The following is a 72,089-nucleotide window of genomic DNA, read 5'->3' on the forward strand; positions in this document are numbered from 1 at the left end:
GGGTTTCAAATCTGGTCTTTGAGAAGAAAAGTTCAACTCTGCGAGTTGAGTACACACAGCACAATGAAGTTTCAGAGAATGCTTCTGTCTAGATTTTATGGGAAGATATTTCCTTTTTCACGATACGAATCAATGTGTTCCAAGTGTCCAACTCCAGAAACTACAAAAAGAGTGCTTCAAACCTGCTCTATGAAAGGGAATGTTCAACTCTGTGACTTCAATGCAAACATCACAAAGAAGTTTCTGAGAATGCTTCTGTCTACTTTTTATATGAAGATATTCCCGTTTCCAACGAAATCCTCAAAGCTATCCAAATATCCACTTGCACGTTCTACAAAAAGAGTGTTTCAAAACTGCTCTATCAAAAGAAAAGTTCAACTCTGTTAGTTGAGTACACACATCACAAACAAGTTTCTGAGAATGCTTCTGTCTAGTTTTTATGGGAAGATATTTCCTTTTTCACCATAGGCCACAAAGCGCTATAAATGTCCACTTCCAGATACTACAAAAAGAGTGTTTAAAACTGCTCTATGAAAGGGAATGTTCAACGCTGTGACTTGAATGCAGAAATCACAAAGATGTTTCTGAGAATGCTTCTGACTACTTTTTATACGAAGATATTCCCGTTTCCAACGAAATCCTCAAAGCTATCCAAATATCCACTTGCAGATTCCACAAAAAGAGTGTTTCAAAACTGCTCTATGAAAATAAAGGTTCAACTCTGTTAGTTGAGTACACACATCACAAACAAGTTTCTGAGAATAATTCTGTCTAGTTTTTTTGGGAAGATATTCCCGTTTCCAACAAAATCCTCAAAGCTATCCAAATATGCACTTGTGGAGTCCACAAAAAGAGGGTTTCCAATCTGATCTATGAGAAGGAAAGTTCAACTCTCTGAGTTGAGTACACACATCACAAAGCTCTTTCTGAGAATTATTCTGTCAAGTTTTTGAGGGAAGATATTTCCTTTTTCACCAGAGACCTCAAAGCACTCCAAGTTTTCACTTACACATTCTACAAAAAGAGTGTTTCAAAACTGTTCTATGAAAGGGAATTTTCAATTTTGTGGCTTGAATGCAAGCATCACAAAGAAGTTTCTGAGAATGCTTCTGTCTAGTTGTTACTTGAAGATATTCCCGTTTCCAACGAAAGAATCAAGCTATCCATATATCCACGTGCAGATTCTATAAAAAGATTGTTACAAAACTGCTGTATCTAAAGAAAGCTTCAACTCTATGAGTTGAGTACACACAGCAGAAATAAGTTTCTGAGCACGCTTCTGTCTGCTTTTTAGGTGAAGATATTTCCTTTTTCACCATTGGCCTCAAAGCGCAGCAAGTGTCCACTTCCAGATACTAGAGAGTGTTTCAAAACTGCTGTATGAAAAGGAATGTTCAACTCTGTGAGTTGACTGCAAGCATCACAAAGAAGTTCCTGAGAATATTTCTGTATAGTTTTTATGGGAAGTTATTCCCGTTTCCAATGAAATCCTCAAAGCTAGCCAAATATGCACTTGCAGACTGTACAAAAAGAGGGTTTCAAATCTGATCTATGAGAAGAAAAGATCAACTCTGTGAGTTGAGTACACACATCACAAAGTAGTTTCAGAGAATGCTTCTGTCTAGTTTTTATGTGAAGATATTCCTGATTCCAACAAAATCCTCAAAGCTATCCAAATATGCACTTGCAGACCTTACAAAAAGAGGGTTTCAAATCTGGTCTTTGAGAAGAAAAGTTCAACTCTGCGAGTTGAGTACACACAGCACAATGAAGTTTCAGAGAATGCTTCTGTCTAGATTTTATGGGAAGATATTTCCTTTTTCACGATACGAATCAATGTGTTCCAAGTGTCCAACTCCAGAAACTACAAAAAGAGTGCTTCAAACCTGCTCTATGAAAGGGAATGTTCAACTCTGTGACTTCAATGCAAACATCACAAAGAAGTTTCTGAGAATGCTTCTGTCTACTTTTTATATGAAGATATTCCCGTTTCCAACGAAATCCTCAAAGCTATCCAAATATCCACTTGCACGTTCTACAAAAAGAGTGTTTCAAAACTGCTCTATCAAAAGAAAAGTTCAACTCTGTTAGTTGAGTACACACATCACAAACAAGTTTCTGAGAATGCTTCTGTCTAGTTTTTATGGGAAGATATTTCCTTTTTCACCATAGGCCACAAAGCGCTATAAATGTCCACTTCCAGATACTACAAAAAGAGTGTTTAAAACTGCTCTATGAAAGGGAATGTTCAACGCTGTGACTTGAATGCAGAAATCACAAAGATGTTTCTGAGAATGCTTCTGACTACTTTTTATACGAAGATATTCCCGTTTCCAACGAAATCCTCAAAGCTATCCAAATATCCACTTGCAGATTCCACAAAAAGAGTGTTTCAAAACTGCTCTATGAAAATAAAGGTTCAACTCTGTTAGTTGAGTACACACATCACAAACAAGTTTCTGAGAATAATTCTGTCTAGTTTTTTTGGGAAGATATTCCCGTTTCCAACAAAATCCTCAAAGCTATCCAAATATGCACTTGTGGAGTCCACAAAAAGAGGGTTTCCAATCTGATCTATGAGAAGGAAAGTTCAACTCTCTGAGATGAGTACACACATCACAAAGGTCTTTCTGAGAATTATTCTGTCAAGTTTTTGAGGGAAGATATTTCCTTTTTCACCAGAGACCTCAAAGCACTCCAAGTTTTCACTTACACATTCTACAAAAAGAGTGTTTCAAAACTGTTCTATGAAAGGGAATTTTCAATTTTGTGGCTTGAATGCAAGCATCACAAAGAAGTTTCTGAGAATGCTTCTGTCTAGTTGTTACTTGAAGATATTCCCGTTTCCAACGAAAGAATCAAGCTATCCATATATCCACGTGCAGATTCTATAAAAAGAGTGTTACAAAACTGCTGTATCTAAAGAAAGCTTCAACTCTATGAGTTGAGTACACACAGCAGAAATAAGTTTCTGAGCACGCTTCTGTCTACTTTTTAGGTGAAGATATTTCCTTTTTCACCATTGGCCTCAAAGCGCAGCAAGTGTCCACTTCCAGATACTAGAGAGTGTTTCAAAACTGCTGTATGAAAAGGAATGTTCAACTCTGTGAGTTGACTGCAAGCATCACAAAGAAGTTTCTGAGAATATTTCTGTCTAGTTTTTATGGGAAGTTATTCCCGTTTCCAATGAAATCCTCAAAGCTAGCCAAATATGCACTTGCAGACTGTACAAAAAGAGGGTTTCAAATCTGATCTATGAGAAGAAAAGATCAACTCCGTGAGTTGAGTACACACATCACAAAGTAGTTTCAGAGAATGCTTCTGTCTAGTTTTTATGTGAAGATATTCCTGATTCCAACAAAATCCTCAAAGCTATCCAAATATGCACTTGCAGACCTTACAAAAAGAGGGTTTCAAATCTGGTCTTTGAGAAGAAAAGTTCAACTCTGCGAGTTGAGTACACACAGCACAATGAAGTTTCAGAGAATGCTTCTGTCTAGATTTTATGGGAAGATATTTCCTTTTTCACGATACGAATCCATGTGTTCCAAGTGTCCAACTCCAGAAACTACAAAAAGAGTGCTTCAAACCTGCTCTATGAAAGGGAATTTTCAACTCTGTGACTTCAATGCAAACATCACAAAGAAGTTTCTGAGAATGCTTCTGTCTACTTTTTATATGAAGATATTCCCGTTTCCAACGAAATCCTCAAAGCTATCCAAATATCCACTTGCACGTTCTACAAAAAGAGTATTTCAAAACTGCTCTATCAAAAGAAAAGTTCAACTCTGTTAGTTGAGTACACACATCACAAACAAGTTTCTGAGAATGCTTCTGTCTAGTTTTTATGGGAAGATATTTCCTTTTTCACCATAGGCCACAAAGCGCTATAAATGTCCACTTCCAGATACTACAAAAAGCGTGTTTAAAACTGCTCTATGAAAGGGAATATTCAACGCTGTGACTTGAATGCAGAAATCACAAAGATGTTTCTGAGAATGCTTCTGACTACTTTTTATACGAAGATATTCCCGTTTCCAACGAAATCCTCAAAGCTATCCAAATACCCACTTGCAGATTCCACAAAAAGAGTGTTTCAAAACTGCTCTATGAAAATAAAGGTTCAACTTTGTTAGTTGAGTACACACATCACAAACAAGTTTCTGAGAATAATTCTGTCTAGTTTTTTTGGGAAGATATTCCCGTTTCCAACAAAATCCTCAAAGCTATCCAAATATGCACTTGTGGAGTCCACAAAAAGAGGGTTTCCAATCTGATCTATGAGAAGGAAAGTTCAACTCTGTGAGTTGAGTACACACATCACAAAGGTCTTTCTGAGAATTATTCTGTCAAGTTTTTGAGGGAAGATATTTCCTTTTTCACCAGAGACCTCAAAGCACTCCAAGTTTTCACTTACACATTCTACAAAAAGAGTGTTTCAAAACTGTTCTATGAAAGGGAATTTTCAATTTTGTGGCTTGAATGCAAGCATCACAAAGAAGTTTCTGAGAATGCTTCTGTCTAGTTGTTACTTGAAGATATTCCCGTTTCCAACGAAAGAATCAAGCTATCCATATATCCACGTGCAGATTCTATAAAAAGAGTGTTACAAAACTGCTGTATCTAAAGAAAGCTTCAACTCTATGAGTTGAGTACACACAGCAGAAATAAGTTTCTGAGCACGCTTCTGTCTACTTTTTAGGTGAAGATATTTCCTTTTTCACCATTGGCCTCAAAGCGCAGCAAGTGTCCACTTCCAGATACTACAAAGAGAGTGTTTCAAAACTGCTGTATGAAAAGGAATGTTCAACTCTGTGAGTTGACTGCAAGCATCACAAAGAAGTTTCTGAGAATATTTCTGTCTAGTTTTTATGGGAAGATATTCCCGTTTCCAATGAAATCCTCAAAGCTAGCCAAATATGCACTTGCAGACTGTACAAAAAGAGGGTTTCAAATCTGATCTATGAGAAGAAAAGATCAACTCTGTGAGTTGAGTACACACATCACAAAGTAGTTTCAGAGAATGCTTCTGTCTAGTTTTTATGTGAAGATATTCCTGATTCCAACCAGATCCTCAAAGCTATCCAAATATGCACTTGCAGACCTTACAAAAAGAGGGTTTCAAATCTGGTCTTTGAGAAGAAAAGTTCAACTCTGCGAGTTGAGTACACACAGCACAATGAAGTTTCAGAGAATGCTTCTGTCTAGATTTTATGGGAAGATATTTCCTTTCTCACGATACGAATCAATGTGTTCCAAGTGTCCAACTCCAGAAACTACAAAAAGAGTGTTTCAAACCTGCTCTATGAAAGGGAATGTTCAACTCTGTGACTTCAATGCAAACATCACAAAGAAGTTTCTGAGAATGCTTCTGTCTACTTTTTATATGAAGATATTCCCGTTTCCAACGAAATCCTCAAAGCTATCCAAATATCCACTTGCACGTTCTACAAAAAGAGTGTTTCAAAACTGCTCTATCAAAAGAAAAGTTCAACTCTGTTAGTTGAGTACACACATCACAAACAAGTTTCTGAGAATGCTTCTGTCTAGTTTTTATGGGAAGATATTTCCTTTTTCACCATAGGCCACAAAGCGCTATAAATGTCCACTTCCAGATACTACAAAAAGAGTGTTTAAAACTGCTCTATGAAAGGGAATGTTCAACGCTGTGACTTGAATGCAGAAATCACAAAGATGTTTCTGAGAATGCTTCTGACTACTTTTTATACGAAGATATTCCCGTTTCCAACGAAATCCTCAAAGCTATCCAAATATCCACTTGCAGATTCCACAAAAAGAGTGTTTCAAAACTGCTCTATGAAAATAAAGGTTCAACTCTGTTAGTTGAGTACACACATCACAAACAAGTTTCTGAGAATAATTCTGTCTAGTTTTTTTGGGAAGATATTCCCGTTTCCAACAAAATCCTCAAAGCTATCCAAATATGCACTTGTGGAGTCCACAAAAAGAGGGTTTCCAATCTGATCTATGAGAAGGAAAGTTCAACTCTCTGAGTTGAGTACACACATCACAAAGGTCTTTCTGAGAATTATTCTGTCAAGTTTTTGAGGGAAGATATTTCCTTTTTCACCAGAGACCTCAAAGCACTCCAAGTTTTCACTTACACATTCTACAAAAAGAGTGTTTCAAAACTGTTCTATGAAAGGGAATTTTCAATTTTGTGGCTTGAATGCAAGCATCACAAAGAAGTTTCTGAGAATGCTTCTGTCTAGTTGTTACTTGAAGATATTCCCGTTTCCAACGAAAGAATCAAGCTATCCATATATCCACGTGCAGATTCTATAAAAAGAGTGTTACAAAACTGCTGTATCTAAAGAAAGCTTCAACTCTATGAGTTGAGTACACACAGCAGAAATAAGTTTCTGAGCACGCTTCTGTCTACTTTTTAGGTGAAGATATTTCCTTTTTCACCATTGGCCTCAAAGCGCAGCAAGTGTCCACTTCCAGATACTACAAAGAGAGTGTTTCAAAACTGCTGTATGAAAAGGAATGTTCAACTCTGTGAGTTGACTGCAAGCATCACAAAGAAGTTTCTGAGAATATTTCTGTCTAGTTTTTATGGGAAGATATTCCCGTTTCCAATGAAATCCTCAAAGCTAGCCAAATATGCACTTGCAGACTGTACAAAAAGAGGGTTTCAAATCTGATCTATGAGAAGAAAAGATCAACTCTGTGAGTTGAGTACACACATCACAAAGTAGTTTCAGAGAATGCTTCTGTCTAGTTTTTATGTGAAGATATTCCTGATTCCAACCAGATCCTCAAAGCTATCCAAATATGCACTTGCAGACCTTACAAAAAGAGGGTTTCAAATCTGGTCTTTGAGAAGAAAAGTTCAACTCTGCGAGTTGAGTACACACAGCACAATGAAGTTTCAGAGAATGCTTCTGTCTAGATTTTATGGGAAGATATTTCCTTTCTCACGATACGAATCAATGTGTTCCAAGTGTCCAACTCCAGAAACTACAAAAAGAGTGTTTCAAACCTGCTCTATGAAAGGGAATGTTCAACTCTGTGACTTCAATGCAAACATCACAAAGAAGTTTCTGAGAATGCTTCTGTCTACTTTTTATATGAAGATATTCCCGTTTCCAACGAAATCCTCAAAGCTATCCAAATATCCACTTGCACGTTCTACAAAAAGAGTGTTTCAAAACTGCTCTATCAAAAGAAAAGTTCAACTCTGTTAGTTGAGTACACACATCACAAACAAGTTTCTGAGAATGCTTCTGTCTAGTTTTTATGGGAAGATATTTCCTTTTTCACCATAGGCCACAAAGCGCTATAAATGTCCACTTCCAGATACTACAAAAAGAGTGTTTAAAACTGCTCTATGAAAGGGAATGTTCAACGCTGTGACTTGAATGCAGAAATCACAAAGATGTTTCTGAGAATGCTTCTGACTACTTTTTATACGAAGATATTCCCGTTTCCAACGAAATCCTCAAAGCTATCCAAATATCCACTTGCAGATTCCACAAAAAGAGTGTTTCAAAACTGCTCTATGAAAATAAAGGTTCAACTCTGTTAGTTGAGTACACACATCACAAACAAGTTTCTGAGAATAATTCTGTCTAGTTTTTTTGGGAAGATATTCCCGTTTCCAACAAAATCCTCAAAGCTATCCAAATATGCACTTGTGGAGTCCACAAAAAGAGGGTTTCCAATCTGATCTATGAGAAGGAAAGTTCAACTCTCTGAGTTGAGTACACACATCACAAAGCTCTTTCTGAGAATTATTCTGTCAAGTTTTTGAGGGAAGATATTTCCTTTTTCACCAGAGACCTCAAAGCACTCCAAGTTTTCACTTACACATTCTACAAAAAGAGTGTTTCAAAACTGTTCTATGAAAGGGAATTTTCAATTTTGTGGCTTGAATGCAAGCATCACAAAGAAGTTTCTGAGAATGCTTCTGTCTAGTTGTTACTTGAAGATATTCCCGTTTCCAACGAAAGAATCAAGCTATCCATATATCCACGTGCAGATTCTATAAAAAGATTGTTACAAAACTGCTGTATCTAAAGAAAGCTTCAACTCTATGAGTTGAGTACACACAGCAGAAATAAGTTTCTGAGCACGCTTCTGTCTACTTTTTAGGTGAAGATATTTCCTTTTTCACCATTGGCCTCAAAGCGCAGCAAGTGTCCACTTCCAGATACTAGAGAGTGTTTCAAAACTGCTGTATGAAAAGGAATGTTCAACTCTGTGAGTTGACTGCAAGCATCACAAAGAAGTTTCTGAGAATATTTCTGTCTAGTTTTTATGGGAAGTTATTCCCGTTTCCAATGAAATCCTCAAAGCTAGCCAAATATGCACTTGCAGACTGTACAAAAAGAGGGTTTCAAATCTGATCTATGAGAAGAAAAGATCAACTCCGTGAGTTGAGTACACACATCACAAAGTAGTTTCAGAGAATGCTTCTGTCTAGTTTTTATGTGAAGATATTCCTGATTCCAACAAAATCCTCAAAGCTATCCAAATATGCACTTGCAGACCTTACAAAAAGAGGGTTTCAAATCTGGTCTTTGAGAAGAAAAGTTCAACTCTGCGAGTTGAGTACACACAGCACAATGAAGTTTCAGAGAATGCTTCTGTCTAGATTTTATGGGAAGATATTTCCTTTTTCACGATACGAATCCATGTGTTCCAAGTGTCCAACTCCAGAAACTACAAAAAGAGTGCTTCAAACCTGCTCTATGAAAGGGAATTTTCAACTCTGTGACTTCAATGCAAACATCACAAAGAAGTTTCTGAGAATGCTTCTGTCTACTTTTTATATGAAGATATTCCCGTTTCCAACGAAATCCTCAAAGCTATCCAAATATCCACTTGCACGTTCTACAAAAAGAGTATTTCAAAACTGCTCTATCAAAAGAAAAGTTCAACTCTGTTAGTTGAGTACACACATCACAAACAAGTTTCTGAGAATGCTTCTGTCTAGTTTTTATGGGAAGATATTTCCTTTTTCACCATAGGCCACAAAGCGCTATAAATGTCCACTTCCAGATACTACAAAAAGCGTGTTTAAAACTGCTCTATGAAAGGGAATATTCAACGCTGTGACTTGAATGCAGAAATCACAAAGATGTTTCTGAGAATGCTTCTGACTACTTTTTATACGAAGATATTCCCGTTTCCAACGAAATCCTCAAAGCTATCCAAATACCCACTTGCAGATTCCACAAAAAGAGTGTTTCAAAACTGCTCTATGAAAATAAAGGTTCAACTTTGTTAGTTGAGTACACACATCACAAACAAGTTTCTGAGAATAATTCTGTCTAGTTTTTTTGGGAAGATATTCCCGTTTCCAACAAAATCCTCAAAGCTATCCAAATATGCACTTGTGGAGTCCACAAAAAGAGGGTTTCCAATCTGATCTATGAGAAGGAAAGTTCAACTCTGTGAGTTGAGTACACACATCACAAAGGTCTTTCTGAGAATTATTCTGTCAAGTTTTTGAGGGAAGATATTTCCTTTTTCACCAGAGACCTCAAAGCACTCCAAGTTTTCACTTACACATTCTACAAAAAGAGTGTTTCAAAACTGTTCTATGAAAGGGAATTTTCAATTTTGTGGCTTGAATGCAAGCATCACAAAGAAGTTTCTGAGAATGCTTCTGTCTAGTTGTTACTTGAAGATATTCCCGTTTCCAACGAAAGAATCAAGCTATCCATATATCCACGTGCAGATTCTATAAAAAGAGTGGTACAAAACTGCTGTATCTAAAGAAAGCTTCAACTCTATGAGTTGAGTACACACAGCAGAAATAAGTTTCTGAGCACGCTTCTGTCTACTTTTTAGGTGAAGATATTTCCTTTTTCACCATTGGCCTCAAAGCGCAGCAAGTGTCCACTTCCAGATACTACAAAGAGAGTGTTTCAAAACTGCTGTATGAAAAGGAATGTTCAACTCTGTGAGTTGACTGCAAGCATCACAAAGAAGTTTCTGAGAATATTTCTGTCTAGTTTTTATGGGAAGATATTCCCGTTTCCAATGAAATCCTCAAAGCTAGCCAAATATGCACTTGCAGACTGTACAAAAAGAGGGTTTCAAATCTGATCTATGAGAAGAAAAGATCAACTCTGTGAGTTGAGTACACACATCACAAAGTAGTTTCAGAGAATGCTTCTGTCTAGTTTTTATGTGAAGATATTCCTGATTCCAACCAGATCCTCAAAGCTATCCAAATATGCACTTGCAGACCTTACAAAAAGAGGGTTTCAAATCTGGTCTTTGAGAAGAAAAGTTCAACTCTGCGAGTTGAGTACACACAGCACAATGAAGTTTCAGAGAATGCTTCTGTCTAGATTTTATGGGAAGATATTTCCTTTCTCACGATACGAATCAATGTGTTCCAAGTGTCCAACTCCAGAAACTACAAAAAGAGTGTTTCAAACCTGCTCTATGAAAGGGAATGTTCAACTCTGTGACTTCAATGCAAACATCACAAAGAAGTTTCTGAGAATGCTTCTGTCTACTTTTTATATGAAGATATTCCCGTTTCCAACGAAATCCTCAAAGCTATCCAAATATCCACTTGCACGTTCTACAAAAAGAGTGTTTCAAAACTGCTCTATCAAAAGAAAAGTTCAACTCTGTTAGTTGAGTACACACATCACAAACAAGTTTCTGAGAATGCTTCTGTCTAGTTTTTATGGGAAGATATTTCCTTTTTCACCATAGGCCACAAAGCGCTATAAATGTCCACTTCCAGATACTACAAAAAGAGTGTTTAAAACTGCTCTATGAAAGGGAATGTTCAACGCTGTGACTTGAATGCAGAAATCACAAAGATGTTTCTGAGAATGCTTCTGACTACTTTTTATACGAAGATATTCCCGTTTCCAACGAAATCCTCAAAGCTATCCAAATATCCACTTGCAGATTCCACAAAAAGAGTGTTTCAAAACTGCTCTATGAAAATAAAGGTTCAACTCTGTTAGTTGAGTACACACATCACAAACAAGTTTCTGAGAATAATTCTGTCTAGTTTTTTTGGGAAGATATTCCCGTTTCCAACAAAATCCTCAAAGCTATCCAAATATGCAATTGTGGAGTCCACAAAAAGAGGGTTTCCAATCTGATCTATGAGAAGGAAAGTTCAACTCTCTGAGTTGAGTACACACATCACAAAGCTCTTTCTGAGAATTATTCTGTCAAGTTTTTGAGGGAAGATATTTCCTTTTTCACCAGAGACCTCAAAGCACTCCAAGTTTTCACTTACACATTCTACAAAAAGAGTGTTTCAAAACTGTTCTATGAAAGGGAATTTTCAATTTTGTGGCTTGAATGCAAGCATCACAAAGAAGTTTCTGAGAATGCTTCTGTCTAGTTGTTACTTGAAGATATTCCCGTTTCCAACGAAAGAATCAAGCTATCCATATATCCACGTGCAGATTCTATAAAAAGATTGTTACAAAACTGCTGTATCTAAAGAAAGCTTCAACTCTATGAGTTGAGTACACACAGCAGAAATAAGTTTCTGAGCACGCTTCTGTCTGCTTTTTAGGTGAAGATATTTCCTTTTTCACCATTGGCCTCAAAGCGCAGCAAGTGTCCACTTCCAGATACTAGAGAGTGTTTCAAAACTGCTGTATGAAAAGGAATGTTCAACTCTGTGAGTTGACTGCAAGCATCACAAAGAAGTTCCTGAGAATATTTCTGTCTAGTTTTTATGGGAAGTTATTCCCGTTTCCAATGAAATCCTCAAAGCTAGCCAAATATGCACTTGCAGACTGTACAAAAAGAGGGTTTCAAATCTGATCTATGAGAAGAAAAGATCAACTCTGTGAGTTGAGTACACACATCACAAAGTAGTTTCAGAGAATGCTTCTGTCTAGTTTTTATGTGAAGATATTCCTGATTCCAACAAAATCCTCAAAGCTATCCAAATATGCACTTGCAGACCTTACAAAAAGAGGGTTTCAAATCTGGTCTTTGAGAAGAAAAGTTCAACTCTGCGAGTTGAGTACACACAGCACAATGAAGTTTCAGAGAATGCTTCTGTCTAGATTTTATGGGAAGATATTTCCTTTTTCACGATACGAATCAATGTGTTCCAAGTGTCCAACTCCAGAAACTACAAAAAGAGTGCTTCAAACCTGCTCTATGAAAGGGAATGTTCAACTCTGTGACTTCAATGCAAACATCACGAAGAAGTTTCTGAGAATGCTTCTGTCTACTTTTTATATGAAGATATTCCCGTTTCCAACGAAATCCTCAAAGCTATCCAAATATCCACTTGCACGTTCTACAAAAAGAGTGTTTCAAAACTGCTCTATCAAAAGAAAAGTTCAACTCTGTTAGTTGAGTACACACATCACAAACAAGTTTCTGAGAATGCTTCTGTCTAGTTTTTATGGGAAGATATTTCCTTTTTCACCATAGGCCACAAAGCGCTATAAATGTCCACTTCCAGATACTACAAAAAGAGTGTTTAAAACTGCTCTATGAAAGGGAATGTTCAACGCTGTGACTTGAATGCAGAAATCACAAAGATGTTTCTGAGAATGCTTCTGACTACTTTTTATACGAAGATATTCCCGTTTCCAACGAAATCCTCAAAGCTATCCAAATATCCACTTGCAGATTCCACAAAAAGAGTGTTTCAAAACTGCTCTATGAAAATAAAGGTTCAACTCTGTTAGTTGAGTACACACATCACAAACAAGTTTCTGAGAATAATTCTGTCTAGTTTTTTTGGGAAGATATTCCCGTTTCCAACAAAATCCTCAAAGCTATCCAAATATGCACTTGTGGAGTCCACAAAAAGAGGGTTTCCAATCTGATCTATGAGAAGGAAAGTTCAACTCTGTGAGTTGAGTACACACATCACAAAGGTCTTTCTGAGAATTATTCTGTCAAGTTTTTGAGGGAAGATATTTCCTTTTTCACCAGAGACCTCAAAGCACTCCAAGTTTTCACTTACACATTCTACAAAAAGAGTGTTTCAAAACTGTTCTATGAAAAGGAATTTTCAATTTTGTGGCTTGAATGCAAGCATCACAAAGAAGTTTCTGAGAATGCTTCTGTCTAGTTGTTACTTGAAGATATTCCCGTTTCCAACGAAAGAATCAAGCTATCCATATATCCACGTGCAGATTCTATAAAAAGAGTGTTACAAAACTGCTGTATCTAAAGAAAGCTTCAACTCTATGAGTTGAGTACACACAGCAGAAATAAGTTTCTGAGCACGCTTCTGTCTACTTTTTAGGTGAAGATATTTCCTTTTTCACCATTGGCCTCAAAGCGCAGCAAGTGTCCACTTCCAGATACTAGAGAGTGTTTCAAAACTGCTGTATGAAAAGGAATGTTCAACTCTGTGAGTTGACTGCAAGCATCACAAAGAAGTTTCTGAGAATATTTCTGTCTAGTTTTTATGGGAAGTTATTCCCGTTTCCAATGAAATCCTCAAAGCTAGCCAAATATGCACTTGCAGACTGTACAAAAAGAGGGTTTCAAATCTGATCTATGAGAAGAAAAGATCAACTCCGTGAGTTGAGTACACACATCACAAAGTAGTTTCAGAGAATGCTTCTGTCTAGTTTTTATGTGAAGATATTCCTGATTCCAACAAAATCCTCAAAGCTATCCAAATATGCACTTGCAGACCTTACAAAAAGAGGGTTTCAAATCTGGTCTTTGAGAAGAAAAGTTCAACTCTGCGAGTTGAGTACACACAGCACAATGAAGTTTCAGAGAATGCTTCTGTCTAGATTTTATGGGAAGATATTTCCTTTTTCACGATACGAATCCATGTGTTCCAAGTGTCCAACTCCAGAAACTACAAAAAGAGTGCTTCAAACCTGCTCTATGAAAGGGAATTTTCAACTCTGTGACTTCAATGCAAACATCACAAAGAAGTTTCTGAGAATGCTTCTGTCTACTTTTTATATGAAGATATTCCCGTTTCCAACGAAATCCTCAAAGCTATCCAAATATCCACTTGCACGTTCTACAAAAAGAGTATTTCAAAACTGCTCTATCAAAAGAAAAGTTCAACTCTGTTAGTTGAGTACACACATCACAAACAAGTTTCTGAGAATGCTTCTGTCTAGTTTTTATGGGAAGATATTTCCTTTTTCACCATAGGCCACAAAGCGCTATAAATGTCCACTTCCAGATACTACAAAAAGAGTGTTTAAAACTGCTCTATGAAAGGGAATGTTCAACGCTGTGACTTGAATGCAGAAATCACAAAGATGTTTCTGAGAATGCTTCTGACTACTTTTTATACGAAGATATTCCCGTTTCCAACGAAATCCTCAAAGCTATCCAAATATCCACTTGCAGATTCCACAAAAAGAGTGTTTCAAAACTGCTCTATGAAAATAAAGGTTCAACTCTGTTAGTTGAGTACACACATCACAAACAAGTTTCTGAGAATAATTCTGTCTAGTTTTTTTGGGAAGATATTCCCGTTTCCAACAAAATCCTCAAAGCTATCCAAATATGCACTTGTGGAGTCCACAAAAAGAGGGTTTCCAATCTGATCTATGAGAAGGAAAGTTCAACTCTGTGAGTTGAGTACACACATCACAAAGGTCTTTCTGAGAATTATTCTGTCAAGTTTTTGAGGGAAGATATTTCCTTTTTCACCAGAGACCTCAAAGCACTCCAAGTTTTCACTTACACATTCTACAAAAAGAGTGTTTCAAAACTGTTCTATGAAAAGGAATTTTCAATTTTGTGGCTTGAATGCAAGCATCACAAAGAAGTTTCTGAGAATGCTTCTGTCTAGTTGTTACTTGAAGATATTCCCGTTTCCAACGAAAGAATCAAGCTATCCATATATCCACGTGCAGATTCTATAAAAAGAGTGTTACAAAACTGCTGTATCTAAAGAAAGCTTCAACTCTATGAGTTGAGTACACACAGCAGAAATAAGTTTCTGAGCACGCTTCTGTCTACTTTTTAGGTGAAGATATTTCCTTTTTCACCATTGGCCTCAAAGCGCAGCAAGTGTCCACTTCCAGATACTAGAGAGTGTTTCAAAACTGCTGTATGAAAAGGAATGTTCAACTCTGTGAGTTGACTGCAAGCATCACAAAGAAGTTTCTGAGAATATTTCTGTCTAGTTTTTATGGGAAGTTATTCCCGTTTCCAATGAAATCCTCAAAGCTAGCCAAATATGCACTTGCAGACTGTACAAAAAGAGGGTTTCAAATCTGATCTATGAGAAGAAAAGATCAACTCCGTGAGTTGAGTACACACATCACAAAGTAGTTTCAGAGAATGCTTCTGTCTAGTTTTTATGTGAAGATATTCCTGATTCCAACAAAATCCTCAAAGCTATCCAAATATGCACTTGCAGACCTTACAAAAAGAGGGTTTCAAATCTGGTCTTTGAGAAGAAAAGTTCAACTCTGCGAGTTGAGTACACACAGCACAATGAAGTTTCAGAGAATGCTTCTGTCTAGATTTTATGGGAAGATATTTCCTTTTTCACGATACGAATCCATGTGTTCCAAGTGTCCAACTCCAGAAACTACAAAAAGAGTGCTTCAAACCTGCTCTATGAAAGGGAATTTTCAACTCTGTGACTTCAATGCAAACATCACAAAGAAGTTTCTGAGAATGCTTCTGTCTACTTTTTATATGAAGATATTCCCGTTTCCAACGAAATCCTCAAAGCTATCCAAATATCCACTTGCACGTTCTACAAAAAGAGTATTTCAAAACTGCTCTATCAAAAGAAAAGTTCAACTCTGTTAGTTGAGTACACACATCACAAACAAGTTTCTGAGAATGCTTCTGTCTAGTTTTTATGGGAAGATATTTCCTTTTTCACCATAGGCCACAAAGCGCTATAAATGTCCACTTCCAGATACTACAAAAAGCGTGTTTAAAACTGCTCTATGAAAGGGAATATTCAACGCTGTGACTTGAATGCAGAAATCACAAAGATGTTTCTGAGAATGCTTCTGACTACTTTTTATACGAAGATATTCCCGTTTCCAACGAAATCCTCAAAGCTATCCAAATACCCACTTGCAGATTCCACAAAAAGAGTGTTTCAAAACTGCTCTATGAAAATAAAGGTTCAACTTTGTTAGTTGAGTACACACATCACAAACAAGTTTCTGAGAATAATTCTGTCTAGTTTTTTTGGGAAGATATTCCCGTTTCCAACAAAATCCTCAAAGCTATCCAAATATGCACTTGTGGAGTCCACAAAAAGAGGGTTTCCAATCTGATCTATGAGAAGGAAAGTTCAACTCTGTGAGTTGAGTACACACATCACAAAGGTCTTTCTGAGAATTATTCTGTCAAGTTTTTGAGGGAAGATATTTCCTTTTTCACCAGAGACCTCAAAGCACTCCAAGTTTTCACTTACACATTCTACAAAAAGAGTGTTTCAAAACTGTTCTATGAAAGGGAATTTTCAATTTTGTGGCTTGAATGCAAGCATCACAAAGAAGTTTCTGAGAATGCTTCTGTCTAGTTGTTACTTGAAGATATTCCCGTTTCCAACGAAAGAATCAAGCTATCCATATATCCACGTGCAGATTCTATAAAAAGAGTGGTACAAAACTGCTGTATCTAAAGAAAGCTTCAACTCTATGAGTTGAGTACACACAGCAGAAATAAGTTTCTGAGCACGCTTCTGTCTACTTTTTAGGTGAAGATATTTCCTTTTTCACCATTGGCCTCAAAGCGCAGCAAGTGTCCACTTCCAGATACTACAAAGAGAGTGTTTCAAAACTGCTGTATGAAAAGGAATGTTCAACTCTGTGAGTTGACTGCAAGCATCACAAAGAAGTTTCTGAGAATATTTCTGTCTAGTTTTTATGGGAAGATATTCCCGTTTCCAATGAAATCCTCAAAGCTAGCCAAATATGCACTTGCAGACTGTACAAAAAGAGGGTTTCAAATCTGATCTATGAGAAGAAAAGATCAACTCTGTGAGTTGAGTACACACATCACAAAGTAGTTTCCGAGAATGCTTCTGTCTAGTTTTTATGTGAAGATATTCCTGATTCCAACCAGATCCTCAAAGCTATCCAAATATGCACTTGCAGACCTTACAAAAAGAGGGTTTCAAATCTGGTCTTTGAGAAGAAAAGTTCAACTCTGCGAGTTGAGTACACACAGCACAATGAAGTTTCAGAGAATGCTTCTGTCTAGATTTTATGGGAAGATATTTCCTTTCTCACGATACGAATCAATGTGTTCCAAGTGTCCAACTCCAGAAACTACAAAAAGAGTGTTTCAAACCTGCTCTATGAAAGGGAATGTTCAACTCTGTGACTTCAATGCAAACATCACAAAGAAGTTTCTGAGAATGCTTCTGTCTACTTTTTATATGAAGATATTCCCGTTTCCAACGAAATCCTCAAAGCTATCCAAATATCCACTTGCACGTTCTACAAAAAGAGTGTTTCAAAACTGCTCTATCAAAAGAAAAGTTCAACTCTGTTAGTTGAGTACACACATCACAAACAAGTTTCTGAGAATGCTTCTGTCTAGTTTTCATGGGAAGATATTTCCTTTTTCACCATAGGCCACAAAGCGCTATAAATGTCCACGTCCAGATACAACAAAAAGAGTGTTTAAAACTGCTCTATGAAAGGGAATGTTCAACGCTGTGACTTGAATGCAGAAATCACAAAGATGTTTCTGAGAATGCTTCTGACTACTTTTTATACGAAGATATTCCCGTTTCCAACGAAATCCTCAAAGCTATCCAAATACCCACTTGCAGATTCCACAAAAAGAGTGTTTCAAAACTGCTCTATGAAAATAAAGGTTCAACTTTGTTAGTTGAGTACACACATCACAAACAAGTTTCTGAGAATAATTCTGTCTAGTTTTTTTGGGAAGATATTCCCGTTTCCAACAAAATCCTCAAAGCTATCCAAATATGCACTTGTGGAGTCCACAAAAAGAGGGTTTCCAATCTGATCTATGAGAAGGAAAGTTCAACTCTGTGAGTTGAGTACACACATCACAAAGGTCTTTCTGAGAATTATTCTGTCAAGTTTTTGAGGGAAGATATTTCCTTTTTCACCAGAGACCTCAAAGCACTCCAAGTTTTCACTTACACATTCTACAAAAAGAGTGTTTCAAAACTGTTCTATGAAAAGGAATTTTCAATTTTGTGGCTTGAATGCAAGCATCACAAAGAAGTTTCTGAGAATGCTTCTGTCTAGTTGTTACTTGAAGATATTCCCGTTTCCAACGAAAGAATCAAGCTATCCATATATCCACGTGCAGATTCTATAAAAAGAGTGTTACAAAACTGCTGTATCTAAAGAAAGCTTCAACTCTATGAGTTGAGTACACACAGCAGAAATAAGTTTCTGAGCACGCTTCTGTCTACTTTTTAGGTGAAGATATTTCCTTTTTCACCATTGGCCTCAAAGCGCAGCAAGTGTCCACTTCCAGATACTACAAAGAGAGTGTTTCAAAACTGCTGTATGAAAAGGAATGTTCAACTCTGTGAGTTGACTGCAAGCATCACAAAGAAGTTTCTGAGAATATTTCTGTCTAGTTTTTATGGGAAGATATTCCCGTTTCCAATGAAATCCTCAAAGCTAGCCAAATATGCACTTGCAGACTGTACAAAAAGAGGGTTTCAAATCTGATCTATGAGAAGAAAAGATCAACTCTGTGATTTGAGTACACACATCACAAAGTAGTTTCAGAGAATGCTTCTGTCTAGTTTTTATGTGAAGATATTCCTGATTCCAACCAGATCCTCAAAGCTATCCAAATATGCACTTGCAGACCTTACAAAAAGAGGGTTTCAAATCTGCTCTTTGAGAAGAAAAGTTCAACTCTGCGAGTTGAGTACACACAGCACAATGAAGTTTCAGAGAATGCTTCTGTCTAGATTTTATGGGAAGATATTTCCTTTCTCACGATACGAATCAATGTGTTCCAAGTGTCCAACTCCAGAAACTACAAAAAGAGTGTTTCAAACCTGCTCTATGAAAGGGAATGTTCAACTCTGTGACTTCAATGCAAACATCACAAAGAAGTTTCTGAGAATGCTTCTGTCTACTTTTTATAAGAAGATATTCCCGTTTCCAACGAAATCCTCAAAGCTATCCAAATATCCACTTGCACGTTCTACAAAAAGAGTGTTTCAAAACTGCTCTCTCAAAAGAAAAGTTCAACTCTGTTAGTTGAGTACACACATCACAAACAAGTTTCTGAGAATGCTTCTGTCTAGTTTTTATGGGAAGATATTTCCTTTTTCACCATAGGCCACAAAGCGCTATAAATGTCCACGTCCAGATACTACAAAAAGAGTGTTTAAAACTGCTCTATGAAAGGGAATGTTCAACGCTGTGACTTGAATGCAGAAATCACAAAGATGTTTCTGAGAATGCTTCTGACTACTTTTTATACGAAGATATTCCCGTTTCCAACGAAATCCTCAAAGCTATCCAAATATCCACTTGCAGATACCACAAAAAGTGTGTTTCAAAGCTGCTGTATGAAAATAAAGGTTCAACTCTGTTAGTTGAGTACACACATCACAAACAAGTTTCTGAGAATAATTCTGTCTAGTTTTTTTGGGAAGATATTCCCGTTTCCAACAAAATCCTCAAAGCTATCCAAATATGCACTTGTGGAGTCCACAAAAAGAGGGTTTCCAATCTGATCTATGAGAAGGAAAGTTCAACTCTGTGAGTTGAGTACACACATCACAAAGGTCTTTCTGAGAATTATTCTGTCAAGTTTTTGAGGGAAGATATTTCCTTTTTCACCAGAGACCTCAAAGCACTCCAAGTTTTCACTTACACATTCTACAAAAAGAGTGTTTCAAAACTGTTCTATGAAAAGGAATTTTCAATTTTGTGGCTTGAATGCAAGCATCACAAAGAAGTTTCTGAGAATGCTTCTGTCTAGTTGTTACTTGAAGATATTCCCGTTTCCAACGAAAGAATCAAGCTATCCATATATCCACGTGCAGATTCTATAAAAAGAGTGTTACAAAACTGCTGTATCTAAAGAAAGCTTCAACTCTATGAGTTGAGTACACACAGCAGAAATAAGTTTCTGAGCACGCTTCTGTCTACTTTTTAGGTGAAGATATTTCCTTTTTCACCATTGGCCTCAAAGCGCAGCAAGTGTCCACTTCCAGATACTACAAAGAGAGTGTTTCAAAACTGCTGTATGAAAAGGAATGTTCAACTCTGTGAGTTGACTGCAAGCATCACAAAGAAGTTTCTGAGAATATTTCTGTCTAGTTTTTATGGGAAGATACTCCCGTTTCCAATGAAATCCTCAAAGCTAGCCAAATATGCACTTGCAGACTGTACAAAAAGAGGGCTTCAAATCTGATCTATGAGAAGAAAAGATCAACACTGTGAGTTGAGTACACACATCACAAAGTAGTTTCCGAGAATGCTTCTGTCTAGTTTTTATGTGAAGATATTCCTGATTCCAACAAGATCCTCAAAGCTATCCAAATATGCACTTGCAGACCTTACAAAAAGAGGGTTTCAAATCTGGTCTTTGAGAAGAAAAGTTCAACTCTGCGAGTTGAGTACACACAGCACAATGAAGTTTCAGAGAATGCTTCTGTCTAGATTTTATGGGAAGATATTTCCTTTTTCACGATACGAATCAATGTGTTCCAAGTGTCCAACTCCAGAAACTACAAAAAGAGTGTTTCAAACCTGCTCTATGAAAGGGAATGTTCAACTCTGTGACTTCAATGCAAACATCACAAAGAAGTTTCTGAGAATGCTTCTGTCTACTTTTTATATGAAGATATTCCCGTTTCCAACGAAATCCTCAAAGCTATCCAAATATCCACTTGCACGTTCTACAAAAAGAGTGTTTCAAAACTGCTCTATCAAAAGAAAAGTTCAACTCTGTTAGTTGAGTACACACATCACAAACAAGTTTCTGAGAATGCTTCTGTCTAGTTTTCATGGGAAGATATTTCCTTTTTCACCATAGGCCACAAAGCGCTATAAATGTCCACTTCCAGATACTACAAAAAGAGTGTTTAAAACTGCTCTATGAAAGGGAATGTTCAACGCTGTGACTTGAATGCAGAAATCACAAAGATGTTTCTGAGAATGCTTCTGACTACTTTTTATACGAAGATATTCCCGTTTCCAACGAAATCCTCAAAGCTATCCAAATATCCACTTGCAGATTCCACAAAAAGAGTGTTTCAAAACTGCTCTATGAAAATAAAGGTTCAACTCTGTTAGTTGAGTACACACATCACAAACAAGTTTCTGAGAATAATTCTGTCTAGTTTTTTTGGGAAGATATTCCCGTTTCCAACAAAATCCTCAAAGCTATCCAAATATGCACTTGTGGAGTCCACAAAAAGAGGGTTTCCAATCTGATCTATGAGAAGGAAAGTTCAACTCTGTGAGTTGAGTACACACATCACAAAGGTCTTTCTGAGAATTATTCTGTCAAGATTTTGAGGGAAGATATTTTCTTTTTCACCAGAGACCTCAAAGCACTCCAAGTTTTCACTTACACATTCTACAAAAAGAGTGTTTCAAAACTGTTCTATGAAAAGGAATTTTCAATTTTGTGGCTTGAATGCAAGCATCACAAAGAAGTTTCTGAGAATGCTTCTGTCTAGTTGTTACTTGAAGATATTCCCGTTTCCAACGAACGAATCAAGCTATCCATATATCCACGTGCAGATTCTATAAAAAGAGTGGTACAAAACTGCTGTATCTAAAGAAAGCTTCAACTCTATGAGTTGAGTACACACAGCAGAAATAAGTTTCTGAGCACGCTTCTGTCTACTTTTTAGGTGAAGATATTTCCTTTTTCACCATTGGCCTCAAACCGCAGCAAGTGTCCACTTCCAGATACTACAAAGAGAGTGTTTCAAAACTGCTGTATGAAAAGGAATGTTCAACTCTGTGAGTTGACTGCAAGCATCACAAAGAAGTTTCTGAGAATATTTCTGTCTAGTTTTTATGGGAAGATACTCCCGTTTCCAATGAAATCCTCAAAGCTAGCCAAATATGCACTTGCAGACTGTACAAAAAGAGGGTTTCAAATCTGATCTATGAGAAGAAAAGATCAACTCTGTGAGTTGAGTACACACATCACAAAGTAGTTTGCGAGAATGCTTCTGTCTAGTTTTTATGTGAAGATATTCCTGATTCCAACAAGATCCTCAAAGCTATCCAAATATGCACTTGCAGACCTTACAAAAAGAGGGTTTCAAATCTGGTCTTTGAGAAGAAAAGTTCAACTCTGCGAGTTGAGTACACACAGCACAATGAAGTTTCAGAGAATGCTTCTGTCTAGATTTTATGGGAAGATATTTCCTTTTTCACGATACGAATCAATGTGTTCCAAGTGTCCAACTCCAGAAACTACAAAAAGAGTGTTTCAAACCTGCTCTATGAAAGGGAATGTTCAACTCTGTGACTTCAATGCAAACATCACAAAGAAGTTTCTGAGAATGCTTCTGTCTACTTTTTATATGAAGATATTCCCGTTTCCAACGAAATCCTCAAAGCTATCCAAATATCCACTTGCACGTTCTACAAAAAGAGTGTTTCAAAACTGCTCTATCAAAAGAAAAGTTCAACTCTGTTAGTTGAGTACACACATCACAAACAAGTTTCTGAGAATGCTTCTGTCTAGTTTTCATGGGAAGATATTTCCTTTTTCACCATAGGCCACAAAGCGCTGTAAATGTCCACTTCCAGATACTACAAAAAGAGTGTTTAAAACTGCTCTATGAAAGGGAATGTTCAACGCTGTGACTTGAATGCAGAAATCACAAAGATGTTTCTGAGAATGCTTCTGACTACTTTTTATACGAAGATATTCCCGTTTCCAACGAAATCCTCAAAGCTATCCAAATATCCACTTGCAGATTCCACAAAAAGAGTGTTTCAAAGCTGCTGTATGAAAATAAAGGTTCAACTCTGTTAGTTGAGTACACACATCACAAACAAGTTTCTGAGAATAATTCTGTCTAGTTTTTTTGGGAAGATATTCCCGTTTCCAACAAAATCCTCAAAGCTATCCAAATATGCACTTGTGGAGTCCACAAAAAGAGGGTTTCCAATCTGATCTATGAGAAGGAAAGTTCAACTCTGTGAGTTGAGTACACACATCACAAAGGTCTTTCTGAGAATTATTCTGTCAAGTTTTTGAGGGAAGATATTTCCTTTTTCACCAGAGACCTCAAAGCACTCCAAGTTTTCACTTACACATTCTACAAAAAGAGTGTTTCAAAACTGTTCTATGAAAAGGAATTTTCAATTTTGTGGCTTGAATGCAAGCATCACAAAGAAGTTTCTGAGAATGCTTCTGTCTAGTTGTTACTTGAAGATATTCCCGTTTCCAACGAAAGAATCAAGCTATCCATATATCCACGTGCAGATTCTATAAAAAGAGTGTTACAAAACTGCTGTATCTAAAGAAAGCTTCAACTCTATGAGTTGAGTACACACAGCAGAAATAAGTTTCTGAGCACGCTTCTGTCTACTTTTTAGGTGAAGATATTTCCTTTTTCACCATTGGCCTCAAAGCGCAGCAAGTGTCCACTTCCAGATACTACAAAGAGAGTGTTTCAAAACTGCTGTATGAAAAGGAATGTTCAACTCTGTGAGTTGACTGCAAGCATCACAAAGAAGTTTCTGAGAATATTTCTGTCTAGTTTTTATGGGAAGATATTCCCGTTTCCAATGAAATCCTCAAAGCTAGCCAAATATGCACTTGCAGACTGTACAAAAAGAGGGTTTCAAATCTGATCTATGAGAAGAAAAGATCAACTCTGTGATTTGAGTACACACATCACAAAGTAGTTTCAGAGAATGCTTCTGTCTAGTTTTTATGTGAAGATATTCCTGATTCCAACCAGATCCTCAAAGCTATCCAAATATGCACTTGCAGACCTTACAAAAAGAGGGTTTCAAATCTGCTCTTTGAGAAGAAAAGTTCAACTCTGCGAGTTGAGTACACACAGCACAATGAAGTTTCAGAGAATGCTTCTGTCTAGATTTTATGGGAAGATATTTCCTTTCTCACGATACGAATCAATGTGTTCCAAGTGTCCAACTCCAGAAACTACAAAAAGAGTGTTTCAAACCTGCTCTATGAAAGGGAATGTTCAACTCTGTGACTTCAATGCAAACATCACAAAGAAGTTTCTGAGAATGCTTCTGTCTACTTTTTATAAGAAGATATTCCCGTTTCCAACGAAATCCTCAAAGCTATCCAAATATCCACTTGCACGTTCTACAAAAAGAGTGTTTCAAAACTGCTCTCTCAAAAGAAAAGTTCAACTCTGTTAGTTGAGTACACACATCACAAACAAGTTTCTGAGAATGCTTCTGTCTAGTTTTTATGGGAAGATATTTCCTTTTTCACCATAGGCCACAAAGCGCTATAAATGTCCACGTCCAGATACTACAAAAAGAGTGTTTAAAACTGCTCTATGAAAGGGAATGTTCAACGCTGTGACTTGAATGCAGAAATCACAAAGATGTTTCTGAGAATGCTTCTGACTACTTTTTATACGAAGATATTCCCGTTTCCAACGAAATCCTCAAAGCTATCCAAATATCCACTTGCAGATACCACAAAAAGTGTGTTTCAAAGCTGCTGTATGAAAATAAAGGTTCAACTCTGTTAGTTGAGTACACACATCACAAACAAGTTTCTGAGAATAATTCTGTCTAGTTTTTTTGGGAAGATATTCCCGTTTCCAACAAAATCCTCAAAGCTATCCAAATATGCACTTGTGGAGTCCACAAAAAGAGGGTTTCCAATCTGATCTATGAGAAGGAAAGTTCAACTCTGTGAGTTGAGTACACACATCACAAAGGTCTTTCTGAGAATTATTCTGTCAAGTTTTTGAGGGAAGATATTTCCTTTTTCACCAGAGACCTCAAAGCACTCCAAGTTTTCACTTACACATTCTACAAAAAGAGTGTTTCAAAACTGTTCTATGAAAAGGAATTTTCAATTTTGTGGCTTGAATGCAAGCATCACAAAGAAGTTTCTGAGAATGCTTCTGTCTAGTTGTTACTTGAAGATATTCCCGTTTCCAACGAAAGAATCAAGCTATCCATATATCCACGTGCAGATTCTATAAAAAGAGTGTTACAAAACTGCTGTATCTAAAGAAAGCTTCAACTCTATGAGTTGAGTACACACAGCAGAAATAAGTTTCTGAGCACGCTTCTGTCTACTTTTTAGGTGAAGATATTTCCTTTTTCACCATTGGCCTCAAAGCGCAGCAAGTGTCCACTTCCAGATACTACAAAGAGAGTGTTTCAAAACTGCTGTATGAAAAGGAATGTTCAACTCTGTGAGTTGACTGCAAGCATCACAAAGAAGTTTCTGAGAATATTTCTGTCTAGTTTTTATGGGAAGATACTCCCGTTTCCAATGAAATCCTCAAAGCTAGCCAAATATGCACTTGCAGACTGTACAAAAAGAGGGCTTCAAATCTGATCTATGAGAAGAAAAGATCAACACTGTGAGTTGAGTACACACATCACAAAGTAGTTTCCGAGAATGCTTCTGTCTAGTTTTTATGTGAAGATATTCCTGATTCCAACAAGATCCTCAAAGCTATCCAAATATGCACTTGCAGACCTTACAAAAAGAGGGTTTCAAATCTGGTCTTTGAGAAGAAAAGTTCAACTCTGCGAGTTGAGTACACACAGCACAATGAAGTTTCAGAGAATGCTTCTGTCTAGATTTTATGGGAAGATATTTCCTTTTTCACGATACGAATCAATGTGTTCCAAGTGTCCAACTCCAGAAACTACAAAAAGAGTGTTTCAAACCTGCTCTATGAAAGGGAATGTTCAACTCTGTGACTTCAATGCAAACATCACAAAGAAGTTTCTGAGAATGCTTCTGTCTACTTTTTATATGAAGATATTCCCGTTTCCAACGAAATCCTCAAAGCTATCCAAATATCCACTTGCACGTTCTACAAAAAGAGTGTTTCAAAACTGCTCTATCAAAAGAAAAGTTCAACTCTGTTAGTTGAGTACACACATCACAAACAAGTTTCTGAGAATGCTTCTGTCTAGTTTTCATGGGAAGATATTTCCTTTTTCACCATAGGCCACAAAGCGCTATAAATGTCCACTTCCAGATACTACAAAAAGAGTGTTTAAAACTGCTCTATGAAAGGGAATGTTCAACGCTGTGACTTGAATGCAGAAATCACAAAGATGTTTCTGAGAATGCTTCTGACTACTTTTTATACGAAGATATTCCCGTTTCCAACGAAATCCTCAAAGCTATCCAAATATCCACTTGCAGATTCCACAAAAAGAGTGTTTCAAAACTGCTCTATGAAAATAAAGGTTCAACTCTGTTAGTTGAGTACACACATCACAAACAAGTTTCTGAGAATAATTCTGTCTAGTTTTTTTGGGAAGATATTCCCGTTTCCAACAAAATCCTCAAAGCTATCCAAATATGCACTTGTGGAGTCCACAAAAAGAGGGTTTCCAATCTGATCTATGAGAAGGAAAGTTCAACTCTGTGAGTTGAGTACACACATCACAAAGGTCTTTCTGAGAATTATTCTGTCAAGATTTTGAGGGAAGATATTTTCTTTTTCACCAGAGACCTCAAAGCACTCCAAGTTTTCACTTACACATTCTACAAAAAGAGTGTTTCAAAACTGTTCTATGAAAAGGAATTTTCAATTTTGTGGCTTGAATGCAAGCATCACAAAGAAGTTTCTGAGAATGCTTCTGTCTAGTTGTTACTTGAAGATATTCCCGTTTCCAACGAACGAATCAAGCTATCCATATATCCACGTGCAGATTCTATAAAAAGAGTGGTACAAAACTGCTGTATCTAAAGAAAGCTTCAACTCTATGAGTTGAGTACACACAGCAGAAATAAGTTTCTGAGCACGCTTCTGTCTACTTTTTAGGTGAAGATATTTCCTTTTTCACCATTGGCCTCAAACCGCAGCAAGTGTCCACTTCCAGATACTACAAAGAGAGTGTTTCAAAACTGCTGTATGAAAAGGAATGTTCAACTCTGTGAGTTGACTGCAAGCATCACAAAGAAGTTTCTGAGAATATTTCTGTCTAGTTTTTATGGGAAGATACTCCCGTTTCCAATGAAATCCTCAAAGCTAGCCAAATATGCACTTGCAGACTGTACAAAAAGAGGGTTTCAAATCTGATCTATGAGAAGAAAAGATCAACTCTGTGAGTTGAGTACACACATCACAAAGTAGTTTGCGAGAATGCTTCTGTCTAGTTTTTATGTGAAGATATTCCTGATTCCAACAAGATCCTCAAAGCTATCCAAATATGCACTTGCAGACCTTACAAAAAGAGGGTTTCAAATCTGGTCTTTGAGAAGAAAAGTTCAACTCTGCGAGTTGAGTACACACAGCACAATGAAGTTTCAGAGAATGCTTCTGTCTAGATTTTATGGGAAGATATTTCCTTTTTCACGATACGAATCAATGTGTTCCAAGTGTCCAACTCCAGAAACTACAAAAAGAGTGTTTCAAACCTGCTCTATGAAAGGGAATGTTCAACTCTGTGACTTCAATGCAAACATCACAAAGAAGTTTCTGAGAATGCTTCTGTCTACTTTTTATATGAAGATATTCCCGTTTCCAACGAAATCCTCAAAGCTATCCAAATATCCACTTGCACGTTCTACAAAAAGAGTGTTTCAAAACTGCTCTATCAAAAGAAAAGTTCAACTCTGTTAGTTGAGTACACACATCACAAACAAGTTTCTGAGAATGCTTCTGTCTAGTTTTCATGGGAAGATATTTCCTTTTTCACCATAGGCCACAAAGCGCTGTAAATGTCCACTTCCAGATACTACAAAAAGAGTGTTTAAAACTGCTCTATGAAAGGGAATGTTCAACGCTGTGACTTGAATGCAGAAATCACAAAGATGTTTCTGAGAATGCTTCTGACTACTTTTTATACGAAGATATTCCCGTTTCCAACGAAATCCTCAAAGCTATCCAAATATCCACTTGCAGATTCCACAAAAAGAGTGTTTCAAAGCTGCTGTATGAAAATAAAGGTTCAACTCTGTTAGTTGAGTACACACATCACAAACAAGTTTCTGAGAATAATTCTGTCTAGTTTTTTTGGGAAGATATTCCCGTTTCCAACAAAATCCTCAAAGCTATCCAAATATGCACTTGTGGAGTCCACAAAAAGAGGGTTTCCAATCTGATCTATGAGAAGGAAAGTTCAACTCTGTGAGTTGAGTACACACATCACAAAGGTCTTTCTGAGAATTATTCTGTCAAGTTTTTGAGGGAAGATATTTCCTTTTTCACCAGAGACCTCAAAGCACTCCAAGTTTTCACTTACACATTCTACAAAAAGAGTGTTTCAAAACTGTTCTATGAAAAGGAATTTTCAATTTTGTGGCTTGAATGCAAGCATCACAAAGAAGTTTCTGAGAATGCTTCTGTCTAGTTGTTACTTGAAGATATTCCCGTTTCCAACGAAAGAATCAAGCTATCCATATATCCACGTGCAGATTCTATAAAAAGAGTGGTACAAAACTGCTGTATCTAAAGAAAGCTTCAACTCTATGAGTTGAGTACACACAGCAGAAATAAGTTTCTGAGCACGCTTCTGTCTACTTTTTAGGTGAAGATATTTCCTTTTTCACCATTGGCCTCAAAGCGCAGCAAGTGTCCACTTCCAGATACTACAAAGAGAGTGTTTCAAAACTGCTGTATGAAAAGGAATGTTCAACTCTGTGAGTTGACTGCAAGCATCACAAAGAAGTTTCTGAGAATATTTCTGTCTAGTTTTTATGGGAAGATATTCCCGTTTCCAATGAAATCCTCAAAGCTAGCCAAATATGCACTTGCAGACTGTACAAAAAGAGGGTTTCAAATCTGATCTATGAGAAGAAAAGATCAACACTGTGAGTTGAGTACACACATCACAAAGTAGTTTCCGAGAATGCTTCTGTCTAGTTTTTATGTGAAGATATTCCTGATTCCAACAAGATCCTCAAAGCTATCCAAATATGCACTTGCAGACCTTACAAAAAGAGGGTTTCAAATCTGGTCTTTGAGAAGAAAAGTTCAACTCTGCGAGTTGAGTACACACAGCACAATGAAGTTTCAGAGAATGCTTCTGTCTAGATTTTATGGGAAGATATTTCCTTTTTCACGATACGAATCAATGTGTTCCAAGTGTCCAACTCCAGAAACTACAAAAAGAGTGTTTCAAACCTGCTCTATGAAAGGGAATGTTCAACTCTGTGACTTCAATGCAAACATCACAAAGAAGTTTCTGAGGATGCTTCTGTCTACTTTTTATATGAAGATATTCCCGTTTCCAACGAAATCCTCAAAGCTATCCAAATATCCACTTGCACGTTCTACAAAAAGAGTGTTTCAAAACTGCTCTATCAAAAGAAAAGTTCAACTCTGTTAGTTGAGTACACACATCACAAACAAGTTTCTGAGAATGCTTCTGTCTAGTTTTCATGGGAAGATATTTCCTTTTTCACCATAGGCCACAAAGCGCTATAAATGTCCACTTCCAGATACTACAAAAAGAGTGTTTAAAACTGCTCTATGAAAGCCAATGTTCAACGCTGTGACTTGAATGCAGAAATCACAAAGATGTTTCTGAGAATGCTTCTGACTACTTTTTATACGAAGATATTCCCGTTTCCAACGAAATCCTCAAAGCTATCCAAATATCCACTTGCAGATTCCACAAAAAGAGTGTTTCAAAGCTGCTGTATGAAAATAAAGGTTCAACTCTGTTAGTTGAGTACACACATCACAAACAAGTTTCTGAGAATAATTCTGTCTAGTTTTTTTGGGAAGATATTCCCGTTTCCAACAAAATCCTCAAAGCTATCCAAATATGCACTTGTGGAGTCCACAAAAAGAGGGTTTCCAATCTGATCTATGAGAAGGAAAGTTCAACTCTGTGAGTTGAGTACACACATCACAAAGGTCTTTCTGAGAATTATTCTGTCAAGTTTTTGAGGGAAGATATTTCCTTTTTCACCAGAGACCTCAAAGCACTCCAAGTTTTCACTTACACATTCTACAAAAAGAGTGTTTCAAAACTGTTCTATGAAAAGGAATTTTCAATTTTGTGGCTTGAATGCAAGCATCACAAAGAAGTTTCTGAGAATGCTTCTGTCTAGTTGTTACTTGAAGATATTCCCGTTTCCAACGAAAGAATCAAGCTATCCATATATCCACGTGCAGATTCTATAAAAAGAGTGTTACAAAACTGCTGTATCTAAAGAAAGCTTCAACTCTATGAGTTGAGTACACACAGCAGAAATAAGTTTCTGAGAACGCTTCTGTCTACTTTTTAGGTGAAGATATTTCCTTTTTCACCATTGGCCTCAAAGCGCAGCAAGTGTCCACTTCCAGATACTACAAAGAGAGTGTTTCAAAACTGCTGTATGAAAAGGAATGTTCAACTCTGTGAGTTGACTGCAAGCATCACAAAGAAGTTTCTGAGAATATTTCTGTCTAGTTTTTATGGGAAGATACTCCCGTTTCCAATGAAATCCTCAAAGCTAGCCAAATATGCACTTGCAGACTGTACAAAAAGAGGGCTTCAAATCTGATCTATGAGAAGAAAAGATCAACACTGTGAGTTGAGTACACACATCACAAAGTAGTTTCCGAGAATGCTTCTGTCTAGTTTTTATGTGAAGATATTCCTGATTCCAACAAGATCCTCAAAGCTATCCAAATATGCACTTGCAGACCTTACAAAAAGAGGGTTTCAAATCTGGTCTTTGAGAAGAAAAGTTCAACTCTGCGAGTTGAGTACACACAGCACAATGAAGTTTCAGAGAATGCTTCTGTCTAGATTTTATGGGAAGATATTTCCTTTTTCACGATACGAATCAATGTGTTCCAAGTGTCCAACTCCAGAAACTACAAAAAGAGTGTTTCAAACCTGCTCTATGAAAGGGAATGTTCAACTCTGTGACTTCAATGCAAACATCACAAAGAAGTTTCTGAGAATGCTTCTGTCTACTTTTTATATGAAGATATTCCCGTTTCCAACGAAATCCTCAAAGCTATCCAAATATCCACTTGCACGTTCTACAAAAAGAGTGTTTCAAAACTGCTCTATCAAAAGAAAAGTTCAACTCTGTTAGTTGAGTACACACATCACAAACAAGTTTCTGAGAATGCTTCTGTCTAGTTTTCATGGGAAGATATTTCCTTTTTCACCATAGGCCACAAAGCGCTATAAATGTCCACTTCCAGATACTACAAAAAGAGTGTTTAAAACTGCTCTATGAAAGGGAATGTTCAACGCTGTGACTTGAATGCAGAAATCACAAAGATGTTTCTGAGAATGCTTCTGACTACTTTTTATACGAAGATATTCCCGTTTCCAACGAAATCCTCAAAGCTATCCAAATATCCACTTGCAGATTCCACAAAAAGAGTGTTTCAAAACTGCTCTATGAAAATAAAGGTTCAACTCTGTTAGTTGAGTACACACATCACAAACAAGTTTCTGAGAATAATTCTGTCTAGTTTTTTTGGGAAGATATTCCCGTTTCCAACAAAATCCTCAAAGCTATCCAAATATGCACTTGTGGAGTCCACAAAAAGAGGGTTTCCAATCTGATCTATGAGAAGGAAAGTTCAACTCTGTGAGTTGAGTACACACATCACAAAGGTCTTTCTGAGAATTATTCTGTCAAGTTTTTGAGGGAAGATATTTTCTTTTTCACCAGAGACCTCAAAGCCCTCCAAGTTTTCACTTACACATTCTACAAAAAGAGTGTTTCAAAACTGTTCTATGAAAAGGAATTTTCAATTTTGTGGCTTGAATGCAAGCATCACAAAGAAGTTTCTGAGAATGCTTCTGTCTAGTTGTTACTTGAAGATATTCCCGTTTCCAACGAACGAATCAAGCTATCCATATATCCACGTGCAGATTCTATAAAAAGAGTGGTACAAAACTGCTGTATCTAAAGAAAGCTTCAACTCTATGAGTTGAGTACACACAGCAGAAATAAGTTTCTGAGCACGCTTCTGTCTACTTTTTAGGTGAAGATATTTCCTTTTTCACCATTGGCCTCAAAGCGCAGCAAGTGTCCACTTCCAGATACTACAAAGAGAGTGTTTCAAAACTGCTCTATGAAAAGGAATGTTCAACTCTGTGAGTTGACTGCAAGCATCACAAAGAAGTTTCTGAGAATATTTCTGTCTAGTTTTTATGGGAAGATACTCCCGTTTCCAATGAAATCCTCAAAGCTAGCCAAATATGCACTTGCAGACTGTACAAAAAGAGGGTTTCAAATCTGATCTATGAGAAGAAAAGATCAACTCTGTGAGTTGAGTACACACATCACAAAGTAGTTTCCGAGAATGCTTCTGTCTAGTTTTTATGTGAAGATATTCCTGATTCCAACAAGATCCTCAAAGCTATCCAAATATGCACTTGCAGACCTTACAAAAAGAGGGTTTCAAATCTGGTCTTTGAGAAGAAAAGTTCAACTCTGCGAGTTGAGTACACACAGCACAATGAAGTTTCAGAGAATGCTTCTGTCTAGATTTTATGGGAAGATATTTCCTTTTTCACGATACGAATCAATGTGTTCCAAGTGTACAACTCCAGAAACTACAAAAAGAGTGTTTCAAACCTGCTCTATGAAAGGGAATGTTCAACTCTGTGACTTCAATGCAAACATCACAAAGAAGTTTCTGAGAATGCTTCTGTCTACTTTTTATATGAAGATATTCCCGTTTCCAACGAAATCCTCAAAGCTATCCAAATATCCACTTGCACGTTCTACAAAAAGAGTGTTTCAAAACTGCTCTATCAAAAGAAAAGTTCAACTCTGTTAGTTGAGTACACACATCACAAACAAGTTTCTGAGAATGCTTCTGTCTAGTTTTCATGGGAAGATATTTCCTTTTTCACCATAGGCCACAAAGCGCTATAAATGTCCACTTCCAGATACTACAAAAAGAGTGTTTAAAACTGCTCTATGAAAGGGAATGTTCAACGCTGTGACTTGAATGCAGAAATCACAAAGATGTTTCTGAGAATGCTTCTGACTACTTTTTATACGAAGATATTCCCGTTTCCAACGAAATCCTCAAAGCTATCCAAATATCCACTTGCAGATTCCACAAAAAGAGTGTTTCAAAGCTGCGGTATGAAAATAAAGGTTCAACTCTGTTAGTTGAGTACACACATCACAAACAAGTTTCTGAGAATAATTCTGTCTAGTTTTTTTGGGAAGATATTCCCGTTTCCAACAAAATCCTCAAAGCTATCCAAATATGCACTTGTGGAGTCCACAAAAAGAGGGTTTCCAATCTGATCTATGAGAAGGAAAGTTCAACTCTGTGAGTTGAGTACACACATCACAAAGGTCTTTCTGAGAATTATTCTGTCAAGTTTTTGAGGGAAGATATTTCCTTTTTCACCAGAGACCTCAAAGCACTCCAAGTTTTCACTTACACATTCTACAAAAAGAGTGTTTCAAAACTGTTCTATGAAAAGGAATTTTCAATTTTGTGGCTTGAATGCAAGCATCACAAAGAAGTTTCTGAGAATGCTTCTGTCTAGTTGTTACTAGAAGATATTCCCGTTTCCAACGAAAGAATCAAGCTATCCATATATCCACGTGCAGATTCTATAAAAAGAGTGGTACAAAACTGCTGTATCTAAAGAAAGCTTCAACTCTATGAGTTGAGTACACACAGCAGAAATAAGTTTCTGAGCACGCTTCTGTCTACTTTTTAGGTGAAGATATTTCCTTTTTCACCATTGGCCTCAAAGCGCAGCAAGTGTCCACTTCCAGATACTACAAAGAGAGTGTTTCAAAACTGCTGTATGAAAAGGAATGTTCAACTCTGTGAGTTGACTGCAAGCATCACAAAGAAGTTTCTGAGAATATTTCTGTCTAGTTTTTATGGGAAGATACTCCCGTTTCCAATGAAATCCTCAAAGCTAGCCAAATATGCACTTGCAGACTGTACAAAAAGAGGGTTTCAAATCTGATCTATGAGAAGAAAAGATCAACTCTGTGAGTTGAGTACACACATCACAAAGTAGTTTGCGAGAATGCTTCTGTCTAGTTTTTATGTGAAGATATTCCTGATTCCAACAAGATCCTCAAAGCTATCCAAATATGCACTTGCAGACCTTACAAAAAGAGGGTTTCAAATCTGGTCTTTGAGAAGAAAAGTTCAACTCTGCGAGTTGAGTACACACAGCACAATGAAGTTTCAGAGAATGCTTCTGTCTAGATTTTATGGGAAGATATTTCCTTTTTCACGATACGAATCAATGTGTTCCAAGTGTCCAACTCCAGAAACTACAAAAAGAGTGTTTCAAACCTGCTCTATGAAAGGGAATGTTCAACTCTGTGACTTCAATGCAAACATCACAAAGAAGTTTCTGAGAATGCTTCTGTCTACTTTTTATATGAAGATATTCCCGTTTCCAACGAAATCCTCAAAGCTATCCAAATATCCACTTGCACGTTCTACAAAAAGAGTGTTTCAAAACTGCTCTATCAAAAGAAAAGTTCAACTCTGTTAGTTGAGTACACACATCACAAACAAGTTTCTGAGAATGCTTCTGTCTAGTTTTCATGGGAAGATATTTCCTTTTTCACCATAGGCCACAAAGCGCTATAAATGTCCACTTCCAGATACTACAAAAAGAGTGTTTAAAACTGCTCTATGAAAGGGAATGTTCAACGCTGTGACTTGAATGCAGAAATCACAAAGATGTTTCTGAGAATGCTTCTGACTACTTTTTATACGAAGATATTCCCGTTTCCAACGAAATCCTCAAAGCTATCCAAATATCCACTTGCAGATTCCACAAAAAGAGTGTTTCAAAACTGCTCTATGAAAATAAAGGTTCAACTCTGTTAGTTGAGTACACACATCACAAACAAGTTTCTGAGAATAATTCTGTCTAGTTTTTTTGGGGAGATATTCCCGTTTCCAACAAAATCCTCAAAGCTATCCAAATATGCACTTGTGGAGTCCACAAAAAGAGGGTTTCCAATCTGATCTATGAGAAGGAAAGTTCAACTCTGTGAGTTGAGTACACACATCACAAAGGTCTTTCTGAGAATTATTCTGTCAAGTTTTTGAGGGAAGATATTTCCTTTTTCACCAGAGACCTCAAAGCACTCCAAGTTTTCACTTACACATTCTACAAAAAGAGTGTTTCAAAACTGTTCTATGAAAAGGAATTTTCAATTTTGTGGCTTGAATGCAAGCATCACAAAGAAGTTTCTGAGAATGCTTCTGTCTAGTTGTTACTAGAAGATATTCCCGTTTCCAACGAAAGAATCAAGCTATCCATATATCCACGTGCAGATTCTATAAAAAGAGTGGTACAAAACTGCTGTATCTAAAGAAAGCTTCAACTCTATGAGTTGAGTACACACAGCAGAAATAAGTTTCTGAGCACGCTTCTGTCTACTTTTTAGGTGAAGATATTTCCTTTTTCACCATTGGCCTCAAAGCGCAGCAAGTGTCCACTTCCAGATACTACAAAGAGAGTGTTTCAAAACTGCTGTATGAAAAGGAATGTTCAACTCTGTGAGTTGACTGCAAGCATCACAAAGAAGTTTCTGAGAATATTTCTGTCTAGTTTTTATGGGAAGATACTCCCGTTTCCAATGAAATCCTCAAAGCTAGCCAAATATGCACTTGCAGACTGTACAAAAAGAGGGTTTCAAATCTGATCTATGAGAAGAAAAGATCAACTCTGTGAGTTGAGTACACACATCACAAAGTAGTTTGCGAGAATGCTTCTGTCTAGTTTTTATGTGAAGATATTCCTGATTCCAACAAGATCCTCAAAGCTATCCAAATATGCACTTGCAGACCTTACAAAAAGAGGGTTTCAAATCTGGTCTTTGAGAAGAAAAGTTCAACTCTGCGAGTTGAGTACACACAGCACAATGAAGTTTCAGAGAATGCTTCTGTCTAGATTTTATGGGAAGATATTTCCTTTTTCACGATACGAATCAATGTGTTCCAAGTGTCCAACTCCAGAAACTACAAAAAGAGTGTTTCAAACCTGCTCTATGAAAGGGAATGTTCAACTCTGTGACTTCAATGCAAACATCACAAAGAAGTTTCTGAGAATGCTTCTGTCTACTTTTTATATGAAGATATTCCCGTTTCCAACGAAATCCTCAAAGCTATCCAAATATCCACTTGCACGTTCTACAAAAAGAGTGTTTCAAAACTGCTCTATCAAAAGAAAAGTTCAACTCTGTTAGTTGAGTACACACATCACAAACAAGTTTCTGAGAATGCTTCTGTCTAGTTTTCATGGGAAGATATTTCCTTTTTCACCATAGGCCACAAAGCGCTATAAATGTCCACTTCCAGATACTACAAAAAGAGTGTTTAAAACTGCTCTATGAAAGGGAATGTTCAACGCTGTGACTTGAATGCAGAAATCACAAAGATGTTTCTGAGAATGCTTCTGACTACTTTTTATACGAAGATATTCCCGTTTCCAACGAAATCCTCAAAGCTATCCAAATATCCACTTGCAGATTCCACAAAAAGAGTGTTTCAAAACTGCTCTATGAAAATAAAGGTTCAAATCTGTTAGTTGAGTACACACATCACAAACAAGTTTCTGAGAATAATTCTGTCTAGTTTTTTTGGGAAGATATTCCCGTTTCCAACAAAATCCTCAAAGCTATCCAAATATGCACTTGTGGAGTCCACAAAAAGAGGGTTTCCAATCTGATCTATGAGAAGGAAAGTTCAAATCCGTGAGTTGAGTACACACATCACAAAGGTCTTTCTGAGAATTATTCTGTCAAGTTTTTGAGGGAAGATATTTCCTTTTTCACCAGAGACCTCAAAGCACTCCAAGTTTTCACTTACACATTCTACAAAAAGAGTGTTTCAAAACTGTTCTATGAAAAGGAATTTTCAATTTTGTGGCTTGAATGCAAGCATCACAAAGAAGTTTCTGAGAATGCTTCTGTCTAGTTGTTACTAGAAGATATTCCCGTTTCCAACGAAAGAATCAAGCTATCCATATATCCACGTGCAGATTCTATAAAAAGAGTGGTACAAAACTGCTGTATCTAAAGAAAGCTTCAACTCTATGAGTTGAGTACACACAGCAGAAATAAGTTTCTGAGCACGCTTCTGTCTACTTTTTAGGTGAAGATATTTCCTTTTTCACCATTGGCCTCAAAGCGCAGCAAGTGTCCACTTCCAGATACTACAAAGAGAGTGTTTCAAAACTGCTGTATGAAAAGGAATGTTCAACTCTGTGAGTTGACTGCAAGCATCACAAAGAAGTTTCTGAGAATATTTCTGTCTAGTTTTTATGGGAAGATACTCCCGTTTCCAATGAAATCCTCAAAGCTAGCCAAATATGCACTTGCAGACTGTACAAAAAGAGGGTTTCAAATCTGATCTATGAGAAGAAAAGATCAACTCTGTGAGTTGAGTACACACATCACAAAGTAGTTTGCGAGAATGCTTCTGTCTAGTTTTTATGTGAAGATATTCCTGATTCCAACAAGATCCTCAAAGCTATCCAAATATGCACTTGCAGACCTTACAAAAAGAGGGTTTCAAATCTGGTCTTTGAGAAGAAAAGTTCAACTCTGCGAGTTGAGTACACACAGCACAATGAAGTTTCAGAGAATGCTTCTGTCTAGATTTTATGGGAAGATATTTCCTTTTTCACGATACGAATCAATGTGTTCCAAGTGTCCAACTCCAGAAACTACAAAAAGAGTGTTTCAAACCTGCTCTATGAAAGGGAATGTTCAACTCTGTGACTTCAATGCAAACATCACAAAGAAGTTTCTGAGAATGCTTCTGTCTACTTTTTATATGAAGATATTCCCGTTTCCAACGAAATCCTCAAAGCTATCCAAATATCCACTTGCACGTTCTACAAAAAGAGTGTTTCAAAACTGCTCTATCAAAAGAAAAGTTCAACTCTGTTAGTTGAGTACACACATCACAAACAAGTTTCTGAGAATGCTTCTGTCTAGTTTTCATGGGAAGATATTTCCTTTTTCACCATAGGCCACAAAGCGCTATAAATGTCCACTTCCAGATACTACAAAAAGAGTGTTTAAAACTGCTCTATGAAAGGGAATGTTCAACGCTGTGACTTGAATGCAGAAATCACAAAGATGTTTCTGAGAATGCTTCTGACTACTTTTTATACGAAGATATTCCCGTTTCCAACGAAATCCTCAAAGCTATCCAAATATCCACTTGCAGATTCCACAAAAAGAGTGTTTCAAAACTGCTCTATGAAAATAAAGGTTCAAATCTGTTAGTTGAGTACACACATCACAAACAAGTTTCTGAGAATAATTCTGTCTAGTTTTTTTGGGAAGATATTCCCGTTTCCAACAAAATCCTCAAAGCTATCCAAATATGCACTTGTGGAGTCCACAAAAAGAGGGTTTCCAATCTGATCTATGAGAAGGAAAGTTCAACTCTGTGAGTTGAGTACACACATCACAAAGGTCTTTCTGAGAATTATTCTGTCAAGTTTTTGAGGGAAGATATTTCCTTTTTCACCAGAGACCTCAAAGCACTCCAAGTTTTCACTTACACATTCTACAAAAAGAGTGTTTCAAAACTGTTCTATGAAAAGGAATTTTCAATTTTGTGGCTTGAATGCAAGCATCACAAAGAAGTTTCTGAGAATGCTTCTGTCTAGTTGTTACTAGAAGATATTCCCGTTTCCAACGAAAGAATCAAGCTATCCATATATCCACGTGCAGATTCTATAAAAAGAGTAGTACAAAACTGCTGTATCTAAAGAAAGCTTCAACTCTATGAGTTGAGTACACACAGCAGAAATAAGTTTCTGAGCACGCTTCTGTCTACTTTTTAGGTGAAGATATTTCCTTTTTCACCATTGGCCTCAAAGCGCAGCAAGTGTCCACTTCCAGATACTACAAAGAGAGTGTTTCAAAACTGCTGTATGAAAAGGAATGTTCAACTCTGTGAGTTGACTGCAAGCATCACAAAGAAGTTTCTGAGAATATTTCTGTCTAGTTTTTATGGGAAGATACTCCCGTTTCCAATGAAATCCTCAAAGCTAGCCAAATATGCACTTGCAGACTGTACAAAAAGAGGGTTTCAAATCTGATCTATGAGAAGAAAAGATCAACTCTGTGAGTTGAGTACACACATCACAAAGTAGTTTGCGAGAATGCTTCTGTCTAGTTTTTATGTGAAGATATTCCTGATTCCAACAAGATCCTCAAAGCTATCCAAATATGCACTTGCAGACCTTACAAAAAGAGGGTTTCAAATCTGGTCTTTGAGAAGAAAAGTTCAACTCTGCGAGTTGAGTACACACAGCACAATGAAGTTTCAGAGAATGCTTCTGTCTAGATTTTATGGGAAGATATTTCCTTTTTCACGATACGAATCAATGTGTTCCAAGTGTCCAACTCCAGAAACTACAAAAAGAGTGTTTCAAACCTGCTCTATGAAAGGGAATGTTCAACTCTGTGACTTCAATGCAAACATCACAAAGAAGTTTCTGAGAATGCTTCTGTCTACTTTTTATATGAAGATATTCCCGTTTCCAACGAAATCCTCAAAGCTATCCAAATATCCACTTGCACGTTCTACAAAAAGAGTGTTTCAAAACTGCTCTATCAAAAGAAAAGTTCAACTCTGTTAGTTGAGTACACACATCACAAACAAGTTTCTGAGAATGCTTCTGTCTAGTTTTCATGGGAAGATATTTCCTTTTTCACCATAGGCCACAAAGCGCTATAAATGTCCACTTCCAGATACTACAAAAAGAGTGTTTAAAACTGCTCTATGAAAGGGAATGTTCAACGCTGTGACTTGAATGCAGAAATCACAAAGATGTTTCTGAGAATGCTTCTGACTACTTTTTATACGAAGATATTCCCGTTTCCAACGAAATCCTCAAAGCTATCCAAATATCCACTTGCAGATTCCACAAAAAGAGTGTTTCAAAACTGCTCTATGAAAATAAAGGTTCAAATCTGTTAGTTGAGTACACACATCACAAACAAGTTTCTGAGAATAATTCTGTCTAGTTTTTTTGGGAAGATATTCCCGTTTCCAACAAAATCCTCAAAGCTATCCAAATATGCACTTGTGGAGTCCACAAAAAGAGGGTTTCCAATCTGATCTATGAGAAGGAAAGTTCAACTCTGTGAGTTGAGTACACACATCACAAAGGTCTTTCTGAGAATTATTCTGTCAAGTTTTTGAGGGAAGATATTTCCTTTTTCACCAGAGACCTCAAAGCACTCCAAGTTTTCACTTACACATTCTACAAAAAGAGTGTTTCAAAACTGTTCTATGAAAAGGAATTTTCAATTTTGTGGCTTGAATGCAAGCATCACAAAGAAGTTTCTGAGAATGCTTCTGTCTAGTTGTTACTAGAAGATATTCCCGTTTCCAACGAAAGAATCAAGCTATCCATATATCCACGTGCAGATTCTATAAAAAGAGTGGTACAAAACTGCTGTATCTAAAGAAAGCTTCAACTCTATGAGTTGAGTACACACAGCAGAAATAAGTTTCTGAGCACGCTTCTGTCTACTTTTTAGGTGAAGATATTTCCTTTTTCACCATTGGCCTCAAAGCGCAGCAAGTGTCCACTTCCAGATACTACAAAGAGAGTGTTTCAAAACTGCTGTATGAAAAGGAATGTTCAACTCTGTGAGTTGACTGCAAGCATCACAAAGAAGTTTCTGAGAATATTTCTGTCTAGTTTTTATGGGAAGATACTCCCGTTTCCAATGAAATCCTCAAAGCTAGCCAAATATGCACTTGCAGACTGTACAAAAAGAGGGTTTCAAATCTGATCTATGAGAAGAAAAGATCAACTCTGTGAGTTGAGTACACACATCACAAAGTAGTTTGCGAGAATGCTTCTGTCTAGTTTTTATGTGAAGATATTCCTGATTCCAACAAGATCCTCAAAGCTATCCAAATATGCACTTGCAGACCTTACAAAAAGAGGGTTTCAAATCTGGTCTTTGAGAAGAAAAGTTCAACTCTGCGAGTTGAGTACACACAGCACAATGAAGTTTCAGAGAATGCTTCTGTCTAGATTTTATGGGAAGATATTTCCTTTTTCACGATACGAATCAATGTGTTCCAAGTGTCCAACTCCAGAAACTACAAAAAGAGTGTTTCAAACCTGCTCTATGAAAGGGAATGTTCAACTCTGTGACTTCAATGCAAACATCACAAAGAAGTTTCTGAGAATGCTTCTGTCTACTTTTTATATGAAGATATTCCCGTTTCCAACGAAATCCTCAAAGCTATCCAAATATCCACTTGCACGTTCTACAAAAAGAGTGTTTCAAAACTGCTCTATCAAAAGAAAAGTTCAACTCTGTTAGTTGAGTACACACATCACAAACAAGTTTCTGAGAATGCTTCTGTCTAGTTTTCATGGGAAGATATTTCCTTTTTCACCATAGGCCACAAAGCGCTATAAATGTCCACTTCCAGATACTACAAAAAGAGTGTTTAAAACTGCTCTATGAAAGGGAATGTTCAACGCTGTGACTTGAATGCAGAAATCACAAAGATGTTTCTGAGAATGCTTCTGACTACTTTTTATACGAAGATATTCCCGTTTCCAACGAAATCCTCAAAGCTATCCAAATATCCACTTGCAGATTCCACAAAAAGAGTGTTTCAAAACTGCTCTATGAAAATAAAGGTTCAAATCTGTTAGTTGAGTACACACATCACAAACAAGTTTCTGAGAATAATTCTGTCTAGTTTTTTTGGGAAGATATTCCCGTTTCCAACAAAATCCTCAAAGCTATCCAAATATGCACTTGTGGAGTCCACAAAAAGAGGGTTTCCAATCTGATCTATGAGAAGGAAAGTTCAAATCTGTGAGTTGAGTACACACATCACAAAGGTCTTTCTGAGAATTATTCTGTCAAGTTTTTGAGGGAAGATATTTCCTTTTTCACCAGAGACCTCAAAGCACTCCAAGTTTTCACTTACACATTGTACAAATGAGTGTTTCAAAACTGTTCTATGAAAAGGAATTTTCAATTTTGTGGCTTGAATGCAAGCATCACAAAGAAGTTTCTGAGAATGCTTCTGTCTAGTTGTTACTTGAAGATATTCCCGTTTCCAACGAACGAATCAAGCTATCCATATATCCACGTGCAGATTCTATAAAAAGAGTGTTACAAAACTGCTGTATCTAAAGAAAGTTTCAACTCTATGAGTTGAGTACACACAGCAGAAATAAGTTTCTGAGCACGCTTCTGTCTACTTTTTAGGTGAAGATCTTTCCTTTTTCACCATTGGCCTCAAAGCGCAGCAAGTGTCCACTTCCAGATACTACAAAGAGAGTGTTTCAAAACTGCTGTATGAAAAGGAATGTTCAACTCTGTGAGTTGACTGCAAGCATCACAAAGAAGTTTCTGAGAATATTTCTGTCTAGTTTTTATGGGAAGATATTCCCGTTTCCAATGAAATCCTCAAAGCTAGCCAAATATGCACTTGCAGACTGTACAAAAAGAGGGTTTCAAATCTGATCTATGAGAAGAAAAGATCAACTCTGTGAGTTGAGTACACACATCACAAAGTGGTTTCCGAGAATGCTTCTGTCTAGTTTTTATGTGAAGATATTCCTGATTCCAACAAGATCCTCAAAGCTATCCAAATATGCACTTGCAGACCTTACAAAAAGAGGGTTTCAAATCTGGTCTTTGAGAAGAAAAGTTCAACTCTGCGAGTTGAGTACACACAGCACAATGAAGTTTCAGAGAATGCTTCTGTCTAGATTTTATGGGAAGATATTTCCTTTTTCAGGATACGAATCAATGTGTTCCAAGTGTCCAACTCCAGAAACTACAAAAAGAGTGTTTCAAACCTGCTCTATGAAAGGGAATGTTCAACTCTGTGACTTCAATGCAAACATCACAAAGAAGTTTCTGAGAATGCTTCTGTCTACTTTTTATATGAAGATATTCCCGTTTCCAACGAAATCCTCAAATCTATCCAAATATCCACTTGCACGTTCTACAAAAAGAGTGTTTCAAAACTGCTCTATCAAAAGAAAAGTTCAACTCTGTTAGTTGAGTACACACATCACAAACAAGTTTCTGAGAATGCTTCTGTCTAGTTTTCATGGGAAGATATTTCCTTTTTCACCATAGGCCACAAAGCGCTATAAATGTCCACTTCCAGATACTACAAAAAGCGTGTTTAAAACTGCTCTATGAAAGGGAATGTTCAACGCTGTGACTTGAATGCAGAAATCACAAAGATGTTTCTGAGAATGCTTCTGACTACTTTTTATACGAAGATATTCCCGTTTCCAACGAAATCCTCAAAGCTATCCAAATATCCACTTGCAGATTCCACAAAAAGAGTGTTTCAAAACTGCTCTATGAAAATAAAGGTTCAACTCTGTTAGTTGAGTACACACATCACAAACAAGTTTCTGAGAATAATTCTGTCTAGTTTTTTTGGGGAGATATTCCCGTTTCCAACAAAATCCTCAAAGCTATCCAAATATGCACTTGTGGAGTCCACAAAAAGAGGGTTTCCAATCTGATCTATGAGAAGGAAAGTTCAACTCTGTGAGTTGAGTACACACATCACAAAGGTCTTTCTGAGAATTATTCTGTCAAGTTTTTGAGGGAAGATATTTCCTTTTTCACCAGAGACCTCAAAGCACTCCAAGTTTTCACTTACACATTCTACAAAAAGAGTGTTTCAAAACTGTTCTATGAAAAGGAATTTTCAATTTTGTGGCTTGAATGCAAGCATCACAAAGAAGTTTCTGAGAATGCTTCTGTCTAGTTGTTACTAGAAGATATTCCCGTTTCCAACGAAAGAATCAAGCTATCCATATATCCACGTGCAGATTCTATAAAAAGAGTGGTACAAAACTGCTGTATCTAAAGAAAGCTTCAACTCTATGAGTTGAGTACACACAGCAGAAATAAGTTTCTGAGCACGCTTCTGTCTACTTTTTAGGTGAAGATATTTCCTTTTTCACCATTGGCCTCAAAGCGCAGCAAGTGTCCACTTCCAGATACTACAAAGAGAGTGTTTCAAAACTGCTGTATGAAAAGGAATGTTCAACTCTGTGAGTTGACTGCAAGCATCACAAAGAAGTTTCTGAGAATATTTCTGTCTAGTTTTTATGGGAAGATATTCCCGTTTCCAATGAAATCCTCAAAGCTAGCCAAATATGCACTTGCAGACTGTACAAAAAGAGGGTTTCAAATCTGATCTATGAGAAGAAAAGATCAACTCTGTGAGTTGAGTACACACATCACAAAGTGGTTTCCGAGAATGCTTCTGTCTAGTTTTTATGTGAAGATATTCCTGATTCCAACAAGATCCTCAAAGCTATCCAAATATGCACTTGCAGACCTTACAAAAAGAGGGTTTCAAATCTGGTCTTTGAGAAGAAAAGTTCAACTCTGCGAGTTGAGTACACACAGCACAATGAAGTTTCAGAGAATGCTTCTGTCTAGATTTTATGGGAAGATATTTCCTTTTTCAGGATACGAATCAATGTGTTCCAAGTGTCCAACTCCAGAAACTACAAAAAGAGTGTTTCAAACCTGCTCTATGAAAGGGAATGTTCAACTCTGTGACTTCAATGCAAACATCACAAAGAAGTTTCTGAGAATGCTTCTGTCTACTTTTTATATGAAGATATTCCCGTTTCCAACGAAATCCTCAAATCTATCCAAATATCCACTTGCACGTTCTACAAAAAGAGTGTTTCAAAACTGCTCTATCAAAAGAAAAGTTCAACTCTGTTAGTTGAGTACACACATCACAAACAAGTTTCTGAGAATGCTTCTGTCTAGTTTTCATGGGAAGATATTTCCTTTTTCACCATAGGCCACAAAGCGCTATAAATGTCCACTTCCAGATACTACAAAAAGCGTGTTTAAAACTGCTCTATGAAAGGGAATGTTCAACGCTGTGACTTGAATGCAGAAATCACAAAGATGTTTCTGAGAATGCTTCTGACTACTTTTTATACGAAGATATTCCCGTTTCCAACGAAATCCTCAAAGCTATCCAAATATCCACTTGCAGATTCCACAAAAAGAGTGTTTCAAAACTGCTCTATGAAAATAAAGGTTCAACTCTGTTATTTGAGTACACACATCACAAACAAGTTTCTGAGAATAATTCTGTCTAGTTTTTTTGGGGAGATATTCCCGTTTCCAACAAAATCCTCAAAGCTATCCAAATATGCACTTGTGGAGTCCACAAAAAGAGGGTTTCCAATCTGATCTATGAGAAGGAAAGTTCAACTCTGTGAGTTGAGTACACACATCACAAAGGTCTTTCTGAGAATTATTCTGTCAAGTTTTTGAGGGAAGATATTTCCTTTTTCACCAGAGACCTCAAAGCACTCCAAGTTTTCACTTACACATTCTACAAAAAGAGTGTTTCAAAACTGTTCTATGAAAAGGAATTTTCAATTTTGTGGCTTGAATGCAAGCATCACAAAGAAGTTTCTGAGAATGCTTCTGTCTAGTTGTTACTAGAAGATATTCCCGTTTCCAACGAAAGAATCAAGCTATCCATATATCCACGTGCAGATTCTATAAAAAGAGTGGTACAAAACTGCTGTATCTAAAGAAAGCTTCAACTCTATGAGTTGAGTACACACAGCAGAAATAAGTTTCTGAGCACGCTTCTGTCTACTTTTTAGGTGAAGATATTTCCTTTTTCACCATTGGCCTCAAAGCGCAGCAAGTGTCCACTTCCAGATACTACAAAGAGAGTGTTTCAAAACTGCTGTATGAAAAGGAATGTTCAACTCTGTGAGTTGACTGCAAGCATCACAAAGAAGTTTCTGAGAATATTTCTGTCTAGTTTTTATGGGAAGATACTCCCGTTTCCAATGAAATCCTCAAAGCTAGCCAAATATGCACTTGCAGACTGTACAAAAAGAGGGTTTCAAATCTGATCTATGAGAAGAAAAGATCAACTCTGTGAGTTGAGTACACACATCACAAAGTAGTTTGCGAGAATGCTTCTGTCTAGTTTTTATGTGAAGATATTCCTGATTCCAACAAGATCCTCAAAGCTATCCAAATATGCACTTGCAGACCTTACAAAAAGAGGGTTTCAAATCTGGTCTTTGAGAAGAAAAGTTCAACTCTGCGAGTTGAGTACACACAGCACAATGAAGTTTCAGAGAATGCTTCTGTCTAGATTTTATGGGAAGATATTTCCTTTTTCACGATACGAATCAATGTGTTCCAAGTGTCCAACTCCAGAAACTACAAAAAGTGTGTTTCAAACCTGCTCTATGAAAGGGAATGTTCAACTCTGTGACTTCAATGCAAACATCACAAAGAAGTTTCTGAGAATGCTTCTGTCTACTTTTTATATGAAGATATTCCCGTTTCCAACGAAATCCTCAAAGCTATCCAAATATCCACTTGCACGTTCTACAAAAAGAGTGTTTCAAAACTGCTCTATCAAAAGAAAAGTTCAACTCTGTTAGTTGAGTACACACATCACAAACAAGTTTCTGAGAATGCTTCTGTCTAGTTTTCATGGGAAGATATTTCCTTTTTCACCATAGGCCACAAAGCGCTATAAATGTCCACTTCCAGATACTACAAAAAGAGTGTTTAAAACTGCTCTATGAAAGGGAATGTTCAACGCTGTGACTTGAATGCAGAAATCACAAAGATGTTTCTGAGAATGCTTCTGACTACTTTTTATACGAAGATATTCCCGTTTCCAACGAAATCCTCAAAGCTATCCAAATATCCACTTGCAGATTCCACAAAAAGAGTGTTTCAAAACTGCTCTATGAAAATAAAGGTTCAAATCTGTTAGTTGAGTACACACATCACAAACAAGTTTCTGAGAATAATTCTGTCTAGTTTTTTTGGGAAGATATTCCCGTTTCCAACAAAATCCTCAAAGCTATCCAAATATGCACTTGTGGAGTCCACAAAAAGAGGGTTTCCAATCTGATCTATGAGAAGGAAAGTTCAAATCTGTGAGTTGAGTACACACATCACAAAGGTCTTTCTGAGAATTATTCTGTCAAGTTTTTGAGGGAAGATATTTCCTTTTTCACCAGAGACCTCAAAGCACTCCAAGTTTTCACTTACACATTGTACAAATGAGTGTTTCAAAACTGTTCTATGAAAAGGAATTTTCAATTTTGTGGCTTGAATGCAAGCATCACAAAGAAGTTTCTGAGAATGCTTCTGTCTAGTTGTTACTTGAAGATATTCCCGTTTCCAACGAACGAATCAAGCTATCCATATATCCACGTGCAGATTCTATAAAAAGAGTGTTACAAAACTGCTGTATCTAAAGAAAGTTTCAACTCTATGAGTTGAGTACACACAGCAGAAATAAGTTTCTGAGCACGCTTCTGTCTACTTTTTAGGTGAAGATCTTTCCTTTTTCACCATTGGCCTCAAAGCGCAGCAAGTGTCCACTTCCAGATACTACAAAGAGAGTGTTTCAAAACTGCTGTATGAAAAGGAATGTTCAACTCTGTGAGTTGACTGCAAGCATCACAAAGAAGTTTCTGAGAATATTTCTGTCTAGTTTTTATGGGAAGATATTCCCGTTTCCAATGAAATCCTCAAAGCTAGCCAAATATGCACTTGCAGACTGTACAAAAAGAGGGTTTCAAATCTGATCTATGAGAAGAAAAGATCAACTCTGTGAGTTGAGTACACACATCACAAAGTGGTTTCCGAGAATGCTTCTGTCTAGTTTTTATGTGAAGATATTCCTGATTCCAACAAGATCCTCAAAGCTATCCAAATATGCACTTGCAGACCTTACAAAAAGAGGGTTTCAAATCTGGTCTTTGAGAAGAAAAGTTCAACTCTGCGAGTTGAGTACACACAGCACAATGAAGTTTCAGAGAATGCTTCTGTCTAGATTTTATGGGAAGATATTTCCTTTTTCAGGATACGAATCAATGTGTTCCAAGTGTCCAACTCCAGAAACTACAAAAAGAGTGTTTCAAACCTGCTCTATGAAAGGGAATGTTCAACTCTGTGACTTCAATGCAAACATCACAAAGAAGTTTCTGAGAATGCTTCTGTCTACTTTTTATATGAAGATATTCCCGTTTCCAACGAAATCCTCAAATCTATCCAAATATCCACTTGCACGTTCTACAAAAAGAGTGTTTCAAAACTGCTCTATCAAAAGAAAAGTTCAACTCTGTTAGTTGAGTACACACATCACAAACAAGTTTCTGAGAATGCTTCTGTCTAGTTTTCATGGGAAGATATTTCCTTTTTCACCATAGGCCACAAAGCGCTATAAATGTCCACTTCCAGATACTACAAAAAGCGTGTTTAAAACTGCTCTATGAAAGGGAATGTTCAACGCTGTGACTTGAATGCAGAAATCACAAAGATGTTTCTGAGAATGCTTCTGACTACTTTTTATACGAAGATATTCCCGTTTCCAACGAAATCCTCAAAGCTATCCAAATATCCACTTGCAGATTCCACAAAAAGAGTGTTTCAAAACTGCTCTATGAAAATAAAGGTTCAACTCTGTTAGTTGAGTACACACATCACAAACAAGTTTCTGAGAATAATTCTGTCTAGTTTTTTTGGGGAGATATTCCCGTTTCCAACAAAATCCTCAAACCTATCCAAATATGCACTTGTGGAGTCCACAAATAGAGGGTTTCCAATCTGATCTATGAGAAGGAAAGTTCAACTCTGTGAGTTGAGTACACACATCACAAAGGTCTTTCTGAGAATTATTCTGTCAAGTTTTTGAGGGAAGATATTTCCTTTTTCACCAGAGACCTCAAAGCACTCCAAGTTTTCACTTACACATTCTACAAAAAGAGTGTTTCAAAACTGTTCTATGAAAAGGAATTTTCAATTTTGTGGGTTGAATGCAAGCATCACAAAGAAGTTTCTGAGAATGCTTCTGTCTAGTTGTTACTTGAAGATATTCCCGTTTCCAACGAAAGAATCAAGCTATCCATATATCCACGTGCAGATTCTATAAAAAGAGTGTTACAAAACTGCTGTATCTAAAGAAAGCTTCAACTCTATGAGTTGAGTACACACAGCAGAAATAAGTTTCTGAGCACGCTTCTGTCTACTTTTTAGGTGAAGATATTTCCTTTTTCACCATTGGCCTCAAAGCGCAGCAAGTGTCCACTTCCAGATACTACAAAGAGAGTGTTTCAAAACTGCTGTATGAAAAGGAATGTTCAACTCTGTGAGTTGACTGCAAGCATCACAAAGAAGTTTCTGAGAATATTTCTGTCTAGTTTTTATGGGAAGATACTCCCGTTTCCAATGAAATCCTCAAAGCTAGCCAAATATGCACTTGCAGACTGTACAAAAAGAGGGTTTCAAATCTGATCTATGAGAAGAAAAGATCAACTCTGTGAGTTGAGTACACACATCACAAAGTAGTTTGCGAGAATGCTTCTGTCTAGTTTTTATGTGAAGATATTCCTGATTCCAACAAGATCCTCAAAGCTATCCAAATATGCACTTGCAGACCTTACAAAAAGAGGGTTTCAAATCTGGTCTTTGAGAAGAAAAGTTCAACTCTGCGAGTTGAGTACACACAGCACAATGAAGTTTCAGAGAATGCTTCTGTCTAGATTTTATGGGAAGATATTTCCTTTTTCACGATACGAATCAATGTGTTCCAAGTGTCCAACTCCAGAAACTACAAAAAGTGTGTTTCAAACCTGCTCTATGAAAGGGAATGTTCAACTCTGTGACTTCAATGCAAACATCACAAAGAAGTTTCTGAGAATGCTTCTGTCTACTTTTTATATGAAGATATTCCCGTTTCCAACGAAATCCTCAAAGCTATCCAAATATCCACTTGCACGTTCTACAAAAAGAGTGTTTCAAAACTGCTCTATCAAAAGAAAAGTTCAACTCTGTTAGTTGAGTACACACATCACAAACAAGTTTCTGAGAATGCTTCTGTCTAGTTTTCATGGGAAGATATTTCCTTTTTCACCATAGGCCACAAAGCGCTATAAATGTCCACTTCCAGATACTACAAAAAGAGTGTTTAAAACTGCTCTATGAAAGGGAATGTTCAACGCTGTGACTTGAATGCAGAAATCACAAAGATGTTTCTGAGAATGCTTCTGACTACTTTTTATACGAAGATATTCCCGTTTCCAACGAAATCCTCAAAGCTATCCAAATATCCACTTGCAGATTCCACAAAAAGAGTGTTTCAAAACTGCTCTATGAAAATAAAGGTTCAAATCTGTTAGTTGAGTACACACATCACAAACAAGTTTCTGAGAATAATTCTGTCTAGTTTTTTTGGGAAGATATTCCCGTTTCCAACAAAATCCTCAAAGCTATCCAAATATGCACTTGTGGAGTCCACAAAAAGAGGGTTTCCAATCTGATCTATGAGAAGGAAAGTTCAAATCTGTGAGTTGAGTACACACATCACAAAGGTCTTTCTGAGAATTATTCTGTCAAGTTTTTGAGGGAAGATATTTCCTTTTTCACCAGAGACCTCAAAGCACTCCAAGTTTTCACTTACACATTGTACAAATGAGTGTTTCAAAACTGTTCTATGAAAAGGAATTTTCAATTTTGTGGCTTGAATGCAAGCATCACAAAGAAGTTTCTGAGAATGCTTCTGTCTAGTTGTTACTTGAAGATATTCCCGTTTCCAACGAACGAATCAAGCTATCCATATATCCACGTGCAGATTCTATAAAAAGAGTGTTACAAAACTGCTGTATCTAAAGAAAGTTTCAACTCTATGAGTTGAGTACACACAGCAGAAATAAGTTTCTGAGCACGCTTCTGTCTACTTTTTAGGTGAAGATATTTCCTTTTTCACCATTGGCCTCAAAGCGCAGCAAGTGTCCACTTCCAGATACTACAAAGAGAGTGTTTCAAAACTGCTGTATGAAAAGGAATGTTCAACTCTGTGAGTTGACTGCAAGCATCACAAAGAAGTTTCTGAGAGTATTTCTGTCTAGTTTTTATGGGAAGATATTCCCGTTTCCAATGAAATCCTCAAAGCTAGCCAAATATGCACTTGCAGACTGTACAAAAAGAGGGTTTCAAATCTGATCTATGAGAAGAAAAGATCAACTCTGTGAGTTGAGTACACACATCACAAAGTGGTTTCCGAGAATGCTTCTGTCTAGTTTTTATGTGAAGATATTCCTGATTCCAACAAGATCCTCAAAGCTATCCAAATATGCACTTGCAGACCTTACAAAAAGAGGGTTTCAAATCTGGTCTTTGAGAAGAAAAGTTCAACTCTGCGAGTTGAGTACACACAGCACAATGAAGTTTCAGAGAATGCTTCTGTCTAGATTTTATGGGAAGATATTTCCTTTTTCAGGATACGAATCAATGTGTTCCAAGTGTCCAACTCCAGAAACTACAAAAAGAGTGTTTCAAACCTGCTCTATGAAAGGGAATGTTCAACTCTGTGACTTCAATGCAAACATCACAAAGAAGTTTCTGAGAATGCTTCTGTCTACTTTTTATATGAAGATATTCCCGTTTCCAACGAAATCCTCAAATCTATCCAAATATCCACTTGCACGTTCTACAAAAAGAGTGTTTCAAAACTGCTCTATCAAAAGAAAAGTTCAACTCTGTTAGTTGAGTACACACATCACAAACAAGTTTCTGAGAATGCTTCTGTCTAGTTTTCATGGGAAGATATTTCCTTTTTCACCATAGGCCACAAAGCGCTATAAATGTCCACTTCCAGATACTACAAAAAGCGTGTTTAAAACTGCTCTATGAAAGGGAATGTTCAACGCTGTGACTTGAATGCAGAAATCACAAAGATGTTTCTGAGAATGCTTCTGACTACTTTTTATACGAAGATATTCCCGTTTCCAACGAAATCCTCAAAGCTATCCAAATATCCACTTGCAGATTCCACAAAAAGAGTGTTTCAAAACTGCTCTATGAAAATAAAGGTTCAACTCTGTTAGTTGAGTACACACATCACAAACAAGTTTCTGAGAATAATTCTGTCTAGTTTTTTTGGGGAGATATTCCCGTTTCCAACAAAATCCTCAAAGCTATCCAAATATGCACTTGTGGAGTCCACAAAAAGAGGGTTTCCAATCTGATCTATGAGAAGGAAAGTTCAACTCTGTGAGTTGAGTACACACATCACAAAGGTCTTTCTGAGAATTATTCTGTCAAGTTTTTGAGGGAAGATATTTCCTTTTTCACCAGAGACCTCAAAGCACTCCAAGTTTTCACTTACACATTCTACAAAAAGAGTGTTTCAAAACTGTTCTATGAAAAGGAATTTTCAATTTTGTGGGTTGAATGCAAGCATCACAAAGAAGTTTCTGAGAATGCTTCTGTCTAGTTGTTACTTGAAGATATTCCCGTTTCCAACGAAAGAATCAAGCTATCCATATATCCACGTGCAGATTCTATAAAAAGAGTGTTACAAAACTGCTGTATCTAAAGAAAGCTTCAACTCTATGAGTTGAGTACACACAGCAGAAATAAGTTTCTGAGCACGCTTCTGTCTACTTTTTAGGTGAAGATATTTCCTTTTTCACCATTGGCCTCAAAGCGCAGCAAGTGTCCACTTCCAGATACTACAAAGAGAGTGTTTCAAAACTGCTGTATGAAAAGGAATGTTCAACTCTGTGAGTTGACTGCAAGCATCACAAAGAAGTTTCTGAGAATATTTCTGTCTAGTTTTTATGGGAAGATACTCCCGTTTCCAATGAAATCCTCAAAGCTAGCCAAATATGCACTTGCAGACTGTACAAAAAGAGGGTTTCAAATCTGATCTATGAGAAGAAAAGATCAACTCTGTGAGTTGAGTACACACATCACAAAGTAGTTTCAGAGAATGCTTCTGTCTAGTTTTTATGTGAAGATATTCCTGATTCCAACAAGATCCTCAAAGCTATCCAAATATGCACTTGCAGACCTTACAAAAAGAGGGTTTCAAATCTGGTCTTTGAGAAGAAAAGTTCAACTCTGCGAGTTGAGTACACACAGCACAATGAAGTTTCAGAGAATGCTTCTGTCTAGATTTTATGGGAAGATATTTCCTTTTTCACGATACGAATCAATGTGTTCCAAGTGTCCAACTCCAGAAACTACAAAAAGAGTGTTTCAAACCTGCTCTATGAAAGGGAATGTTCAACTCTGTGACTTCAATGCAAACATCACAAAGAAGTTTCTGAGAATGCTTCTGTCTACTTTTTATATGAAGATATTCCCGTTTCCAACGAAATCCTCAAAGCTATCCAAATATCCACTTGCACGTTCTACAAAAAGAGTGTTTCAAAACTGCTCTATCAAAAGAAAAGTTCAACTCTGTTAGTTGAGTACACACATCACAAACAAGTTTCTGAGAATGCTTCTGTCTAGTTTTTATGGGAAGATATTTCCTTTTTCACCATAGGCCACAAAGCGCTATAAATGTCCACTTCCAGATACTACAAAAAGAGTGTTTAAAACTGCTCTATGAAAGGGAATGTTCAACGCTGTGACTTGAATGCAGAAATCACAAAGATGTTTCTGAGAATGCTTCTGACTACTTTCTATACGAAGATATTCCCGTTTCCAACGAAATCCTCAAAGCTATCCAAATATCCACTTGCAGATTCCACAAAAAGAGTGTTTCAAAACTGCTGTATGAAAATAAAGGTTCAACTCTGTTAGTTGAGTACACACATCACAAACAAGTTTCTGAGAATAATTCTGTCTAGTTTTTTTGGGAAGATATTCCCGTTTCCAACAAAATCCTCAAAGCTATCCAAATATGCACTTGTGGAGTCCACAAAAAGAGGGTTTCCAATCTGATCTATGAGAAGGAAAGTTCAACTCTGTGAGTTGAGTACACACATCACAAAGGTCTTTCTGAGAATTATTCTGTCAAGTTTTTGAGGGAAGATATTTCCTTTTTCACCAGAGACCTCAAAGCACTCCAAGTTTTCACTTACACATTCTACAAAAAGAGTGTTTCAAAACTGTTCTATGAAAAGGAATTTTCAATTTTGTGGCTTGAATGCAAGCATCACAGAGAAGTTTCTGAGAATGCTTCTGTCTAGTTGTTACTTGAAGATATTCCCGTTTCCAACGAAAGAATCAAGCTATCCATATATCCACGTGCAGATTCTATAAAAAGAGTGGTACAAAACTGCTGTATCTAAAGAAAGCTTCAACTCTATGAGTTGAGTACACACAGCAGAAATAAGTTTCTGAGCACGCTTCTGTCTACTTTTTAGGTGAAGATATTTCCTTTTTCACCATTGGCCTCAAAGCGCAGCAAGTGTCCACTTCCAGATACTACAAAGAGAGTGTTTCAAAACTGCTGTATGAAAAGGAATGTTCAACTCTGTGAGTTGACTGCAAGCATCACAAAGAAGTTTCTGAGAATATTTCTGTCTAGTTTTTATGGGAAGATATTCCCGTTTCCAATGAAATCCTCAAAGCTAGCCAAATATGCACTTGCAGACTGTACAAAAAGAGGGTTTCAAATCTGATCTATGAGAAGAAAAGATCAACTCTGTGAGTTGAGTACACACATCACAAAGTAGTTTCAGAGAATGCTTCTGTCTAGTTTTTATGTGAAGATATTCCTGATTCCAACAAGATCCTCAAAGCTATCCAAATATGCACTTGCAGACCTTACAAAAAGAGGGTTTCAAATCTGGTCTTTGAGAAGAAAAGTTCAACTCTGCGAGTTGAGTACACACAGCACAATGTAGTTTCAGAGAATGCTTCTGTCTAGATTTTATGGGAAGATATTTCCTTTTTCACGATACGAATCAATGTGTTCCAAGTGTCCAACTCCAGAAACTACAAAAAGAGTGTTTCAAACCTGATCTATGAAAGGGAATGTTCAACTCTGTGACTTCAATGCAAACATCACAAAGAAGTTTCTGAGAATGCTTCTGTCTACTTTTTATATGAAGATATTCCCGTTTCCAACGAAATCCTCAATGCTATCCAAATATCCACTTGCACGTTCTACAAAAAGAGTGTTTCAAAACTGCTCTATCAAAAGAAAAGTTCAACTCTGTTAGTTGAGTACACACATCACAAACAAGTTTCTGAGAATGCTTCTGTCTAGTTTTTATGGGAAGATATTTCCTTTTTCACCATAGGCCGCAAAGCGCTATAAATGTCCACTTCCAGATACTACAAAAAGAGTGTTTAAAACTGCTCTATGAAAGGGAATGTTCAACGCTGTGACTTGAATGCAGAAATCACAAAGATGTTTCTGAGAATGCTTCTGACTACTTTTTATACGAAGATATTCCCGTTTCCAACGAAATCCTCAAAGCTATCCAAATATCCACTTGCAGATTCCACAAAAAGAGTGTTTCAAAGCTGCTGTATGAAAATAAAGGTTCAACTCTGTTAGTTGAGTACACACATCACAAACAAGTTTCTGAGAATAATTCTGTCTAGTTTTTTTGGGGAGATATTCCCGTTTCCAACAAAATCCTCAAAGCTATCCAAATATGCACTTGTGGAGTCCACAAAAAGAGCGTTTCCAATCTGATCTATGAGAAGGAAAGTTCAACTCTGTGAGTTGAGTACACACATCACAAAGGTCTTTCTGAGAATTATTCTGTCAAGTTTTTGAGGGAAGATATTTCCTTTTTCACCAGAGACCTCAAAGCACTCCAAGTTTTCACTTACACATTCTACAAAAAGAGTGTTTCAAAACTGTTCTATGAAAAGGAATTTTCAATTTTGTGGCTTGAATGCAAGCATCACAAAGAAGTTTCTGAGAATGCTTCTGTCTAGTTGTTACTTGAAGATATTCCCGTTTCCAACGAAAGAATCAAGCTATCCATATATCCACGTGCAGATTCTATAAAAAGAGTGTTACAAAACTGCTGTATCTAAAGAAAGCTTCAACTCTATGAGTTGAGTACACACAGCAGAAATAAGTTTCTGAGCACGCTTCTGTCTACTTTTTAGGTGAAGATATTTCCTTTTTCACCATTGGCCTCATAGCGCAGCAAATGTCCACTTCCAGATACTACAAAGAGAGTGTTTCAAAACGGCTGTATGAAAAGGAATGTTCAACTCTGTGAGTTGACTGCAAGCATCACAAAGAAGTTTCTGAGAATATTTCTGTCTAGTTTTTATGGGAAGATATTCCCGTTTCCAATGAAATCCTCAAAGCTAGCCAAATATGCACTTGCAGACTGTACAAAAAGAGGGTTTCAAATCTGATCTATGAGAAGAAAAGATCAACTCTGTGAGTTGAGTACACACATCACAAAGTAGTTTCAGAGAATGCTTCTGTCTTTTTTTTATGTGAAGATATTCCTGATTCCAACAAGATCCTCAAAGCTATCCAAATATGCACTTGCAGACCTTACAAAAAGAGGGTTTCAAATCTGGTCTTTGAGAAGAAAAGTTCAACTCTGCGAGTTGAGTACACACAGCACAATGAAGTTTCAGAGAATGCTTCTGTCTAGATTTTATGGGAAGATATTTCCTTTTTCACGATACGAATCAATGTGTTCCAAGTGTCCAACTCCAGAAACTACAAAAAGAGTGTTTCAAACCTGATCTATGAAAGGGAATGTTCAACTCTGTGACTTCAATGCAAACATCACAAAGAAGTTTCTGAGAATGCTTCTGTCTACTTTTTATATGAAGATATTCCCGTTTCCAACGAAATCCTCAATGCTATCCAAATATCCACTTGCACGTTCTACAAAAAGAGTGTTTCAAAACTGCTCTATCAAAAGAAAAGTTCAACTCTGTTAGTTGAGTACACACATCACAAACAAGTTTCTGAGAATGCTTCTGTCTAGTTTTTATGGGAAGATATTTCCTTTTTCACCATAGGCCGCAAAGCGCTATAAATGTCCACTTCCAGATACTACAAAAAGAGTGTTTAAAACTGCTCTATGAAAGGGAATGTTCAACGCTGTGACTTGAATGCAGAAATCACAAAGATGTTTCTGAGAATGCTTCTGACTACTTTTTATACGAAGATATTCCCGTTTCCAACGAAATCCTCAAAGCTATCCAAATATCCACTTGCAGATTCCACAAAAAGAGTGTTTCAAAGCTGCTGTATGAAAATAAAGGTTCAACTCTGTTAGTTGAGTACACACATCACAAACAAGTTTCTGAGAATAATTCTGTCTAGTTTTTTTGGGGAGATATTCCCGTTTCCAACAAAATCCTCAAAGCTATCCAAATATGCACTTGTGGAGTCCACAAAAAGAGCGTTTCCAATCTGATCTATGAGAAGGAAAGTTCAACTCTGTGAGTTGAGTACACACATCACAAAGGTCTTTCTGAGAATTATTCTGTCAAGTTTTTGAGGGAAGATATTTCCTTTTTCACCAGAGACCTCAAAGCACTCCAAGTTTTCACTTACACATTCTACAAAAAGAGTGTTTCAAAACTGTTCTATGAAAAGGAATTTTCAATTTTGTGGGTTGAATGCAAGCATCACAAAGAAGTTTCTGAGAATGCTTCTGTCTAGTTGTTACTTGAAGATATTCCCGTTTCCAACGAAAGAATCAAGCTATCCATATATCCACGTGCAGATTCTATAAAAAGAGTGGTACAAAACTGCTGTATCTAAAGAAAGCTTCAACTCTATGAGTTGAGTACACACAGCAGAAATAAGTTTCTGAGCACGCTTCTGTCTACTTTTTAGGTGAAGATATTTCCTTTTTCACCATTGGCCTCAAAGCGCAGCAAGTGTCCACTTCCAGATACTACAAAGAGAGTGTTTCAAAACTGCTGTATGAAAAGGAATGTTCAACTCTGTGAGTTGACTGCAAGCATCACAAAGAAGTTTCTGAGAATATTTCTGTCTAGTTTTTATGGGAAGATATTCCCGTTTCCAATGAAATCCTCAAAGCTAGCCAAATATGCACTTGCAGACTGTACAAAAAGAGGGTTTCAAATCTGATCTATGAGAAGAAAAGATCAACTCTGTGAGTTGAGTACACACATCACAAAGTAGTTTCAGAGAATGCTTCTGTCTAGTTTTTATGTGAAGATATTCCTGATTCCAACAAGATCCTCAAAGCTATCCAAATATGCACTTGCAGACCTTACAAAAAGAGGGTTTCAAATCTGGTCTTTGAGAAGAAAAGTTCAACTCTGCGAGTTGAGTACACACAGCACAATGTAGTTTCAGAGAATGCTTCTGTCTAGATTTTATGGGAAGATATTTCCTTTTTCAGGATACGAATCAATGTGTTCCAAGTGTCCAACTCCAGAAACTACAAAAAGAGTGTTTCAAACCTGATCTATGAAAGGGAATGTTCAACTCTGTGACTTCAATGCAAACATCACAAAGAAGTTTCTGAGAATGCTTCTGTCTACTTTTTATATGAAGATATTCCCGTTTCCAACGAAATCCTCAATGCTATCCAAATATCCACTTGCACGTTCTACAAAAAGAGTGTTTCAAAACTGCTCTATCAAAAGAAAAGTTCAACTCTGTTAGTTGAGTACACACATCACAAACAAGTTTCTGAGAATGCTTCTGTCTAGTTTTTATGGGAAGATATTTCCTTTTTCACCATAGGCCACAAAGCGCTATAAATGTCCACTTCCAGATACTACAAAAAGAGTGTTTAAAACTGCTCTATGAAAGGGAATGTTCAACGCTGTGACTTGAATGCAGAAATCACAAAGATGTTTCTGAGAATGCTTCTGACTACTTTTTATACGAAGATATTCCCGTTTCCAACGAAATCCTCAAAGCTATCCAAATATCCACTTGCAGATCCAACAAAAAGAGTGTTTCAAAGCTGCTGTATGAAAATAAAGGTTCAACTCTGTTAGTTGAGTACACACATCACAAACAAGTTTCTGAGAATAATTCTGTCTAGTTTTTTTGGGAAGATATTCCCGTTTCCAACAAAATCCTCAAAGCTATCCAAATATGCACTTGTGGAGTCCACAAAAAGAGGGTTTCCAATCTGATCTATGAGAAGGAAAGTTCAACTCTGTGAGTTGAGTACACACATCACAAAGGTCTTTCTGAGAATTATTCTGTCAAGTTTTTGAGGGAAGATATTTCCTTTTTCACCAGAGACCTCAAAGCACTCCAAGTTTTCACTTACACATTCTACAAAAAGAGTGTTTCAAAACTGTCCTATGAAAAGGAATTTTCAATTTTGTGGCTTGAATGCAAGCATCACAAAGAAGTTTCTGAGAATGCTTCTGTCTAGTTGTTACTTGAAGATATTCCCGTTTCCAACGAAAGAATCAAGCTATCCATATATCCACGTGCAGATTCTACAAAAAGAGTGTTACAAAACTGCTGTATCTAAAGAAAGCTTCAACTCTATGGGTTGACTACACACAGCAGAAATAAGTTTCTGAGCACGCTTCTGTCTACTTTTTAGGTGAAGATATTTCCTTTTTCACCATTGGCCTCAAAGCGCAGCAAGTGTCCACTTCCAGATACTACAAAGAGAGTGTTTCAAAACTGCTGTATGAAAAGGAATGTTCAACTCTGTGAGTTGACTGCAAGCATCACAAAGAAGTTTCTGAGAATATTTCTGTCTAGTTTTTATGGGAAGATATTCCCGTTTCCAATGAAATCCTCAAAGCTAGCCAAATATGCACTTGCAGACTGTACAAAAAGAGGGTTTCAAATCTGATCTATGAGAAGAAAAGATGAACTCTGTGAGTTGACTGCAAGCATCACAAAGAAGTTTCTGAGAATATTTCTGTCTAGTTTTTATGGGAAGATATTCCCGTTTCCAATGAAATCCTCAAAGCTAGCCAAATATGCACTTGCAGACTGTACAAAAAGAGGGTTTCAAATCTGATCTATGAGAAGAAAAGATCAACTCTGTGAGTTGAGTACACACATCACAAAGTAGTTTCAGAGAATGCTTCTGTCTAGTTTTTATGTGAAGATATTCCTGATTCCAACAAGATCCTCAAAGCTATCCAAATATGCACTTGCAGACCTTACAAAAAGAGGGTTTCAAATCTGGTCTTTGAGAAGAAAAGTTCAACTCTGCGAGTTCAGTACACACAGCACAATGTAGTTTCAGAGAATGCTTCTGTCTAGATTTTATGGGAAGATATTTCCTTTTTCACGATACGAATCAATGTGTTCCAAGTGTCCAACTCCAGAAACTACAAAAAGAGTGTTTCAAACCTGATCTATGAAAGGGAATGTTCAACTCTGTGACTTCAATGCAAACATCACAAAGAAGTTTCTGAGAATGCTTCTGTCTACTTTTTATATGAAGATATTCCCGTTTCCAACGAAATCCTCAATGCTATCCAAATATCCACTTGCACGTTCTACAAAAAGAGTGTTTCAAAACTGCTCTATCAAAAGAAAAGTTCAACTCTGTTAGTTGAGTACACACATCACAAACAAGTTTCTGAGAATGCTTCTGTCTAGTTTTTATGGGAAGATATTTCCTTTTTCACCATAGGCCACAAAGCGCTATAAATGTCCACTTCCAGATACTACAAAAAGAGTGTTTAAAACTGCTCTATGAAAGGGAATGTTCAACGCTGTGACTTGAATGCAGAAATCACAAAGATGTTTCTGAGAATGCTTCTGACTACTTTTTATACGAAGATATTCCCGTTTCCAACGAAATCCTCAAAGCTATCCAAATATCCACTTGCAGATTCCACAAAAAGAGTGTTTCAAAGCTGCTGTATGAAAATAAAGGTTCAACTCTGTTAGTTGAGTACACACATCACAAACAAGTTTCTGAGAATAATTCTGTCTAGTTTTTTTGGGAAGATATTCCCGTTTCCAACAAAATCCTCAAAGCTATCCAAATATGCACTTGTGGAGTCCACAAAAAGAGGGTTTCCAATCTGATCTATGAGAAGGAAAGTTCAACTCTGTGAGTTGAGTACACACATCACAAAGGTCTTTCTGAGAATTATTCTGTCAAGTTTTTGAGGGAAGATATTTCCTTTTTCACCAGAGACCTCAAAGCACTCCAAGTTTTCACTTACACATTCTACAAAAAGAGTGTTTCAAAACTGTTCTATGAAAAGGAATTTTCAATTTTGTGGCTTGAATGCAAGCATCACAAAGAAGTTTCTGAGAATGCTTCTGTCTAGTTGTTACTTGAAGATATTCCCGTTTCCAACGAAAGAATCAAGCTATCCATATATCCACGTGCAGATTCTATAAAAAGAGTGTTACAAAACTGCTGTATCTAAAGAAAGCTTCAACTCTATGAGTTGAGTACACACAGCAGAAATAAGTTTCTGAGCACGCTTCTGTCTACTTTTTAGGTGAAGATATTTCCTTTTTCACCATTGGCCTCATAGCGCAGCAAATGTCCACTTCCAGATACTACAAAGAGAGTGTTTCAAAACTGCTGTATGAAAAGGAATGTTCAACTCTGTGAGTTGACTGCAAGCATCACAAAGAAGTTTCTGAGAATATTTCTGTCTAGTTTTTATGGGAAGATATTCCCGTTTCCAATGAAATCCTCAAAGCTACCCAAGTATGCACTTGCAGACTGTACAAAAAGAGGGTTTCAAATCTGATCTATGAGAAGAAAAGATCAACTCTGTGAGTTGAGTACACACATCACAAAGTAGTTTCCGAGAATGCTTCTGTCTAGTTTTTATGTGAAGATATTCCTGATTCCAACAAAATCCTCAAAGCTATCCAAATATGCTCTTGCAGACCTTACAAAAAGAGGGTTTCAAATCTGGTCTTTGATAAGAAAAGTTCAACTCTGCGAGTTGAGTACACACAGCACAATGAAGTTTCAGAGAATGCTTCTGTCTAGATTTTATGGGAAGATATTTCCTTTTTCACGATACGAATCAATGTGTTCCAAGTGTCCAACTCCAGAAACTACAAAAAGAGTGTTTCAAACCTGATCTATGAAAGGGAATGTTCAACTCTGTGACTTCAATGCAAACATCACAAAGAAGTTTCTGAGAATGCTTCTGTCTACTTTTTATATGAAGATATTCCCGTTTCCAACGAAATCCTCAATGCTATCCAAATATCCACTTGCACGTTCTACAAAAAGAGTGTTTCAAAACTGCTCTATCAAAAGAAAAGTTCAACTCTGTTAGTTGAGTACACACATCACAAACAAGTTTCTGAGAATGCTTCTGTCTAGTTTTTATGGGAAGATATTTCCTTTTTCACCATAGGCCGCAAAGCGCTATAAATGTCCACTTCCAGATACTACAAAAAGAGTGTTTAAAACTGCTCTATGAAAGGGAATGTTCAACGCTGTGACTTGAATGCAGAAATCACAAAGATGTTTCTGAGAATGCTTCTGACTACTTTTTATACGAAGATATTCCCGTTTCCAACGAAATCCTCAAAGCTATCCAAATATCCACTTGCAGATTCCACAAAAAGAGTGTTTCAAAGCTGCTGTATGAAAATAAAGGTTCAACTCTGTTAGTTGAGTACACACATCACAAACAAGTTTCTGAGAATAATTCTGTCTAGTTTTTTTGGGGAGATATTCCCGTTTCCAACAAAATCCTCAAAGCTATCCAAATATGCACTTGTGGAGTCCACAAAAAGAGCGTTTCCAATCTGATCTATGAGAAGGAAAGTTCAACTCTGTGAGTTGAGTACACACATCACAAAGGTCTTTCTGAGAATTATTCTGTCAAGTTTTTGAGGGAAGATATTTCCTTTTTCACCAGAGACCTCAAAGCACTCCAAGTTTTCACTTACACATTCTACAAAAAGAGTGTTTCAAAACTGTTCTATGAAAAGGAATTTTCAATTTTGTGGCTTGAATGCAAGCATCACAAAGAAGTTTCTGAGAATGCTTCTGTCTAGTTGTTACTTGAAGATATTCCCGTTTCCAACGAAAGAATCAAGCTATCCATATATCCACGTGCAGATTCTATAAAAAGAGTGGTACAAAACTGCTGTATCTAAAGAAAGCTTCAACTCTATGAGTTGAGTACACACAGCAGAAATAAGTTTCTGAGCACGCTTCTGTCTACTTTTTAGGTGAAGATATTTCCTTTTTCACCATTGGCCTCAAAGCGCAGCAAGTGTCCACTTCCAGATACTACAAAGAGAGTGTTTCAAAACTGCTGTATGAAAAGGAATGTTCAACTCTGTGAGTTGACTGCAAGCATCACAAAGAAGTTTCTGAGAATATTTCTGTCTAGTTTTTATGGGAAGATATTCCCGTTTCCAATGAAATCCTCAAAGCTAGCCAAATATGCACTTGCAGACTGTACAAAAAGAGGGTTTCAAATCTGATCTATGAGAAGAAAAGATCAACTCTGTGAGTTGAGTACACACATCACAAAGTAGTTTCAGAGAATGCTTCTGTCTAGTTTTTATGTGAAGATATTCCTGATTCCAACAAGATCCTCAAAGCTATCCAAATATGCACTTGCAGACCTTACAAAAAGAGGGTTTCAAATCTGGTCTTTGAGAAGAAAAGTTCAACTCTGCGAGTTGAGTACACACAGCACAATGTAGTTTCAGAGAATGCTTCTGTCTAGATTTTATGGGAAGATATTTCCTTTTTCAGGATACGAATCAATGTGTTCCAAGTGTCCAACTCCAGAAACTACAAAAAGAGTGTTTCAAACCTGATCTATGAAAGGGAATGTTCAACTCTGTGACTTCAATGCAAACATCACAAAGAAGTTTCTGAGAATGCTTCTGTCTACTTTTTATATGAAGATATTCCCGTTTCCAACGAAATCCTCAATGCTATCCAAATATCCACTTGCACGTTCTACAAAAAGAGTGTTTCAAAACTGCTCTATCAAAAGAAAAGTTCAACTCTGTTAGTTGAGTACACACATCACAAACAAGTTTCTGAGAATGCTTCTGTCTAGTTTTTATGGGAAGATATTTCCTTTTTCACCATAGGCCACAAAGCGCTATAAATGTCCACTTCCAGATACTACAAAAAGAGTGTTTAAAACTGCTCTATGAAAGGGAATGTTCAACGCTGTGACTTGAATGCAGAAATCACAAAGATGTTTCTGAGAATGCTTCTGACTACTTTTTATACGAAGATATTCCCGTTTCCAACGAAATCCTCAAAGCTATCCAAATATCCACTTGCAGATCCAACAAAAAGTGTGTTTCAAAGCTGCTGTATGAAAATAAAGGTTCAACTCTGTTAGTTGAGTACACACATCACAAACAAGTTTCTGAGAATAATTCTGTCTAGTTTTTTTGGGAAGATATTCCCGTTTCCAACAAAATCCTCAAAGCTATCCAAATATGCACTTGTGGAGTCCACAAAAAGAGGGTTTCCAATCTGATCTATGAGAAGGAAAGTTCAACTCTGTGAGTTGAGTACACACATCACAAAGGTCTTTCTGAGAATTATTCTGTCAAGTTTTTGAGGGAAGATATTTCCTTTTTCACCAGAGACCTCAAAGCACTCCAAGATTTCACTTACACATTCTACAAAAAGAGTGTTTCAAAACTGTCCTATGAAAAGGAATTTTCAATTTTGTGGCTTGAATGCAAGCATCACAAAGAAGTTTCTGAGAATGCTTCTGTCTAGTTGTTACTTGAAGATATTCCCGTTTCCAACGAAAGAATCAAGCTATCCATATATCCACGTGCAGATTCTACAAAAAGAGTGTTACAAAACTGCTGTATCTAAAGAAAGCTTCAACTCTATGGGTTGACTACACACAGCAGAAATAAGTTTCTGAGCACGCTTCTGTCTACTTTTTAGGTGAAGATATTTCCTTTTTCACCATTGGCCTCAAAGCGCAGCAAGTGTCCACTTCCAGATACTACAAAGAGAGTGTTTCAAAACTGCTGTATGAAAAGGAATGTTCAACTCTGTGAGTTGACTGCAAGCATCACAAAGAAGTTTCTGAGAATATTTCTGTCTAGTTTTTATGGGAAGATATTCCCGTTTCCAATGAAATCCTCAAAGCTAGCCAAATATGCACTTGCAGACTGTACAAAAAGAGGGTTTCAAATCTGATCTATGAGAAGAAAAGATGAACTCTGTGAGTTGACTGCAAGCATCACAAAGAAGTTTCTGAGAATATTTCTGTCTAGTTTTTATGGGAAGATATTCCCGTTTCCAATGAAATCCTCAAAGCTAGCCAAATATGCACTTGCAGACTGTACAAAAAGAGGGTTTCAAATCTGATCTATGAGAAGAAAAGATCAACTCTGTGAGTTGAGTACACACATCACAAAGTAGTTTCAGAGAATGCTTCTGTCTAGTTTTTATGTGAAGATATTCCTGATTCCAACAAGATCCTCAAAGCTATCCAAATATGCACTTGCAGACCTTACAAAAAGAGGGTTTCAAATCTGGTCTTTGAGAAGAAAAGTTCAACTCTGCGAGTTCAGTACACACAGCACAATGTAGTTTCAGAGAATGCTTCTGTCTAGATTTTATGGGAAGATATTTCCTTTTTCACGATACGAATCAATGTGTTCCAAGTGTCCAACTCCAGAAACTACAAAAAGAGTGTTTCAAACCTGATCTATGAAAGGGAATGTTCAACTCTGTGACTTCAATGCAAACATCACAAAGAAGTTTCTGAGAATGCTTCTGTCTACTTTTTATATGAAGATATTCCCGTTTCCAACGAAATCCTCAATGCTATCCAAATATCCACTTGCACGTTCTACAAAAAGAGTGTTTCAAAACTGCTCTATCAAAAGAAAAGTTCAACTCTGTTAGTTGAGTACACACATCACAAACAAGTTTCTGAGAATGCTTCTGTCTAGTTTTTATGGGAAGATATTTCCTTTTTCACCATAGGCCACAAAGCGCTATAAATGTCCACTTCCAGATACTACAAAAAGAGTGTTTAAAACTGCTCTATGAAAGGGAATGTTCAACGCTGTGACTTGAATGCAGAAATCACAAAGATGTTTCTGAGAATGCTTCTGACTACTTTTTATACGAAGATATTCCCGTTTCCAACGAAATCCTCAAAGCTATCCAAATATCCACTTGCAGATTCCACAAAAAGAGTGTTTCAAAGCTGCTGTATGAAAATAAAGGTTCAACTCTGTTAGTTGAGTACACACATCACAAACAAGTTTCTGAGAATAATTCTGTCTAGTTTTTTTGGGAAGATATTCCCGTTTCCAACAAAATCCTCAAAGCTATCCAAATATGCACTTGTGGAGTCCACAAAAAGAGGGTTTCCAATCTGATCTATGAGAAGGAAAGTTCAACTCTGTGAGTTGAGTACACACATCACAAAGGTCTTTCTGAGAATTATTCTGTCAAGTTTTTGAGGGAAGATATTTCCTTTTTCACCAGAGACCTCAAAGCACTCCAAGTTTTCACTTACACATTCTACAAAAAGAGTGTTTCAAAACTGTTCTATGAAAAGGAATTTTCAATTTTGTGGCTTGAATGCAAGCATCACAAAGAAGTTTCTGAGAATGCTTCTGTCTAGTTGTTACTTGAAGATATTCCCGTTTCCAACGAAAGAATCAAGCTATCCATATATCCACGTGCAGATTCTATAAAAAGAGTGTTACAAAACTGCTGTATCTAAAGAAAGCTTCAACTCTATGAGTTGAGTACACACAGCAGAAATAAGTTTCTGAGCACGCTTCTGTCTACTTTTTAGGTGAAGATATTTCCTTTTTCACCATTGGCCTCATAGCGCAGCAAATGTCCACTTCCAGATACTACAAAGAGAGTGTTTCAAAACTGCTGTATGAAAAGGAATGTTCAACTCTGTGAGTTGACTGCAAGCATCACAAAGAAGTTTCTGAGAATATTTCTGTCTAGTTTTTATGGGAAGATATTCCCGTTTCCAATGAAATCCTCAAAGCTACCCAAGTATGCACTTGCAGACTGTACAAAAAGAGGGTTTCAAATCTGATCTATGAGAAGAAAAGATCAACTCTGTGAGTTGAGTACACACATCACAAAGTAGTTTCCGAGAATGCTTCTGTCTAGTTTTTATGTGAAGATATTCCTGATTCCAACAAAATCCTCAAAGCTATCCAAATATGCTCTTGCAGACCTTACAAATAGAGGGTTTCAAATCTGGTCTTTGATAAGAAAAGTTCAACTCTGCGAGTTGAGTACACACAGCACAATGAAGTTTCAGAGAATAATTCTGTCTAGTTTTTTTGGGAAGATATTCCCGTTTCCAACAAAATCCTCAAAGCTATCCAAATATGCACTTGTGGAGTCCACAAAAAGAGGGTTTCCAATCTGATCTATGAGAAGGAAAGTTCAACTCTGTGAGTTGAGTACACACATCACAAAGGTCTTTCTGAGAATTATTCTGTCAAGTTTTTGAGGGAAGACATTTCCTTTTTCACCAGAGACCTCAAAGCACTCCAAGTTTTCACTTATACATTCTACAAAAAGAGTGTTTCAAAACTGTTCTATGAAAAGGAATTTTCAATTTTGTGGCTTGAATGCAAGCATCACAAAGAAGTTTCTGAGAATGCTTCTGTCTAGTTGTTACTTGAAGATATTCCCGTTTCCAACGAAAGAATCAAGCTATCCATATATCCACGTGCAGATTCTATAAAAAGAGTGTTACAAAACTGCTGTATCTAAAGAAAGCTTCAACTCTATGAGTTGAGTACACACAGCAGAAATAAGTTTCTGAGCACGCTTCTGTCTACTTTTTAGGTGAAGATCTTTCCTTTTTCACCATTGGCCTCAAAGCGCTGCAAATGTCCACTTCCAGATACTACAAAGAGAGTGTTTCAAAACGGCTGTATGAAAAGGAATGTTCAACTCTGTGAGTTGACTGCAAGCATCACAAAGAAGTTTCTGAGAATATTTCTGTCTAGTTTTTATGGGAAGATATTCCCGTTTCCAATGAAATCCTCAAAGCTTGCCAAATATGCAGTTGCAGACTGTACAAAAAGAGGGTTTCAAATCTGATCTATGAGAAGAAAAGATCAACTCTGTGAGTTGAGTACACACATCACAAAGTAGTTTCCGAGAATGCTTCTGTCTAGTTTTTATGTGAAGATATTCCTGATTCCAACAAAATCCTCAAAGCTATCCAAATATGCTCTTTCAGACCTTACAAAAAGAGGGTTTCAAATCTGGTCTTTGAGAAGAAAAGTTCAACTCTGCGAGTTGAGTACACACAGCACAATGAAGTTTCAGAGAATGCTTCTGTCTAGATTTTATGGGAAGATATTTCCTTTTTCACGATACGAATCAATGTGTTCCAAGTGTCCAACTCCAGAAACTACAAAAAGAGTGTTTCAAACCTGCTCTATGAAAGGGAATGTTCAACTCTGTGACTTCAATGCAAACATCACAAAGAAGTCTCTGAGAATGCTTCTGTCTACTTTTTATATGAAGATATTCCCGTTTCCAACGAAATCCTCAAAGCTATCCAAATATCCACTTGCACGTTCTACAAAAAGTGTGTTTCAAAACTGCTCTATCAAAAGAAAAGTTCAACTCTGTTAGTTGAGTACACACATCACAAACAAGTTTCTGAGAATGCTTCTGTCTAGTTTTTATGGGAAGATATTTCCTTTTTCACCATAGGCCACAAAGCGCTATAAATGTCCACTTCCAGATACTACAAAAAGCGTGTTTAAAACTGCTCTATGAAAGGGAATGTTCAACGCTGTGACTTGAATGCAGAAATCACAAAGATGTTTCTGAGAATGCTTCTGACTACTTTTTATACGAAGATATTCCCGTTTCCAACGAAATCCTCAAAGCTATCCAAATATCCACTTGCAGATTCCACAAAAAGAGTGTTTCAAAACTGCTGTATGAAAATAAAGGTTCAACTCTGTTAGTTGAGTACACACATCACAAACAAGTTTCTGAGAATAATTCTGTCTAGTTTTTTTGGGAAGATATTCCCGTTTCCAACAAAATCCTCAAAGCTATCCAAATATGCACTTGTGGAGTCCACAAAAAGAGGGTTTCCAATCTGATCTATGAGAAGGAAAGTTCAACTCTGTGAGTTGAGTACACACATCACAAAGGTCTTTCTGAGAATTATTCTGTCAAGTTTTTGAGGGAAGATATTTCCTTTTTCACCAGAGACCTCAAAGCACTCCAAGTTTTCACTTACACATTCTACAAAAAGAGTGTTTCAAAACTGTTCTATGAAAAGGAATTTTCAATTTTGTGGCTTGAATGCAAGCATCACAAAGAAGTTTCTGAGAATGCTTCTGTCTAGTTGTTACTTGAAGATATTCCCGTTTCCAACGAAAGAATCAAGCTATCCATATATCCACGTGCAGATTCTATAAAAAGAGTGTTACAAAACTGCTGTATCTAAAGAAAGTTTCAACTCTATGAGTTGAGTACACACAGCAGAAATAAGTTTCTGAGCACGCTTCTGTCTACTTTTTAGGTGAAGATATTTCCTTTTCACCATTGGCCTCAAAGCGCAGCAAGTGTCCACTTCCAGATACTACAAAGAGAGTGTTTCAAAACTGCTGTATGAAAAGGAATGTTCAACTCTGTGAGTTGACTGCAAGCATCACAAAGAAGTTTCTGAGAATATTTCTGTCTAGTTTTTATGGGAAGATATTCCCGTTTCCAATGAAATCCTCAAAGCTAGCCAAATATGCACTTGCAGACTGTACAAAAAGAGGGTTTCAAATCTGATCTATGAGAAGAAAAGATCAACTCTGTGAGTTGAGTACACACATCACAAAGTAGTTTCCGAGAATGCTTCTGTCTAGTTTTTATGTGAAGATATTCCTGATTCCAACAAAATCCTCAAAGCTATCCAAATATGCACTTGCAGACCTTACAAAAAGAGGGTTTCAAATCTGGTCTTTGAGAAGAAAAGTTCAACTCTGTGAGTTGAGTACACACAGCGCAAACAAGTTTCTGAGAATAATTCTGTCTAGTTTTTTTGGGAAGATATTCCCGTTTCCAACAAAATCCTCAAAGCTATCCAAATATGCACTTGTGGAGTCCACAAAAAGAGGGTTTCCAATCTGATCTATGAGAAGGAAAGTTCAACTCTGTGAGTTGAGTACACACATCACAAAGGTCTTTCTGAGAATTATTCTGTCAAGTTTTTGAGGGAAGACATTTCCTTTTTCACCAGAGACCTCAAAGCACTCCAAGTTTTCACTTATACATTCTACAAAAAGAGTGTTTCAAAACTGTTCTATGAAAAGGAATTTTCAATTTTGTGGCTTGAATGCAAGCATCACAAAGAAGTTTCTGAGAATGCTTCTGTCTAGTTGTTACTTGAAGATATTCCCGTTTCCAACGAAAGAATCAAGCTATCCATATATCCACGTGCAGATTCTATAAAAAGAGTGTTACAAAACTGCTGTATCTAAAGAAAGCTTCAACTCTATGAGTTGAGTACACACAGCAGAAATAAGTTTCTGAGCACGCTTCTGTCTACTTTTTAGGTGAAGATCTTTCCTTTTTCACCATTGGCCTCAAAGCGCTGCAAATGTCCACTTCCAGATACTACAAAGAGAGTGTTTCAAAACGGCTGTATGAAAAGGAATGTTCAACTCTGTGAGTTGACTGCAAGCATCACAAAGAAGTTTCTGAGAATATTTCTGTCTAGTTTTTATGGGAAGATATTCCCGTTTCCAATGAAATCCTCAAAGCTTGCCAAATATGCAGTTGCAGACTGTACAAAAAGAGGGTTTCAAATCTGATCTATGAGAAGAAAAGATCAACTCTGTGAGTTGAGTACACACATCACAAAGTAGTTTCCGAGAATGCTTCTGTCTAGTTTTTATGTGAAGATATTCCTGATTCCAACAAAATCCTCAAAGCTATCCAAATATGCTCTTTCAGACCTTACAAAAAGAGGGTTTCAAATCTGGTCTTTGAGAAGAAAAGTTCAACTCTGCGAGTTGAGTACACACAGCACAATGAAGTTTCAGAGAATGCTTCTGTCTAGATTTTATGGGAAGATATTTCCTTTTTCACGATACGAATCAATGTGTTCCAAGTGTCCAACTCCAGAAACTACAAAAAGAGTGTTTCAAACCTGCTCTATGAAAGGGAATGTTCAACTCTGTGACTTCAATGCAAACATCACAAAGAAGTCTCTGAGAATGCTTCTGTCTACTTTTTATATGAAGATATTCCCGTTTCCAACGAAATCCTCAAAGCTATCCAAATATCCACTTGCACGTTCTACAAAAAGTGTGTTTCAAAACTGCTCTATCAAAAGAAAAGTTCAACTCTGTTAGTTGAGTACACACATCACAAACAAGTTTCTGAGAATGCTTCTGTCTAGTTTTTATGGGAAGATATTTCCTTTTTCACCATAGGCCACAAAGCGCTATAAATGTCCACTTCCAGATACTACAAAAAGCGTGTTTAAAACTGCTCTATGAAAGGGAATGTTCAACGCTGTGACTTGAATGCAGAAATCACAAAGATGTTTCTGAGAATGCTTCTGACTACTTTTTATACGAAGATATTCCCGTTTCCAACGAAATCCTCAAAGCTATCCAAATATCCACTTGCAGATTCCACAAAAAGAGTGTTTCAAAACTGCTCTATGAAAATAAAGGTTCAACTCTGTTAGTTGAGTACACACATCACAAACAAGTTTCTGAGAATAATTCTGTCTAGTTTTTTTGGGAAGATATTCCCGTTTCCAACAAAATCCTCAAAGCTATCCAAATATGCACTTGTGGAGTCCACAAAAAGAGGGTTTCCAATCTGATCTATGAGAAGGAAAGTTCAACTCTGTGAGTTGAGTACACACATCACAAAGGTCTTTCTGAGAATTATTCTGTCAAGTTTTTGAGGGAAGATATTTCCTTTTTCACCAGAGACCTCAAAGCACTCCAAGTTTTCACTTACACATTCTACAAAAAGAGTGTTTCAAAACTGTTCTATGAAAAGGAATTTTCAATTTTGTGGCTTGAATGCAAGCATCACAAAGAAGTTTCTGAGAATGCTTCTGTCTAGTTGTTACTTGAAGATATTCCCGTTTCCAACGAAAGAATCAAGCTATCCATATATCCACGTGCAGATTCTATAAAAAGAGTGTTACAAAACTGCTGTATCTAAAGAAAGTTTCAACTCTATGAGTTGAGTACACACAGCAGAAATAAGTTTCTGAGCACGCTTCTGTCTACTTTTTAGGTGAAGATATTTCCTTTTCACCATTGGCCTCAAAGCGCAGCAAGTGTCCACTTCCAGATACTACAAAGAGAGTGTTTCAAAACTGCTGTATGAAAAGGAATGTTCAACTCT

The sequence above is a fragment of the Pan paniscus genome, chromosome 23 (genome assembly GCF_029289425.2).
Source record: "Pan paniscus chromosome 23, NHGRI_mPanPan1-v2.0_pri, whole genome shotgun sequence".
NCBI lineage: Eukaryota > Metazoa > Chordata > Mammalia > Primates > Hominidae > Pan > Pan paniscus.